Consider the following 69456-nt stretch of genomic DNA (forward strand, 5'->3'; position numbering starts at 1 on the left):
CCGGTGTTCGTATCACCATCAGCATTCCCTGGAAATGGGCTCTAGAGTCTGGCCATCAGTCAACTCGCTGGGACAGTGTTCCAGGCAGACGTAGGCATTGGAAGGGGCTTCTTTGCTGAGATGGTGGCTGTTAATCGGGTATTTATAGGATAAACACCATGCAATGCCAAGACACGGATATGCCGAGGCCGCTGTCTTGCAAGGGGAAGTACATGTCACGTATTAGAAACATAGGCTGCACAGGGTGATTTCTGTCTCATTGATGCCGATGACACAGGGATGCAGCGACTTGAGTCTGACTGAGAAAATGAAGATGTAACTGAGAGCTCCCATGCACATTCAAGAAGCTTTCTCCCAACTCATTGGCAGTGGTGTGCTCAGAGCCCCCAACTGCTGCATGTGAGGTCAGGAGTCACTTGTCTGTCACCATCACTGATTTGGATTTCTCTTGATTTCAGGTCACTCCAGAAGGGTGAAGGATGCTGCACAGGGCCATCTTCCTCCTGTTCCTCCATTTAGTCATGTGCTCCATCTCTTCTCCTCTCTATCCAGCTCTCAGGTAGGCTGTAAGCCCCTTTAACTTCCTGCCTGCCCAAAGATTTCCCTCCATCGCTCTGACTTCACTCCTATTTTCTGGCTTGGGCATTTGGTGGATTTTCATACCAGGCTCACGACACTGCAGGCAGCATTTTGCAAGCTCCCCCTCCAGCTCTGACAGCACATTCCATGCTGACTGGCAAAGCCCTCTGCGTTTTCAGCCTCCCCACCACCACAAGCTGTGGCAGTACTTAATCCTGACTAGCAACATCCTCTGCTATTTCAGTCCAGGGCTCCAGGGCCCCCACGCAACTCTGACAGTTCACCTCCCTCCTGACCCGCGGCAACCCCATGCTATTTCTGTCCTGATCTCTGCCCCTTGCCTGTAGCCCTGTCAGCTCACCTCAGCCCTGACCCACACCTCCTCCTGCTATTTCCATCTGGAGTGCCTCCCACACTCGGCTCTGGCAGTACAAGTCAGTCGTGACCTGCAGCACCCCCTGCTATGCCGGGGCTGAAAGTCTCCTGTGACGAGCCCGCAGGTTGTGCCACATTGTCTTGTTTAAACATTACTTTACGCTTCAGTGAGAACAAGCTTTTCCTCCTCCTCATTCCTCTGGCTGGGATGAGAAAGCGGAGCCTGCAACATCTCCATGAGCAGCTGTTCACATTGCTATTATGGGACCCACAGCGTTCTGATTCATCTGGGTCCTTGGCTCACTGAAGACGCATGGCACAATGTTGAATCCAGTATTCACTCCATGCCCGCTCTTTGTTGATGGGTGTGCAGTCAGGAGGTGGTATAATGGACCATAATGGTTTGCTGTCATTGTATCTGACAATGTGAAGTGTAAATATAAGGCCCCTGAGGAGAAAACTGGATGCAGTCGAAACAAGGGACAGCCAGGGTCAAACGGCCTAAACAGTTTTAAAGTAAAATATGTAAGTTCAGGGCTGATGATGGCAGCAGCCCTGGAGCCCAAGCCCTCTGTTTACTCACAGAACAGGTATATGAACGACAGCACAAGGTTACCCACTCTGCCACAGCAACAGGCCTCAGGTCGACCTAGAGACCCCTCCTCTACTGGCAATAGCAGAGTTCAGGCTCCACTGAGGAACCAATGGTAGCACTAGACACTTGCTTGCCCGGTGCTCAGATACCACAGGGCTGGGTGCAGGATAAAAATCCAGATAGAGCCCAAGGACAATGCCTAGAATCACAAGCTCCTACATATGAGCCAAACTGCCACCAGATAGTAATTGTTTTTTGTTGCAACCACGCCACGCGGCATTTGAACTGGTGACCCAGAGTGGACTGTCCCTGTAGTTCATTAGTAGTCTTCCAAGTCATCAGGCAACATCTCTCTCTCTCACTCCCGACATTATTAAGGTTGCAAAGTCAAGCACTCAAAAGTTAGGAAGTGCCACAATTCGGGTGGCCGGTGTAGCTTTAACTTGGCCCCACTGTGCGTATTCATTAAGTGCTCACATACTAGTTTTTCCATGTTAGCTTCCTCCTATGGGCTTGCTCTCTAAGTCCTGATTCCTGTTCCCCTTCCACTCCTCCCACCCAGTTCCTTTGCCCAGCCAGTCCAAGTTCTCCCCCACACCCAACTCCTTGTCAGGGCCGTATTGTGCCCACACACTGGTTCCTAGTCCCAGTCAGAAGCCAGTGCCAGTCTTCCCCAATCCAGTCTCAATCCCCACCCCCATGTCCTCCACTGGTTTCCAGTCTCAGTCTCCTTGCCCAGCTAGTCCATTTGTCCCCCCTATTCCCTGTCCCAATCTACTCCTCCCCCCACCCCCCGTCTGACTTTTGTCCCTTCTGCATTTGAATTGGACAGCTTCTTCTGTGCTGGCTGGATGGGGATCACTGAAAGCACATGAGAGATGGACTTCCTGCTCTCAGTCCCAGTGCCTTGCCGCACCCCAGGCCACAGCACTTGGGAGCAGTCATTACTGGAAAGAGAAAGTCCTTCTGAGCTCCCCCCAGGCCCTGGGCTGAAACAGGCTCAGTGCTCGCCTACATTTAAAATGCTACAGGGCACAGTTGCACCATTGCAGCTGCTCTGCTGCAGTGCTTCAGTGTAGACACTTCCTACACCGTGGGAGGGATTCTCCCATTGCTGTAGGCAACCCATCTCCCCGAGAGGTGGTAGCTAGGCTGACGAAGAGCTCTTCCATTGACCTAGCGCTGCCTACACGGGGACTTAGGTCAGCTTAACTATCCACTCAGGCTTGTGGATTTTTCACACCTCTAACTGATGTAGTTAAACCAACAATTTTATAGTGTAGACCTCAGTCACTCCGCGGGGATGGCACATGGGCAGTCTGGTCATACACAGGAGCAGCGAGGGGCTGGAGCATGCTTAGTGAGGACAATCTTTGGAGATTTTAGCTGCTCAAATCAAAGATGCCTTTGATCATTTACAAACCGCTGTTTTTCAAATGCTTATAACTTGGCCAACTTTGAAGTGGATTTTTGGGGGAGGGCAAAAGACACATCCCTGACACAAAGACTGCCCCCTTGCCAAATTTTGAGTCCCTGCTCCAAAGTACAGGGATGCTAGGACATTTTAAAGAAAAGGTCTCACAAATTTTTTAACAGGGGGAAAACAACATATTTTGCCCTAGCCTCCTCCTTGGAAATAGCTGAGCTATTTTGGTTAAATTTTCAGAACAATTCAGCCCAGCATGGAAAATTTCAGCCTAAATGGTTGAAGTTTGGCAAAATTATAAACAATTGAAAACAGGGTCTTATAATGGGAAGTGTTCAGCAACTGTAATAATATAGATGGCACAGCCAGCCCTGCCTTTAATTAAAAAGTTGTAAGTACAGGTTAACTGTCTTTGCTTCTTCTGTATTACTGTCCACTTGCACTGAAGTGAGAGGTATAGGAACTTTGGTATTATATGGACTGAAGGGTTGTGTACTAAGTCCTCCCTGTAATTCATTTAAGTATCTCTCTGCCATGTGTTGAAATTATCTTATTTTTGTAAGTTCACAAATCAGTAGATCTACAAAACTTTAGGCTTTGCTTTCAAGAACTGGCACAGTGAGAACGCAATTGGTTATGTTTTGCCTGGGTATGTTGGCTTTTTGGAGAGGGGGACCGGTCTGCTGCTTTGTGCCTGGGACTTCTGTGTTTCTAATCTCAAAAGGTGCCTAGCATATTGGTATAAGTAGCATCTAGGCAGCTTCCAGATCTGGAGGACAGCAGTACAAAGACAACCTGTGCTGTCTCCATGAGACCGGGAAGGGAAGAATAAGAGAGAAGACAAGCCATACCAAGGTGAACCAAGCAAGTGCTACTTAAGGACTGCTGGTGGTTGGCCCAGTGGAGAAGGCTATGATGTGGACTGCAGCTTAGTTGTGCTCAGAGCTGCTGGCTCATTCTTACAGGTACAATCCACTGCCCATCTCTAGCAAGACGGTGAGCTTTCAGCTACAGGATGGCAGTCCAGTGCAGAGCAACAATCTCTCTGTGGAGGAGCAGCAGCAGGAAGAGGAGGGTTTACTAGCCAACCCTGCTGAAAAAAGGTAGGTGTCTCACTCTCCAACCTCAACACACAAAGGGAGCCTCAGTTAAGTTCTTCCTACACTGCAGCCCATGAGGGAAACAGCAAGAGGATTTGAGAGCACTTGTGGATATTTTGCAGAAATTACAAGTGAGGATTGAGTTCTAGGGCTAGTTGAAGTTTTTCCAGCCAAACTGTTTTTCAATGGAAAATTGGGTTTTTTATTAAAGTAAGTTTTTTTTGCAAAAATTGTCTGCTTTCTATAGAAGATATTAAAAACCCAAACATTTGAAAATTGGAAAGCTTTCACCTGAAAATGAAAAAGTTTCAATTTGGAAAGGCAGCGAAGATGCCTCCTGGGAGTTGTTGTAGGGCTGCCTCTTGGCTCATTCTCTACTGGACTACATACATCTCCCATGATGCACTGTGGTAATTCAGCAAGAAATGAGATTGTGGTGCATTATGGGAGATTTAGCTCAGCCACCAAGACCTGCCCACAGAAAAGAAAGGGGGAATAATACACCTAAACGACAACTCCCACGAGGCACTGCAGCACCATTTCCATAGAAATGTGCAGGGATATTTTTTTTTTCCAGGGAGGGGGCGGTTTTGGCCAAGGTTTTATGGGTTTTGATATTTTGCCAAAAAGTTTAACCATTTTCCAGCCACTTTCACTGATTTCTCTAGTGGTTTAACACACAGGAATTAAATTGAAAACAGCCACGCTCTGTGGCTACCTAGGTCAGGAACAGAAGAATTTTAAGTCCAATTGAAGCCAGAAAGGGAAGGGCAAGTAGGAAGCGTGTAATTACTCAGACAGGAATTTGATCAAGATGCTTGGAATTATCACCCCAACTCTTGCCAGAAGTCCTACAGCATCTTTACTGAACCGATGTGGGCAACAGCACAGTAGCGCTTTCCCGCGGACGGACATCGCCAGCGACACAGAGCCCCCTCCCAGCACACTGCCCCAGGGGTCCAGTGCTAATGCAAGGAGTGGAGTGTCACAATGCCATTGACGTATCTGAAAGTGCCAGTATCTTCCTTAAAAGGTGTCCCTGGCCTGGTGCTGACTGGACAAAACTCTGCTCTAGCAGATGAAGTCTGCGCTCATAGCCAGACAACATGTAGTCAGCAGGCTGCGTATTCTCTCCACTGTTATAAGGCTGTCTCCCTACACCTGAGTCAGTCACCTGGGGAAGGGGTTAGCTCTTCCAACCTTTCCAAAGAGAGAGTTATTGACAGATAGCAAAATGAGGCACAAGATCAATACTCCTTTCCCGCCCTATTTCATGCAAGCAGCAATTCGGCAGAGCTCTAGGCATCTCTGGGAACTGTGGCAGCATCTGTTCACCTCAAAAACATTCACGAATTCATCCTCACAGCACCCCCATCAGGCAGGGAAGGACAGTCAGTCCTGTTTAAGCAGGTGAGGGAACTGAGGCAGACAAGAGCAATGGAGCTGGGTTGGTGGATTCATCCCTGTCCTTGTGCAGAGCCAGGATGTGGGGACTGAGTGGGGGGCTTGCACTTCCCCTCTCCTGGGACCAGATCCCAGTGAACATTAGAGCACCTCTGAAGGCTTCTCTGAAACTCATGTCCCAGCTGCATTTACTCCTAATGGTCCCCTGGTGCTGCTGGGGAATAGCCAGGGCATAGCCTAGCCACAACCTCTCCCCTTCCCAGCCATTTGCCTACCCCCCCACTCACGAACTTTTGGGCCCTTTACAACATTTTTTAAATGTGAAGCCATTTTTCCCCAGCAGTTCCTGATTGGTTGGTAGATTTTTCCTGCTGTTTCCATGTCAGGACTTTTTAAAAAAACAATTGCTTTTCTGATGGAGAATAAAAAGTGTCAGACACTGAGATTCTGGGATGGTTGTTTGCCCCTTAATCAGCTCCTCTCTCAGCACTATCAGATGTGAATGGGTTTTTGGCATTTTTAAAGTTGATTTCTTACCGAGTGTATTATCCAGGGTGTTTTATGCATCTAGCGTCTGTCTCTTATCTTTAGGATGCAGCGTCATGCTGATGCCATATTCACTGATCACTACCGGAAAGTCCTGGGGCAGATCTCTGCCCGGAAGATCTTACAAACCATTATAGGCAAACGGCTGGGGTAAGATGACTTTTCCTGTTCTTCTGTTGTTACTGGGTTGGGGCTTTGCGTGTCACACCAGGCAATTTCTTCCATGCACATAGTTAAAGTAGAGAACTTTCCATCCAGTCTGATGGAATCATCATCTCTCCTAGTCACATGCATTTCTCACTGTTTCATCAGCACAAGAAAAAGCCTCTTCCTCTGTGGTCTAAGAGAACCCTGCATCCCCATATTTTTTAATGATCCCGACAATCAGTTTTCTTTGGTCATTTTATTTAATCCTTTCCTTCCCAACCTATTAGATTCAGGGTTATTCTTAATTGCCACCACTTTAGGAGCAGCTAGAACCTTTGCGGGAGGCATTAAACTGCTATCACTCACAGAAAGAAACTTGGCTTCACCCTGCCCCAAAGCAGGGGGGGGGGAGGAATCAAAATCCACATTGCAGCTCCCTCAGCTTTGACCACATATACTAGTGTTGCTAAACAAGACAGGAGATACTTGACAACTGCAGCCCATCATTGGTCTCCCACTTGACCAACCTCATTCCTACTCAAGAGAATGTGAGCAATGAGTTCAGTTATTTCATCTTAGCAATGGATGGGCAAATGATTTGCAAATCAGAAGTAAGATCCTGCAACAACCTGATTCATGAGGGAATAGCTAAGCCACCCCTGCAAGTGCAGCAGGTTCCCCATCCTTCCACCAAGTGATGGAGAAACTGTTTGTAAAGCCTGTTTGCAGAGAGCCATTCTAGCAGCCCATTCTTGTTCTTTGATTAACCGACACAGCGAACGCAGTCCAGGGGAAGGGGAGCATGAATTTTTGACCAGGCGCCAGTCTGAGAGCATCTTGATGGACAGCCGCTACCACCAGCAGATGGTATTAAAGAATTTCTTGGGAGCCATATTGCAGAATCAAAGGTAGGTAGAAAGCTTTACCTTGAAATGTAGGGCCTTAAAATCTTAACCCCATTTCAGTCAGTAGGAGTTTTGCTGTACACTTCAATGGGAGCGGGAATAGGTCCTTATTCCTATCTGACTTATGTGGGTGAAAAGATGGGGGTAGGTAATATTCCTCCAGTACATTCCTGGTCAGAATAAAGCTTCTACTGTGCATCAAAGCCTGCATCTCTCTTTCCAATGGTAAGCATGGCACAGCTGCATTGGGGGAAACTTGGATGGAGCCTCCCCTCCACAGCATGGCTGATACTAGTCCTGTACCTCATCAACTTGTCTCTTCCCCCAACTCTATTTTCTGAGAGCAATCACAATAGTGAGTTGTTTTCCACACAGAACTATGTCACAGCCTACCCAGCTCTCTCCTCTTATTCAGGCCTCAGGATGTCAACAGTGACCATGTCGAGGACTTTACCAACACCCTGGCCAAGCTCATGAAACTGTAAATCTCTCTCCCTTCTCCCCACCATGCTCTGGTGAGTATCAATCCCAGCTGCTGAGCTTTGTGCAACATCCTGCTTTTGCAGTGCCCTGTAGTGGGAAAAGAAAGGCTTAAGCCAAGCGTTACTGTGCAGATAGATGATTAAGCTTCCATCTCCGCACAGACAGTGCCCACTGAAGTCAATGAGTGGTGAGTTCTTATGTACTTAAACATGGATTTAGAGCCTAATTTTAGTTTGAAAATGGTGGCCACGAAGACTGGTAGTTTAAAAGAACTGTTTAAAAAATAAATGCTTCCATGAACGGAGAGCTACAGCAAAGTTGGGCACCTCCTTACCCACCTGGCTTCCCCTCAATTCCTTCGCCTGACTTACTTACGTCTGACTCTTGCAGCCAAGTGATGACAGCTCAGGCGAGCCTGTGGTTGACGTAACACACATCTGTTATGTCTTTACTCACAAACAGCTGCCTCAATTTTCTTTTTTCCTCTTCCCCAAAGGAGATCATGGACCCAGCTGCAGAGTAAACAACCCACAGCAGCAAAGACAAGATCCTGGACATGAACAGCTGTAATTCATGCATATCCTTCTCGGAACCTAGAGACATTTCATAAAGGAATAAGATTGTTTTAAAAATTACTATGCCCAGGTTAATTTGAATCAGTCCTTTAATTCCTTCCTACTTCCCTTCAGGTGTACTTGACTAAACAGATCTCTCACTGTTATCAGCTACTGGTCAGTAGCCTGTATAGGGCTACTCAATCCTGTGCACACCTAGCCCAGGGCAGAGATTTGATTATCTACAATCTCAACAGAAATTTTTTGAATCAAGTGCTACTGAAAGAAATCTGCTGGGTTACTGCTCTGTCTGAAAGTTTGTTTACTCAATAAACATGCAGGCTACTAAAAACTACCTTTTGGTATCCATGTAGATATAGTCTATACATTGATTTGACTCCTCCCCCTTATGGATATACATCCAATAGAGATCAGATCAAGCATTACATGATTGCACACTAATGAACGATTTATTTCTTCTTTAGAAAACATACACAATGTATTGGAAACATCACTGGCCTCAGACATGGCTATTTTGTCCTGTCCAGAACTCTTGCAGCAGGGTTGAACTCACCAGCAAGTCCAGCCTGGGGTTGGGTTTGGTGTAAATGAGACTCCTGTGCATCATCAGAGGGGAATTTCAGATTATACTGGTCAATATATTTTAACTTTCATGATGGAGCATTATTAATTCATCTCCTAACTCCACTGCAACATTATTTCCCACATTTAGGGTGATGTCTGTATAACTCCTCACTGCCCTTTAGAAGGGAAAATATTTTAGTATGTTCCCCCAGTGCCACAAAACCCCTCTCTCCAGTGTCCGAAAGGCAGAGGAAGAACATTATTCTGCTCCTACTCTGGCATCATGACGCTCCAGTACTGCACATGTAACAGTTATGCCTTCAGATGACATGTAAATAATTCCGGGTGGGATTTGCTTTTCCATCATCGCAGCAGAAATAAAAGTTGTTCTGAATAAACCTGTCCAACAGCAGGTCAAGATTCCTCCTTGTCTCTTGAGATGTGTCCGTTTCTTGGTCATGAGCTACATTTTCTGTTCAATGCACATTAAGGACCCAATGTTTGCCAACTGGTTTTGCAGAGGCTAATTCTAACAGCTGTGCTAGACTACTAAAAGAGCAAATGGCCATATCTGCACTTGCCAACTCCAGGCACAGGTATAATTTTGTACATACATGAGCGGAGATGAGGTCTTTGTGGATGTCTCTCGTTATATTAGACCTTTGTCCAGGTCAAACTTGGGTTGGAAAATCTTCTCTGCTTTTCTTCATGGCCTTCTGCTCAGCACAGTTCATGAGGTGGCAGACATGAAAATGGGATCCAGCCTACATGCCTGAAAGCGAATGTTTATATCACACATTGTGGACACTAAGGGCTAAGTATCTGAAACGAGCTTCAACTTGGCCTCTAGTTTTGTGGGAACAATTTTTCCTTTCCAACTAATAGCCACATTCCACTGTGGGCATTAACGGCAGACAGCTAAATTCTCACCCACATGTGCAATCAAGGAGGTAGGAAGCTAAAGCCTATCAATCATCTGCTCCCAGTTACGGATGTAACTGATGGTGGATGCAAATTTAGATGTGCCATCTAAAAATGTAGCCTGAGGACCTCCCTGATCCTTGGTGTAGCTCCATGTAAGTCAGCTGAGGTGTTTCTACAGAGTGTTTCTCCAAGCTTTCTTGAGCCATCCTGCCCTGTGCTAGCTGCGGGACTCCTGGACCCCTGGCCCTATAGCTGCAGTGATAGGCGACAGCTGCAAGAAGGGAAACTGAAGAATCCAGGCAGAGTACTAACACAAACAAACATATGTACTTTCAAAACAGAGAAAAGGGGGGGGGTCTCAAAAAAAATGGGTCCAATTTATTCCTATGCTAGGACTTGTTGATTGAAGAGGAAGGACGGGGGTAAAACTCCACCCAAAACAGTTTTCCAATTCCATGTTTTCACAAAAAAGAGGTTGAGATAATGGAGCTAAAAGAGCACAGTGATAAGTCACTAATGGATAAGTCACTGTGGATTGCTAGGGCATCACTCAAGTATTTAAAAGTTTCTAACCTTTGGCCTTCCAGTACAGCCAGGCTGGGCTCCAATGGCCCAGGAATATAGAGCCAGCGTGGCTTCGTGTTTAACCGGTCCTTTAGGCTTCAAAACAAAGCCAGCAGACATCCCTATGTCGCAGCCAGCAAGCCCACTGCAGGCTCTTGACATTCATTTAATTTATCAGAAAAATGCTCGCGCTCTCACACACACACACAGAAATTAACCTACTATAAGAAGACACAAAACAAAGAAATCACCCTTGAAGTGGCAAGGTCTGTACCCAGTACTGGAACGGAAACAAAGCAAGGCTAACAAAACTGCTCTGATGGCAGAGCTTTAGGCTGAACATCCCTCACTGGAGTTTCATTGATGCTGCATGGGACCTATTAAAAATAATTAACAATTGAGAGTAAAAGGGAGGATGCACATTAGTCTTCATATTTCAGCACCATGGACAGTTTCTCCCTCAGTTTAGGCACAGAATTGGCTCTTGACTCTTTTGGTTCTAGGATCAGGGAATCTAACATTAACCGTCTACACAGCCTTCCAGTGCAATCAGCAGGAGAAATGCAGATGTGGGCTTCCCAGTTGTATCCTCTGCAACCATCATTCAGGACAGCACAAGAGTAGAAAGTCCTGCTGCACAAACTTCTTTATTCGGGAATAGACTGGGGCGAGGCCAAGGAAGGACCTGAAAGCAAGTGCCAGGCACACTGCAGGAGCAGCATCATGAAAAGAGAAGCTCCACACAACAGTATGCCTTGCCTAGAATAAAGAAATTATGGGCTAAGCAAAGCCAGTGAAAACGTGTTTCACTCTCACATGGAACCCAACGTTACATCACAGCCTCTGAAGCAGCTTGGAATAAAACATTGAACCCTTCTTTCCTCTCATCATCCTCTTTATTCCACAAGGGGGGGAAATGTCAGAATTACAAAATTTGCACTGTCAGAATTTAAACACTTGGGGGGGGGTGAAGAGGGAGGGAAGAAAAGACATGGCCTTTGCTGGCTTAATTCCAAAATTGCTCAAACAGCACTAAAAAAAAGTGAGGGAAAACATTCAAAAAATAAAGTATAACCACAATTCTCGACTTCATACAAAAAATTCTTTTCTGCCTTCCAACTTCTGGCCTCTGGACTGTTTCTTGGCCACTTTTCTGTGTAGATTTGAGTTTTTTCCCTCCTATTTCATCCATTTTTCTGGTACTAATGTGTCCTGAAAGGAAAGAGAAATCCGAACAAAATTAACATTTTCAATGCAAGGTTGAAATTCCTTGCTCATTAAGTGTCCCATGCTCTTTTGAAGGAAGACACGGGATTTCTTTTTACATGGCAAAGATGTAATAAACCGTATCATAGCACAACAAGGGGGGGCAAACAGAAGCAGTGAAATGTCCAGAAAACGCAAAGGTGGATTTCGGCAAATGGCAGAGATGACCAGCCTTGCAAAACAAAAACTGAATTAAAAATGGTGGCTGAGTGCAAAGCTTTCAACAGGCTTAGTCTAATTCTTAAACTTACCAAGAAACTGCTGGTTTATGCAATTAGAATGAGTGGGTTTGGATCTTAAAAGGAAGACTCAAAATGTCTTCTCCAAATTAAAACCTGAGCCAAGAGAAATCTAACACATACATGACAAACCCATGTCCTGGGAAGGGACAAGACACCTGCAGGATCCATTGACTTCAGCTAGAGCTCTGGGTGCTCAACACTCTTGAATCTGCAGAGTTCAGAGCGTGCATGTACACCGAACTCTGTTACAGGAAAGTGCAAACTGATGCATTTTTGGAGTATCAGAGCAACCCTGGCTGTGGTTTTGAGGGGCTGGCAAAGACAACTGCCCGCAGCTGACGGCATTTAGCTCTGGCTAAGGGAGAAGTGTTCAAGGGACACACAATGCCATTCCTTACCTACTCCATACTGGGGCACCGAGAATTTAATGTTACAAACATTCATCAGCCAGAGCAAAGTGACACTAAGCTCACATATGGATATCAAGCCAATTCCTCTCTAGTTATGTCAGCTTTTTCGTGTGTGCAGTTCAAGTTTCAAAAGCACCCGCGAGGGAGTTGAGAGGTGGTGATAGGGGTGTCTTGAAAGGGTCTGAAAAGGGACATGAGGCCAAATCTTCAATGTTGTGGACAGTAAATGTACTCGTGCACATGTAACACAAAGCATACTTGATACAGATTGGGCAATTACAAATGTAAACAGGAATTTGTACTCACAAGTAACAGTGCTATGTTTTAAGGATACAGTTACCTGTGCCTGTACTTTTGTACATAAAATTTAGTCCCCTCTTTGAAAATTTGAATCCTGGGTCTTAGTTATGTGTGCCTAGAGCACTGGGTAGGTACAATTGTAGATATATTACAAAACAATCAAATAGAAGCTTGAGAGAGCTTTCATCAGTGTATTCTGCAATGGTTTCAATTCTATCAGATGCATGGTATTACAGTCTGATTCTCTCTCAACCCTGAAAGAATGCACAATGTAGGTGAAATGAAGGATATCACACATGCACAGAAACAAGAGAGGCATGCAGAAAGACAGGCAGCATGCTGGGCAGTCTGACCCCCACAGGACTATTGCATGATAAATGGGAACCTTCCCCACTCCAAATTAACAGCAGAAATGAAGGGCTTTATACTGGGAAAGTGATTGGGGAAATCTGAAAATGATTTCATATTCGGAAGGAACTGACTGCTGATGCAGGAAGCCAGGAAGGGATTTTCTTCCCATAGTGTTCTGGGAGTTTAATTTGTTTTTGTTTTTAAATGCATCTCCTTCCTCTGAAGCATCAAGGATGGCCATGGCTGAAGAGGGGACATCAGACATGGGGGCCAGGGCTCTGAGGTGGCATGGAGCATTCTCTCTTGAGGTGCCTGGCTGGTTTTGGCTCACATGCTCCAGGTCTTGCCGTGTGGGGTCAGGAAGGAATTTGGGTTTTTTTCACCTCTCTCTGTAGCGTGGAGGGCAAGTCACTTGCAAGATTATCTGACTAGATCTTATTTAATTATTTCCCTGCCATTACATAGGCCATGAGCACTGGTGCACCTTGGTTCTGCCTGTGGCACATAACAGTCTAGTCTCCCGTGGGCTGTAACGCTTTGGCCTAATTTGGGTTGTTGGGTTTAGTGTGTGGGTGCTGGGAGGTGTTGGCCTGTGATATACAGGCAGTCAGACTAGATGATGTAGCAGTCCCTTCTGGCCTTAAACTCTATGATGCCACAGTGGGAGCCATCAAATCTAGTCTGATTTGATACTTGGATAAATCACAGCTTGGGTCACAAGTCAAAAGAGGTGGGTGGTTTGGCCTTGCTTCTACTGGATATCTGATTACCCACTCCAGAAAGTCACACCCAGTTCACTCTGACTCACAGGCCTGGTCTACACTGGGGGTGGGAATCGATTTAAGACACCCAACTTCAGCTATGAGAATAGCGTCGCTGAAGTCGACGTATCTTAGATCGACTTCGAATTACTTACTTTGCATCCTCGTGGCGTGGGATTGACGGCCGCCGCTCCCCCATCGACTTTGTTTCCTCCTCTCGCCGAGCTGGAGTTCAGCAGTCGATGGGAGAGCGACCAGGGATCGATTTATTGAGTCTACACTACACGCAATAAATTGATCCCTGGTAGATCAATCAGGCAGGTAGTGTAGACGTACCCACAGTCTCTGGTAAAGATTCCCAGGAATGAAATAGCAGAAACAGTGCAGGTCAGGGCAAGTTTGTACCACTTTCACTATGCTCACCTCTAGACCACAATCTCCATTCACTGACCGGTATGAAAATCCCCTCCCCCACGCCAGGTTTCCGTGGTTAATTTAGCTTGTGTTTCATTGTTGTCTAGAATCCTTAGGCCCGCAACAAAAAGGATGCACGTGTGTTTTGTATGTGTCACATAAACTTAGGAGAGGGAAGGCTTCCTGCAGAAGACGTTTTCTCTTAATACACGTAGGTAATAGAACAACATCTAAAGACAGCTACAATTAAAAATAATACACCCCCAGCCCAGACTCAAAGCCGTACGTGACAGGTGGGAAAGTGGCTTCAGCTAAGATTTCTTTTGGCCGAGCAGCGAGCGATGAGAATGAAATGAAGTAGCCAGAATGCCTGGGAAAGGCAAATTCCAGAAGAGCCCTTACTTCTAGGAAGAGCAACCCCCTTTTACCGCAGCGTTCTATACTTTGCCAACCTACTGCTCTGTTCTGCAGCAATCCTGCCAAAAGGAGAGAGGGAAAAGATTCAGAGGGCAGCGAGGAGGAGAGCAGCCCGGCTCCAGGAACTGGAGCCGATGAAAGAAAAAGCAAAAAGCAAAACCAGGGCTTCCAGTACCTTCAATAAAGGCACGGGTGGGCCAGGCATTACTGCTGCTACCTCTCCTGTGCTGTCCACACCAGGAGAGAGGCTTTGACTCACAGTCTGTGTCAGGCAGCCACTGCTGACAGAGGCTAGCAACAAGGGTTACACTGGGCTGGCAGGAAGCCAACAAAATATGCCTTTTAGCAGCTTATTCTCATCTGAGAACCTGAAGGATGGGCCACCTCCACAGTTAGGTGGAAGTTCTATTTTAAAGTTGGCATTTTGGTAAAAACCCTTACGTGCCACAACCAATGAAACTGTATGGTTCAATCTGGAGAGGCTGTTCAGAGAGGTAGGGAGTAAGCCATCCCCCATTTATCTGCTAACAGAAGCCCTGGGAGAGCTGAACCAGTCAGAGATAAGCTTCAACGAAACTCCTTTGCCTGATTCTCCAGATTTCTTAATACGGACACTAACAATTTCTGGTTTTACTTTTACCATTTCTATTTATCGTCTTAGCAAGAAGCAAACTTCAGACGTACTAACAATTGAAATACAGGAATGAATGACAAAACACAGCTCCATCAGAAAAACACTCCTGCTAGAGAACTCTATGCAAAGGAGAGGGGAAATACCACACTGAGCATCCCAAGTATGGCTGGAAAATGCTGCTTTGAGAAGGGATTGAGTTCTGTTGATCTAGCTGATTATCTTTGCCCAGCTGCAGTATCTGAATACTGCTTAATTTTAAAGGTAATAAATCAGTATAAAGTTACTGAAAATACTATTTTTCTCTCGGGTTTTATGGTTCAGATTGCTTTGTAAAAAAACGTGTGAACATGCATGTGCAAACTCCTTCCAGGGGACCAACAAGAGCAAGGTAAGAGAAGAGAACAAGTTTGACTAGAAACGTGTCAAGGGGTAAGCCCAGTGGCCAGGCATTGCACTTGCAAGACAGGGATCAAAGCCTGAATCTTTAAATTAGACTCAAAATGACAGCAGCTGAGTGTGGCAACGGAGGGGACTTGAGGCTCTGAGGAAGAAAATGGCTGAGACTCACTCTGGAGTGATGCTGGGGTCAGGGAGCATCAACCTGACGGCAGCCTAAGTGCGTGTGTGTTTGAAAGATGACTTTGCAGTAGCGAGGTATGTACGAGAAGGATCTATGGATACTCTGATTAGAGGGCCAAGGATACATCTATGGGGTGATGGTAGCTAGCTAAGCTTTAGATTTATGTTCTTATAAAGGTTTGCTTCCACTAGGAAGGTTTGTGCTGATGGGTAAAGCCACAGGGAATGCTGACAGCAATTGTGCAGGCTAGGGAAGCTCTTGCATGGGGCATCAGGGAAGTAGCTGGTTACATGCTCACATCCCCAACTTCCTTGAGGAGTCTCATCTTTATAATAGTGGGGAAGGGAGGGAAATTCCACATGCACAGCAAGTTAGAACTTTAGTCTCATGGCTGATGTCTTTTAAAGGCCAATCCAACAGGAGTCTTTCCAGTGGCTTTAAGGGAACTGAATCAACCCTATACCAGTATAGGAAGTCAAAGCAACATCCCCTTTACCACAAAAGCATTTACCCAGTAAGTGGAGCTGTGGAAGGTTGGAACTTCAGAGTACCCTTATAATGAAAGTTACTGTACATGTTTGATACACCACGGAGTGAACACTCTTCAGAGCATGTGCTTTGTTGTAAGTACAGTTTTCCAAGGAAAGCCTTATGGCCTAGACTTTCAAACCTGGATACCTCAAATTAGGCTCCCAAGTCTGCATTTAGGCATCTAAATGAGCGGGCTGGCTCTCAAAAATGCTAAGCCACCAGCAGCTTCAGTGAAATCCATAGAATCATAGAAGTGTGGCGCCTAAAAGTGGACACAATTCTCCAGCTGAGGCCTCACCAATGCTGAATAGAGCTGTACAAATACCTCCCGTGTCTTACATATGACACTCCTGTTAATACAACTCAGAATGATATTAGCCCTTTTTTTGCAACTGCATTACATCGTTGGGTCATCTTCAATTTGTGATCCACTATAACTCCCTGATCCTTTTCAGCAGTACTACCGCTTAGCCAGTTATTCCTCATTTTGTAGTTGTACATTTGATTTTTCCTTCCTAAATGAAGTGTTCTGCACTTGTCTTTACTGAATTTCATCTTGTTGATTTCAGACCAATTCTCTAATTTGTCAAGGTCATTTTGAATTCTAATCCTGTCCTCCTAAGTGCTTGCGGCTTGGTGTCATTCACAAATTTTCTACACATACTGTCTACTCCATTATCCAAGCCATTAATGAAAATATTGACTAGTACCAGACAGGAGGGAGATCCACCCTGTGGGGCCCCACTAGATGCAGCTTCCCAGTTTGACAGAGAACCTTTGATAACTACTCTTTGAGTAGTCTCTCAATCAGTTTTGCACCCACCTTATATTTCATCTACACCACACTTCCCTAGTTTGCTTATGAGAATGTCATGTGGGACTGTGTCAAAAGCAATACTAAAAATCAAGATGTATCGAGTCTACTGCTCCCCCTTTTCACCAGGCTGGTAGCCCTGTCCAAGAAGGAAATTAGGTTGGTTTGGAATGATTTGTTCCTGACAAATCCATGCTGGCTATTCCTTATAACTATTATCCGCCATGCTTGCTGCTGGCTGTTCTGCACTTCTGAGAAACACTCCATTCATTTAGGTGCCTTAATATAGGCCCCAACTTGAAAAGTCTTGGCCTGTGACTTCAGGAAAACCCATGTTCTGTCAATGCCCAAGGAAAAGTCCACATTCCCTCTCTCAAAATTCAAAGTATTTGATCAATTCACTGCGCTGCTTTATAATCCACTCTTCTCAAAACCCCACAGCTGGTAATTATCCAGTGACAGCCACCCCCACTGCAAGCAGCTAGACTACTTGCTATTTAGCACTCCATTAGGTGTTTGTTTTGAAAATGGCCAATGGAACATGGCAGAGCTGCCTGTCTCTAAATAGAACAAGAACTGGAAACTAGTAACTTGGTATTCAGCACTGGATCGTTTACTGATGTCAAATCCTGTCAACATGGCCGCCTTCCTTCCCCCGGCTTTTTGGAAACCAGACCCTACAGTTACATCCACCTCCCTTCCTCTTACCTCTTTACTGCTTTCTGAGCCAACATTCTGTTGCCTGCCAGGAATGTGACACTACCCAAGATGGCCAGGTACTTCAGAGTCTGGAACATGTTAAGTTGAGTCCAATAGACATACATGAGCCCCAACATGGCTACAAAGAGACAAGACAGAAAGTCTCATTTCAAAGCAAGACCTTGGTTAAAACTGTTAATGGCATTAGATGGTTTAGAAGTAACTCATTGTGCTGCCACCCCTCAGCCTTGGATTCCAGTCTCTCTCTAGCTCCTTGGCCCAGGAGAACCAGAGAGACTCTGCAGTCAGTTCCATGGGAACAAGGGCCTTGTGCCATTGTCGTTGATGAAAGAGCAGCACTGGTGAGTTATGTCCAATTCTCTTCAAATGGAAGATTGGTGGATGCAATATGAAGGTTTGCGAGTGTTAGAGGAGAAGGATCTTCCAGGGTTCTGTGAGGGACCAAAAAACCAGTGAGACCTCAGAGCTCTCAGAGAAAACTAGGTCCCATCCACTCCTGACAAGGACAAGTTGGTTTACAGTGTGTGTGCGTGTGTATAAATAGACTCAAGGAGTATAGGGAGACCCCATAGGCCTTCATCCCCACTCCATGGCCACAACCCCCCCCCCCCATCTACCAAAGGGTGAATACAGAATAAAAATAGTGACCTTTGATATGAAGAGTGCTATTAAGTGTAGGTAAGTGGTGTGAAAGAGGAGCCTAGTATAATGACAGCTGTTATAAGCTGATGGACAAAACAGGTTTGTTTATCACCATATTAACAATTCTGAAAGGCTGAAAGGAAGAGGAAAACGAGAGAGAAACGTTATGCTATTAAGTCATTACAGTTAATAGGTTGTGAGTCCATTTATCATCAGAGTACATCTGTAAAGTCCATGTGGGAAGGAGGTCATACAAAGCAAAGAGCCTCTGGCACTTACCAGCATGACCCAGGTGAAAGATAATGGTGCTGGGAGCAAAGCTAAAATTGGAGATGTTGGCACCAATCTTTATCCACTGAAAGAAAAAATAAAACCCCAATCACAATGGATTTATTAGACATTAGCTTTTATTTGTCATCAGTTAACCACAAAGTTCTTCAACATGCCTTTCAAATTGGAGTCGCGTCAAATTCCTCATCAATTAAAATGATGGCAAAGACTGCAAAACCAACTTGTTTGTTACTGCTTGTCCACATGAGGAAACAGCCTGCAGTAGTTACTGTGGGAGAGCTACTGCAGAACAGCTATTCCACAATAGCTCCCCACACTGCACTAACAGTGTCTTTGTGTGGTTTAGCTTCAATTCACACCTGAGTTTATTTCACAATAGCTTCCCTGTGTAGAGAAGCCCTTAAACAGTGGCCAACCCAAGATCCCATCTACTTCTGCCAAGCTTTTAAGGCAGAAGACACTGCTCCTAGTTGCAACAACGAGTCTGTTTCTGATTTCATGAAAGCAGTCAGCTAGTATCTCTTTAAGAGTTAAATTCCAGCTACCTTGGAGTCTGCAGGATCTCACAAGTATTTTGCTAAACAAAGCCTCCAAACCCATCCTTCCCTCAGAAAAATCTGATTTGCCTTGAATTCATATGAATAAAACTGGTAACAGTGAACATAATGCTCTGTTACTGAACCCAGGATGAAACTAGCTACAGTTCTAGAAGAAATAAAAGGTTATGAATGACCATGTAATAATGTCAGTTTGAAGGGAGTAGAAGAGAAGATGAAAAGGAGACGCATCAATGAGGGAGTGCTGGCTAAGTCATCAACAAGTGCACCATGGATTCCCCAGCTCACTGGACACAGCTCTGTCTGATTGCCCCCAAGCCTTCAGAAGAGGAGAGGTTGCATGTATAATTTAACTTGATGAGCAGAGAGATTTTCAAGTATAGCAAGCAAATTCTAAAGTGGTGTTTAGTTGATGACAGGTGCTTGGCTGATGCTGTACATTTCAGCTCTGTCAATATGAACTCAAATGCTGATTAGGGCCACATGTGGGGATCAATCTGGTGGTCTCTCAGCCAAGTCCTTTAGCACGTGAATCAACATCACAAAAAATTGCCATGCAGTTTGGTATGACTGCCTTTGTTCTGGAAGAATCTAAAGCTGGAACAGCAGGGGCAACTGAGGTCAGAACTGAGAATGTCAGCAGAGCCATGTAGGAGAAGCTTATACTGTACAATGCCTCATCCTAATCAGTGCTCTTAGTTTTCTAACTGGAGCATAAATTCAACAAAACAATTTAGGGACATGGAGTTAGAACTGAAGCTAGTCCAACTCTTTGCACATAGATTGGGCCCTGAGTAGCTCCATTAATTTGCTTGTAATGTTCCATTTCCATAATGCCCTGCCTTGTTAACATCAGGCTCTAAGGTCTGGAGAGAAGCTGTATCAGCCAATAAGTAATGCTGATGAGTGAGGCAAGGATTCCTCTAGTCACCTGATAGCCTCTCATTTGATGTCTGGGAATCAAAACTGCACTTCTACCAAGACTAAGGGGCTTTATTACATTTTCTTTAACCTGTTCAGTGCCTTAAGATGATTTGCTGGAAGTCCAGCACAGAATGAAACAGAACCAGAGAGTTATCTGAGTTAGAAGGGACCTCTAGGAAGACGCTGTTCTTCCCTCTGTATCACAGCAAGACTGGCTTAATTACTCCTAACCAGAGTGTAGGTAAGAGGTGTGGCTGTCGTTGTTTACTGTGCTAGTTTTGGGTTGTAGGGCAGCAGAGAAATTCTATATGGAATCTATTCAACTTACCAGAATGAAGAGCAAAAACAGCGGGGAGAGGATCAAGGCTGTGAATGTGTTGGACACCACTGTAGGAGGCCTCTTCTCAGGTTCCCTGAACAGGTGCTGTAGAGAGAAGTCCCTTTAGAAGCACTTCACAAGATTAGTTTCACCTCAACAGGTGGACCAGTTTCTGTCCCAGCCATAGGTCCCACACACTAATTTTGATTGGGGCGGCTCCTTTAAGTATCAAAGGCCCAGTCCACGCCTTTCTTGTGAAAGTGTCTCCCCCTCCCAAATGTAATCCCTTGCTTTCTTGCAATGTCAAATTTTCCTTGTAGACTGTAAACCAGGGAATCTCTGGCTACTCAGCATGCATTATGGATGCTTCTCCATGAGCTGACATGGAGGGAGAGGTAGCGGGAGAGATCTTTAGGAGCTGGAAGCTTTCTTTGGTCTCCATTTGTTGAAGCATAGAAAGTATGATCTCTAATGAGACAGAGTGTGTTCCCACTGCTCAGATATGGATCTCCTCAATGATGGCACAATATTTTGCACTGGGACGCAAAGTTTATTTCTGCCCACTGATAGGTAATGCAACCCCAAACTCCCTATCCACCAAGAAGTTATTTTTGTTTTCCTCTGATGGGCATCACTAACATGGTGAAGATGCTCTCGTATGGAAGGCTACTTTTTAAGACTGTCACTGATAAGGGTAAAAGTGAAATATTCTATCAAAAACAGAAATCATTCCCATCTTTTGAGCTGTACCTGGATTTCTGGCTTGGGAATGAAAAGCTTCTTTGACTGGACTGTGGATGGAGCCTCTTCCTCTGGGAATTTGATAACGACATCAGCCTGAAATGGAATTGAACAAAATTACAAAGCCATGACCCTGGTGTATGACTTATAAAGGCTATTACACCCTCCTTCCCCCACAGAGACAGATTCCCCAACATAATGAAGGCATTAAAGACGACTAAGCAATTCAGCCACACTACAATGAACAACTCACCACACAGACCTACTGAATTGCATTTTAAACTGATATTTCCTATTCTGAACAGGGAAGGGAATGCCCTTCATTTAGCACTATGCAGCTGGATAGGTTCAAATCCCAGCTGGTACACACAAGATACTTCCAGGGCCAGCTTGTTTCTGAGCCTATGCCCAGTCAGTACAGGACAGATCTCAGAGAGCCTGTTCCATGGCTGCTCATCCATGACACACAGAGCTGAAAAGTCATTCTAGTCATGCTTTTGCACTGATTCCAATTTTTTTTTTTTTAAACAAAGAGTCTACATATGCCATAAAAGGAAGCAAGATCAGCCACACAGAACTACAGCTTTTGTCTCTTTATTCTTCTAGGGTTCTATTATTGCTTCTCACTACACTGTCAGTGATCCCACAACCATGTCACTGCACAGTTGGCAACATACCACATTCCACAGGATTGGATTTTCCAGAGTGGCATCTCCAATTATCAAGTAAAGGGTGTAGGTACCAGAGGCAGAATCAAACTCTGTCTTTCTCTCAGCAGTGTCCAGTTCAAACTTGTACACATTCTTGCTGTCTGGTTCTGCGACAAACACCACCTCCTGCCCAGTCTTTGGGTTGTGAAGACGGACAAATGTCTGAGAAGGAAAGTGATAATGGCTTTATACTTATGGAGAGATTTTCATCACAGGAAGAAATCTTGGTTTTGACACAATGAGGCAGGCAAGTATTCATATTTTAGAGATGGGGAAACTGAGGCACATGGTGGCAAGTGATTTACCTACAGTTAGTGACTCAGCAGCAGAGCTAGAAATAGAATTCAGGAGTACTGACTACTGGATACCTTACTGAATCACTTGAGCACAATCCTTCCCACAGTAGCCACACTAATACAGGAACCAGCGCAGTCCACAAAGTCTCTTGGGTGCTGGGCATTTCCTGCTGTGGCTGCAATGAGCTCTACTTGCAATGTATTACTATCATCACATGCCTGGTCTATGGACCACGAGGTTGCTACATCAAATGCAACCTTAGGCGTAAGAGTTTCAGGGAACATTCTGTATCCAAGGTAGAAATGCACTTTTACAGCACTTTTACAGCACTTCCTCCACTCTGTATTTGTTTCTCTAAATAAGCCATGAAGTAAAGCTTAGTAGAGGCTTATTTAAAATGTAACAAAAAAAAGTAAGTGAACTGGATTCACTCCGTTCAGATCCAATCTTCTTTCCCTCCCTTTTGGGCGCACAAAGTATTTATCTACAATTTTCTCATCACAATTCGTTTCAAAACACAGACAATAAGATGGTTTTCAAAGCCTAAGAAAGCTTTTCAAAGAGCAACTGCTGCCTAAGATGCCTCAAGAGGCAGCATCCAGATGACAGGATAACTACATAAATTCATCCTGACCTGGTGAGGGATGAGCTCAGCTCCACTGTTCACATCCACCAGCTGGAAGGACAAGGCAAAATTCTGATGGCTGTCAGCTGTGAATGATCCTTTGGCTTTGGCTGGATAAGCTACCCTAAGGAGGAGGTGGGGGAATAAAACAAGATTAGAGGTGGTTTTCCAACAGAGGGTTTGGAGTGACTGACATGTAAGTCTGGCTAACACTGTCACGATTTACTCATGGGAGACTTACTGTAGATTACTTGATAAAACAGACCATCAGCTCAGAGAATTAAAATGCCTCTCTGTTCCAGCACTGCCCTCCCACAAAACGGAGGTGGAAAAAAGTAATGATTTAGCATGATTTATTTCTGCAAGCTATTTGCGTATATTAAGGAGAAAATATTGGATTTAAAGAAACCCCACAAAAACTGATTTCTAGTTAGAGCTGGGCAAATAATGGATTTCTTAATTGGTGGCAGTTCAAAAAAACCCCTGAAAACTAAATTTCCAGTAAAGTGAAAAGTCAAAAAAATTTGCTTTGGGTTGAGTGAAATTATTTGTTTGACCAGAAACAAAATGTTTCATTTGCATTTTAAAAAAATTAAATTGAAGAAAAATTCAAAATGAAAATTTACCACCCTCAACTCAAACATTTTGTTTTGAAAATGTCAAAACAAGATGTTTTAACTTTCAGAATTTTTTGGCTGAAAACTGAGTTTTCACAAAACACAATTTCGCCCAATCTGCATTTTTCCCTGAAAATAAAGTTTCAGCTGACAAGTTTCACCCAGCTCTATTTGCAGTAGTGTGACCTTACACCACACATTCATCTTAGAGGTTACTCTAAATGAAATCTGCCAATACCATGAGGACGTAAGCAATTATTTTAACTACTTATATCTGCTAACTTGAGCACTGCCAATATGAAGTAGCTGCATGGAAGTAACTGAGGGCGGCTACAGGGCTTGTCTAGCTTCTGTCAAAAAAAAAGCCACTTTTCCCCAATGAGCTCTCAAGGATTTGTGAGTTGAAAGGAGAAGGCACAGATACACTTCCGATGACATTTAGATACAAAAGACTACTTGAGCTTCCATAGCAGCAGATCAGGAGGTACTGAACAGCGGCCTTGGCTCAATACTGCCATTTGCCAGTGCCTCTCACACACTATTGCCTTACCTTGTGGTTTTTGGTGCAATGCTTTGATCCTTATCCACAGTAGAAAGATCCACGTTTGTAATGCCAACTTCTGTGGAGACCTTTACTTTCAACTGCAGCCAAGCATAAGAGGGAAATTAACAGTACACCCACACACGCAAAGTTCATGCCAACATTTTCCTTTAGAAGTCTAGAAATCCCCCTTACTCCCAGATGCCTAAGAGATAATCAAGAACAAGTCTGAAGTACCCCTTTTGCCAGAATTTGGGGGTGGGGTGGAGACTGATCATTCATTTAGAATATACTCCCATACCAACCCCCGCACCCATACGCCAACAATCCAGACCTCACACTGAGATCAGTAAAGTACAGCTTGTCTATTATGGTCAGGTACCTGACCCTTTTTAGATAATTTTTTCACATCTTAGCTCATAGAGAGCAGCGTAGGAAGATGGTTCAAGCAACTAGATCCTGCTATTACGTTTTTTAAAAATTAATGGAAACTATGTATGTCACTCTGCTCGCAGTTTTTAAAAATACATTTCTACTTTTCTCAGTTCCTATTAATATCTAGCTAACAAGTCTGACTGTAACCTGCTATATTTTTCTTGACTTAGACTTTCTGCACAATCTCTTACCGCCAGGCAAAACCAAAGGACTCACAAATGCTACTGGCCTCTACTTCAATTTAGCAAATTCTCCTTTATGATTAGAGTCAAGTTATTATTTGTATTGCAGTGGTCCCAAGGAGTCCCAGTCATGGGCCAGGACACTGCTGTGCTAGGTGCTGTACAAACAGGACAGCCCCTGCCCCAAGAGTTGACAATCCAAGTAATCAATCAAATCACGTGGGATTTACTTCCAGCTTCCTCCCAATCATAAATAGTTGCTGCAGAGTATAGCTTTTAATTGGCACATTTGTTCTCCTCACATAAGAATGGCCACACTGGGTCTGAGCACTGGGTCCACCTAGCCCAGTATCCTGTCTTCCAGCAATGGCCAATACAAAGTGCTTCAGAGGGAATGAACAGAACAGGCAATTACTGAGTGATCCATCCCGTCGTCCAGTCCTAGCTTCTGGCAGTCACAGGCTAGGGACACTCAGAGTATGGAGTTGTAACCCTGACCATGTTGGCTAATAGCTGTTGATGGACCTATCCTCCATGAACTTATATAATGCTTTTTTTAACCCTGTTATAATTTTGGCCTTCACACCATCTTAAAACAGCATTCCTTAGAGAGTTAAAATCTATTCATTGCCAAGATGTTTTCCGATCATGTACTATGGTTTGTTACTGTAGGGTTGCTCCGAGTTCCAGACCCGAGGATTTCTCTTACACAAAGAACTTTATTTGCAATGTTCAAAGCGAAAAAGAGGTAGGTTAGATTTTGGCCCTGCCAATCTTGACTCTGTCCCTTTACAACTGAGAATTAGAGATTTCAAAACAGATGTTACCCATAAGATTTCGTCTCGTTAATGGATCCTGCCCCAAACTAACCAGAGAACAGAACTTCATTAGTTCTAGGACAGGAACAAGGGAAGTGAGAATCTGATCCATTTCCAGTTTTAAGGGCAACTGAGAACACCTCAGTGCCATTCCATGAAGCTCCCTTTACTGACTATTACACACAAGCCCATCTCACAAATATTTTAATGCCAGGAAATGCAGTCTTTCCACATGGAGTAATAACCCTGCAGTTTAGCTCATTACAGTCAAAAACTACTATGCATTAGGGACAATTAATGGTAATGACAGCCTCCGAACACACAGCTCCCCCACAGCCCTCCCCACTATCAATGAGTCTTATTATTAGGAGACGATCACACAAAGCCATGGGCATTAATGCATTCCCCCTGGCGCCACATGCCTCGAGAGAGTTTAAGCAAGACCATCAATCCCTTCCTGACACTCTAAGTGCAATTATTACTACAATTACAATGCCAATTTGATAAGCATGGCAGAGGCCAGCACTTGTAAATAAGTGTCTTCCTCCCCCCATTCTGTGCTGACTGAACTGTAAAATTTTAAATGCTAATTTTTTCATTAGCGGCAACTGAGGGCAAAAAGTTACCCCCCAGAATACACATCACTTGAGGAGAGTGACAATTGTTCCCAACTGTCACCAATGCAGTGACTTTGTGAATGAAATGTTCTCCCTGGAGCAAATCTGGGGAAAAAGTAGAATCCCAAACATTTATTCGACTAATAGGCAGTGGGCGACTGTTCTACTAGCAGAGGTGCGTTTGAACAAGCGCTTTTTAATTTGCACCCACAACTTGACTCTCTGTCTTGCTCTGACACGAACATCAATGTCTACCTATTTTCAAGATGGAAGGAAAATAAGTTTGACTGTAGAGTATGTACAAAGACATTAAAAATCAACTGTTTAATTTTCATGTTGTATAAGAAACTGTGTAACATGGCTCTTTAACCACATCCTGAAGTTTATGGACTCAAATTCTGAATAGCTTGGAGAACCAATATTTCTAGTGAGTTCTTCCATCACTTCACACTAATGGATGTTATGCAAACAGTTGCTTTACATCACCAATGTTACTAATCTTTGTTCTGTATTTGATGTATATATATTACCTACTAAGTGATTAATAATCAGTAAAATTAATTGATCCCCTCCAGATCTAGCTTCTGATCCTGAGGTAGCCATAACAATAATAATACAGCCTAAGCGTTCGGTACTTTTCATCAGCAGATTTCCAGCCACTTTACGGCCATTTTACACATAGGGAAACAAACAGGCGAAGCGACTTGCCCCAAGGTCAGAGCTAGGAATTCACACTCCTCCGTCCCCCCAGTCTCCTGACTCCCAATCCCATGCTCAACCCCTTAGGCTAAATCAAAGTCTGCTGCTTTGCAGAAGATTGTGATAGCAAACATTCAGTACAATGGGCCAGATCTTCATATGGGATACATTAAAAGTAATTCCATTGAAAAACCCTTACAATTAGACAGGAATCAAAACACACCCACCTCAACTTTGTTTGCAATTAATCGACTGTCACCATCGACGCTGATGGAGAAATCATAATATCCACTGGCAGGTTTGGCATTCATGAAGTTCAGCTCAAAGATGTCTCTGTGACAACAAGAGCAGAGATATAAAGAAAGAAAGAAAAAACACACTCTACAATATCCATATAGGAAACTAATAAATAGGAAACTTGTGCAACTATACAGAAATGAAAGACTCCAAAGAGCAGGGTATACTAGATTTTCCTCTACTACAGCTTACAAGTATCTGAGAGAAGCAGCATATACAAATTGAAAAATATTAGCATGAATTCAGCATTTCTGGTTAAGAAGAGACTTTAACCCTTCCAAAAATATCTTCTACATTTAAGTCTGATATTTTCTAGGTACACTACATCATAGTTTTATTACAGCATTTTTTCTGGTAGACAAAGACTTATGAGATGCTCTCTATCTACAGCAACTGCAATGGTTAACAGTCATGAGCAAAAGAACAGTAAGTTTATAGCAGAGTGGATTTACACAATAAAATGCAGGGCAGGAATGATAATTTCTTTTGAAGGTGGGGCAACTTCATCTCACCCTTGCAAACTCTTGCTGGATCAGTCTGAACTGACAGATTATGGCAGTAACCCCAAACATGTGGTTGTTTAGGGCACCATATGTGGCTCGTTAAGTCCACATCTAAGGTGCAAGTCTGATGTCAGAACAAATATAGTTATGATAAGCATATACCACACTATCCAAAATAAGTAAGGCAGCCCTAAGCATACAGATCAGCCCTGTCAAAATCATTCTTCATCCATCCAAGGAGTTAGGGAAAGAGGAGAAACACCATATGTTCCCTCCCAGCAGTCAGAAATATTTTTGGGTGGGGAGAATTGTATCAGTAGGGAAATGACATGTTGCAACGATTCAGTATCATTACTAAAGAGCACTCAAAGTCACTACACTCACCAATAAATCACTATGGTGCCTTGAAAGCAGCAAAGAGTCTTGTAGCACCTTATAGACTAACAGTCAGATGCAGGCCGACGAAGTGGGTATTCACCCACGAAAGCTCATGCTCCAAAATGTCTGTTAGTCTATAAGGTGCCACAAGACTCTTTTCTGCTTTTACAGATCCAGACTAACACGGCTACCCCACTGATACTATGGTGCCTCGAGTATTCCATCATTCAACAAGCATTTCTTTCTTATGAGAGGCAGAGAAGAGGGGGAATAATCCACTGCTTTTATAACAGAGGTTGTTGCGTTATGTCAAACAGTAGAAACAGGTTTGTTCCTTACTCTGAAATGGCAAACGGCATCTGGTGAAGGACAGTGGCTTTGGTAGACGCAGACTTGGCATGGTCTAACTTCACAGCAGCTTGAGTCAGTGGCTGTGACATGACATTGGTCACTTGCAGCTAGAAAAAGAAAAAAAGTGATTAGTAAGAGTGAGATCCACGTTTCTAGGAAGGCTACCCAACAAGGGAGCTAATTATTGGAAGACGGAGAAGCATCCAAAGACAACTCACTTGTAGGAATCCCCTGCCCTCTACTACTATTCCCCAGGATTTGACTGCCAAACATGTCAAGTTTGAAACACAGCATCCTCAGTCTACCTAGTTCCTTATGATGCCTTCATATCGTGATGAGAAACATTATTAATTCTCCTAATAAAAGCAATTATGCTGAGCACTGTGGTGCTTTTTGTGGTAGTGTCTCTGCTTAGTCCCCAGTACACAGGGGTCCATAAGACTCAATTCCTAAATCCACATTCAATGCCTAGGTGAAATAAGTATGCACTTGAGCCCTGGTGCCAGAAGTGAAAGGCGCTATCCAACACACTAAGCCATCTCATCCCCGCAACACTGCAGATTGAGCCAAGATTATGGACAAATTCAGATCTAGGAGCTCACCCTGAGTATGGGTTGATGATGAGACACGGCTGCTGGCCCATCAGGGACAACGATGACGGGCAAGTGGTAGCGGTTTTGGGATAAAGAACCTGCAGCACAAGCCACGCTGAAGGCCTCAGAGAGTGTCTCAAAGTTCTTCTTGCTAAAAATTGCATTCATCAACTGGATTATCTGATCCTGAAACAAAGAGGAACCAATGATGTGTTAGCCAAACATGGGGGGTGGCAGAGAAGGAAGGAGAGGGAGGACTGCTTCCCCCAACATTTGAGAAGGGACTAGCCTAACAAAGTGCTAAAAACCTTCTTGTGCAGGAGCAGAAGCCTTGACTAATACTCCTGTGATTTTACCTTAGATCTCTCTGCAGATATGACTGGCAAAATAGTTTCATTCAAATACAAATACAGTACCCAAACAGCCGCAAGATTTATGTTTCTTGTATTGTAAATTCATTTTGTTTAAACTATTATTAGGTCAGCCCTGTAACAATGGAAGGTTAGTTACCTGTACTTCGACTGGGTTGAACCTTAGGATTCTTGTTCTTGGGTCTAGCGTTCCCAGCACAAGACAGGAGGATGAAGCCCAAATTAATACAGAATCTTTAGAATTCCTGTTTGTTTCAAACTATAAGCCTACCCCCGTGATGTAAGCACAGGCATTGGGGCCAACTTCAGGTATGAAATGGCATGGTACTCAAAGCCAATAAGAGGCCTGTATAAACAGCTCATATCCCAGAGAGTCCATCCAATATCCGAGGAACAGATACAGTTCATTTATCATTACAAAACCAGACCAAAACCACCCACCACTGTCACCTCCTAAACAATCTCCTTTTAGTTTTCTCAAACACATTTAAGTTCTTCTAGGTTGCTCAGTTTCCACTGATGTTTCATTTTTCCCTGTGTTTGCATCTACTGATGGTCAATGGACTAGACACCCCAACTGAAGGCACCCCGATGGAAGCATCAGATCCTCTATTATGTGTCAGCCTCACGAAGTGCTCTTCAACAGAACAGAGCATCTTGCAGGATCGGGACTTAATCATCAACAGATACACTGGTTTAACACCATGAAAACTGTAAGGGGAGTTGTTTTAAATATTATAAACCCACTAAACTTTAAAATAACTTGGGCAGCTTTCTGAAAAGGAGGTATTTTCCCCATTCAGTTAAAAAGTCATCCAACAAAAGAGCTCCTGACAGTCTGATTTAGAATCAACGCTAAACAATTTTCTCTAATTGGACCAATTTATTTTTTTCTGTCTTGGGACTCTGACAGTCTGAAATGTGCAACTGTGTTCACCAGAACCTGTGTCAAAAGCGACATCCAAATTACTCCAGCATCAAGTCTACGTGGCAGCAGCATGGAAAAGGGCCAAGAATGAACTCAGATTCCGTACACAGGCTTCATTCTTAACCCCCTCCATTGCTGCTATTACCTGAATGATGCACCAAGTGGCTCAGCATAGCTTCTTTTTTCAGGTCCTTACATAAAACAGGTTATAATGGTACACTGAGGTTCAGTGAACTTTACCCTAAAAGACACTAAGTAAATGATCCTGTAGAGGGCTCGCAATAATGATTTCTATTAGGGCTGTCCATTAGTTGCAGTTAACTCACGCGATTAACTCAAAAAAATTAATTGCGGTTAACCCACTGTTAAGCAACAGAATCCCTATTGAAATGTATTAAATACTTTTGTATGTTATTCTACATTTTTCAAATATATTGACTTCAATTACAATACAGAATACAAAATGTACAGTGCTCACTTTATATTATTTTTTATTACAAATATTTGCACTGTAAAAATGATAGTTTTTTTCAATTCATCTCATACAATTTCTATTGCGAAAGTGCAACTTACAAATGTAGATTTTTTTTGGTTACATAACTGCACTCAAAAACAAAACAGTGTAAAACTTTAAAACCTACAAATCCTTGCTATGGGTCAATTCCTGCTCTCAGATATACATGCTGCTTACACCTTTTAATGATCTCCAGATACAATAATTAATGTTCTTTCACAAGTGTTTTTTACCAGCTATTACACCCTCTGGATCATAGGATCTGGTACATACCTCCTTCATCGCTGGCTCTGTACCCACATGGTCTGACAGGCTGTATGTAGCAGCAACAAATAATGCAGTAGTCTCAAGTCCTTCTTCAAACTGCAGATATACCCCACCTAGGTCATCCAAGCGGGCAACAAGGTCCTGGCAGCAACGAGTGAGAAAAATTGTATGAAAGGTAAACACAAGTACCACTGACAGCAGAACTACTTGGATTAATTCCATCTATTGGGCATACGTTCATGGAGTATTTGTACTGGGATCACTATGAGAATTTTCTCTATTGTAATCTGAACAACCTTTATAGCTATGAAAATATCCAAAAAACAAGGCCTGGTAGTAATGAGGGACTTTAACTACCCAGACATCTATTGGAAAACTAGTAGGGCAAAATAAAAAATGTCCAGTAAGTTCTTGGAATGTACTGGGGAGAACTTTTCATTTCTGAAGGCAGAGGAAGTAACTAGATGGACAGTCGTTTTAGACATGATTGTAACTAACTGGGAGGAACTGGTTGCAAATCTGAAGGTCGAAGGTATTTTGGGTGAAAGCGATCATGTAATGAGATTTCAAAAAGATTCTAAGAAAAGGAAGGAGTGAGAGCAGCAGAGCAAGGCCAAAGCAGACTTTAGACTCAGAACTGGTAGGTAAGGTGCCCTGGGAAGAAAATCTAATGGAAAGGAGAGCTACTGTTTCTCAAAGAGACAATATTAAAAGGCACAACAGCAAACTCTCTCAATGAGAAGAAAAGATAGGAATTGTAAGAGGTCAATATGGCTCCATTAGGAGCTCTTTAATAACCTGAATATTAAAAGGATTCCTACAAAAAAATTGAAACATGGACCAATTGCTAAGGGTGAAGATGAAAACATCTAGGGACAAAATTAGAAAGGCTAAGATATAAAAGGGACATAAAAGGCAAGAAGAAGAGGTTCTTTAAATACATTAGGAACAAAAGAAAGACAAAGGGAAGTGAGGGTCCTCTACTTAGCAGGGAAGGAGAGCTAATAATGGACAACATCAAGTAGTCATTTAATGCCTATTCTGCATCACTCTTCACTAAAAGGTAAACTGTGGCTCAACGTAATTACTATTAACAATAAAGGGGAAGGAACATAAGCCAAAATAGGAAAAACAGGGTTAAAGAATATTTAGATAAGTTAGATGTATTCAAGTTGGCAGGGCCTGATGAAATTCATCCTTGGGTACTTAAGAAAGTAGCTGAAACAATCTTGGAATGATTGCAATTATCTTTGAGAACTCATGGTGGACAGGTGAGCTCCCCAGGGACTGGAGAAAGACAAACATAGTTCCTCTCTTTAGAAGGGGGAACAAAGAGGACCCAAAGAATTACAGATCAGTCAGACTAACTTTGATACCTGAAAAGATACTGGAACAAATTATTAAGCAATCAATTTGTATGCACCAAGAGGATAATAGGGTTATAAGTAATAGCCAACATGGATTTGTCAAGAATAAATCATGCCAAAGCAACCTAATTTCTTTCTTTGACAGGGTTACTGGCCTGGTGGATGGGGGAGAGAGAGAAGCAGTAGACAGGACATATCTTGATTTTAGTAAGGTTTTTGACACAGTCCCACATGACATTCTCATAAGCATACTAGGGAACTATTGTCTAGATTAAATAGCTATAAGGTGAGTCACAACTGGTTGAAAGACCATACTCAAAATGGGGTTTTACAGGGGGGTCAGTTTTTCATTAATGACTTGGATGATGAGAGTGGAGAGTACACTTATAAAATCTGCACATGACACTAAGCTGTGAGAAGTTGCAAGCACTTTGGAGGACAGGACTAGAATTCAAAACAACGTTGACAAACTGGAGAATTGGTCTGAAATCAACAAGATGAAATTAAATAAAGACAAGTGCAAAGTATTACACTTAGGAAAGAAAAATCAACTGCACAACTACAAAATAAGGAATAACTGGCTAGGTGGTAGTACTGCTGAAAAGGATCTGGGGGTTATAGTGAATCAAAAATTGAATATGAACCAACAAAGTAACGCAGTTGCAAAAAGGGCTAATATTCTGGGTTGTATTAACAAGAATGTGGTATGTAAGACATGGGAGGTGTTTCTACAGCTTTATTTGGCATTGGTGAGGCCTCAGCTGGAGCACTGTGTCCAATTCTGGGCACCATACTATAAGAAAGAGGTGGACAAATTGGAGAGTGTGTAGAGGAGAGCAACAAATGTGATAAAAAGTTTAGAAAACCTAATCTATGAGGAAAGGTTAAAAAAGGGGTCATGTTTAGTCTTGAGGAAAGAAGACTGAGTGGGGGCTTGAAAACAGTCTTCAAATATGTTAAGGGCTGTTAGAAACAGCAGAATGATCAATTGTTCTCCATGTCCACTGAAGGTAGTACAAGTAGTAATGGGCTAAATCTGCAGCAAGGGAGATTTAGGTTAGATACCAGAAAAAACTTTCTTATTATAGGGATAGGTAAGCAGTGGAATAGGTGTCCAAAGCAGGCTGGGGAATCCCCGACATTGGAGGTTTTTAAAGAAAAAGTTAGACAAATACCTATCAGGGATGGTCTAATATACTTGGTCCTGCCTCAATCAACATAGTGAGCTGGACCAGATGATGTCTTAAGATCCATTCCAGTCCTACATTAAGACTCTGTGAAAATACTCTAGTATCATTGTTTTGGAAAAAAAACAGAAGTAGTAAATAAAGGTATTAATTGGCTTGAACCACCACTAGTAATTTTCTGGGTTTAATGTGAATTTAAGATCACCTTTGTTAGATCTAGAACCCACATACTTGTTCAATCTTATTCACAGGGAAGAATTCTGCTTTGAAAGGAGTTTTCGAACAAACTCCAACACTGCAGGAAAGGGAGGGAGTTAGCCAATGCTGCATTCTAAAACAATCTTTCAGAGCTTTTCTAAAGACCGTCTCGCTTTACTCTCAAATTGCCAAGTTACTACCTCTATCTCCTCCACAATGCCACTCAGGTCTGCCTGCTGGGACAAGTAGGATGCCGTCTGTAACGCCTGAATGGTTCTGGAACAATAAAAAAATCAAAGCAGGGATGAGCAAGTAGTGTGTGATTTTATCAGTTTAAAAGCGTAACATCGTTAAAACCAAAGCAATTACACAGTTTGAATTATAACTGAAATGGAAAACAGAGGCAGTTAGTACATTCTGTCAGTCGATTTGTGGAGGTGGGGGGTTCTCAGGGGGCAACAGAAACCTGAAGAGGTACACGGAAAACTGAATATTTAATTTCAGCTATGTCAAGTAAAGGGACACTATTGGGCTAAGGAAAATGCATGTATATATAAAAAAATACTGCACTTGCATTACTGATAAAACCATAAGTCAAATTTTTTGCATTTTAGTGCTTAAGGATTTTCAGAGACGATGAGAATCCAGAAGTCCCATTGACTTTGATAGCAGTTGTGCCTGCCCAACACTTGTGAAAAGGAGAACACCCCTATAAGTCCCTAAATATGGATTTAGGGGCTGATATTAGGAACTTATGTTTGAAAGTCTGGGCCCTAGATTATTCAAAGTAAATTACAGTGTGACAAATGGATCACTCTCAAGGTGTAATAGTTTTCACAACTCCCTCTTCCCTTTTTTAAGATGTTCAGGTCGCTAGTTTCTTGCTACCGCTTATCTGTACTACACAAAATTACTTAGCGTATTTTTCAAAATGAGCAGAAAATTGCTTAGAGTTGGGTGTGGGAAAAGGAATGGATGTAATTACAAGCAAAGTATACAACAATTAGGTCAAGACTCTCAATCAAATGTACTATTCTGGCAGGATGTTTAACAGTAAATGTCCATTCTGTTCATGATCTACAAGTCTGTTCACTGGCAAAGTAAGTGCTTATTACATATAGGATATGGTTTTCTTGAGTACATCTCCTACCTAATAAGCAAACTAAAAAACTGATTGACATATGAGTGTCACAAACAAACAAACAAACTGAAGTTACAATACTGGCAGGACAGAGCTTCTTATTTAGAGCCTCAGCTGGATGCTCAAAACAGAGAAATTGCTCTTGCAGAGCACACCTTATGAGATAAAACTGTCAAATGACTGCCAATCAGTACAGGTAACTTCAGAGGTCTGAGCTATCAACGGGCCCAATACTACAATCTCCTGACAGGCTCAGCTCCCATCGTCTTTCAGTGGGAGTTGAGGGTCTTAGCACTTATAAAGCTTCCTCTCTTCTTCCGAACAGCTCCATTCTCTTTCCAAGCTTATCAACTCGAATAAAGCTATTAACAAATTCTTCGGATGCTAAATATCACAATGCTTGTGCCACCAGACAAAGGATTCCCTCCCTCCCCCACAAATTAGATCGCTCTTGACCTGTGAGCAATGGATTGAGGCAGAACACAAGCCAGATTCTCCAGAAATCAAAACAAATGAACTTTTACTTTCTAAAAAAGCCAGTCAGTTTCTTCTAAGGTCATTGTTCTTAAAAACTGGTTTGCAAAACCTGAAGGTGAACAATTAAGGGAGGAGAGCATATTTTCACCTGCTCATTTACAAGCATTTTATTCTCCCAAGCAGTAGACATTGGAGTGGATAGAAGTCACCACTGGAAATGCAGTGTCTAATTCACTAAATCTGCATTATAAGAAAACCATACATATGCAAGTGCCCTTCACTTCAAAGAAAACCATCTTTACAAAGGATGAATATGTAGCTGATTGAATTGTTTTATTTTTTGCAAAACTTACGCCAGGACATTCTCTTCCTTGCTAAGACGAGAAGTGAGGGCACTAAGTGCTTCCTGGGATGCTAGAGGAAGCCCAAAGCCACTCAGGGCTCCGACAGCGTGGAAGATCTGGTTGACTGAGGAATCCTCACTGACAGCTGCAAGAAGCAGCTCTCCGGTCTCATTTGAAATGGCAACCTGAGACAGGACACACAGAAAACGTAAGACCATGTTTAAATGAATCTGTCCTTAAGAATGAAAGGGTGCTCAGCATTTGACCTAAGAATGGGCAGAATCTGGTAGGGGAAAAAGGTCCTCTGTCATTTGTTATCTTTTAGGTTAAATAATAAAAAAACAAAAACAAAAAAACTTATTTGTATTGCAGTGGCACCCAGGTGCCCCAGTCAAAGACCAGACCCCATTGTGGTAGGTGCTGTACACAGAACAAAAACATGGTCCTTGTCCCTAAAAGCTAATAAAGTATAATACGGCCAGTTTTAGTGAGTCCTACCAAAAAGATCGTGGCTCCTTCTTTTTTGGCTATACAATAACTCACCAAGAGGGGCCCGAACAACATGAGGACCACCTCCCACCCCAAAAGAGGCTGGCTCTGCCTCAGATACCATATCAGCTATCTGTTCATGCAGGCAGTTTGCTTGGTCAAGGCATTAGGGGTGGAGGGTGAGGTGGCAACCTTCACAACCCTGAGATCCTCTGACACCAGGAATGATACGGAGGGGAATTTATGTTGATAAAAGGGGGTGACTGTCCAGGGGCAGAAGGGATATCTGCAGGATAACCACCAGTGTTGCCACGTGGCATAAGGATACAGAGTAACTGGATAGTGAGGGAGGGCTGTATAGCAATAGGAGTAGCTGTATACTCAGGTTTGGGTTGTACCTGAATTTTGAACATATTGAGGAACATTTTGTAACAAGATACATACATAACTTAGCAATCAAGTGGTCTTATGCAAGCATGTGTGTTGTGACAGTCTTTAATTATACGACCACATACTGCTTTTCTACAGGGTCCACTGCTGCATTCAGTACACAGGATGGACACACAAGGGGGCAGAATTAAGGTTGCATGCATCACTCTAAATCTGGCATTTTCTAACTTTAGGTTTCAAAATCAAGCAGCCAATGTTATTTTAATGTAGTTTTTGTATGTACAAATTACAAAGGCCTCAAAGCTGTGCCCCTGCCTGAAAATGCTGATAGTGCTGAGGTACAAAGAAACCCCCATATTGCTCTCTGCCTTATTAAAAATCAAGGTGAGGTGAAGGAGGTAAATTTTTGTCCAAATGTTCAAAATTGTTCAGGATCAAAATACTTGTTTATATATCAACTTCTACTTCCCCCTACTGTTAGTATGCTGCAAGGTGGCTATGTTTTTGTCGTATTTTATATGTATGGTTTATTAAATGCCTTGGGATCCTCTAGGAAAAGGTGATTTTATATTAGTCTTTATCCTAAAGCAGTGGTTCTCAAACTAGGGCTGCTGTTTGTTCAGGGAAAGCCCCTGGAGGGACTGCCCTTCCTGCAGCCCCCGTTAGCCTGGAGCGGCAAATCGCGGCCAGTGGGAGCCACGATCAGCCGAACCTGCAGACATGGTAGGTAAACAAACTGGCCCATCCCGCCAGGGGCTTTCCCTGAACAAGCGGCAGCCCTAGTTTGAGAACCATTGTCCTAGAGGATCCCAAAGTACTTTGTAAACCATAAGATAAAAACACAACAACTTTACAGCATGCTAACATAAGATGAAGTAGTAGTTTTGGCCAAGAACAAAAGCAAATGTTGAAATGACTATAATTTAGGGGCTTGAACTCACCTCACATCCAGACAGAGCCTGACTGGCTTGTGCGGCATAGAAAAGGGAATCGACACTGTTGGGATCCACGTTAGATTTGATGAAGTTACATGCAGCCTGTGCAGAAAGAGAAGTCGATTTATGATTTGAGTCACGCCTATTGCCACTAAACATGGAGTTCAGTGACACTCTAAGACCTTAAATACGCTTTGCAAAGGAGACAACTACATGTAATTCACATCATTCCTGTATTGACCAAAACCCCAAAGTAAGATAACACACTCTAGAAAGCACAGTGATCAAATCATTTTCATGTTGTCTACAATGCAAATGAACACTGAATTAAAATTGTGTCCAATTTTACTAACCATATTGGACGTAAAATGTATTTAGCAGAGCCGCCTCTTCAAGGACGGAAGAAATCCATGTGAATAGTGATTTTATTGATTAAAAACATGAAATGGTTAACAGATGATAATCCAGACTTCCAAAAATAAACAGGAAGAAAATCAGCTCAACAAATACAAACTTGAAGTTAAGCAATATGAATTTTTCTCTGCACCCTATTACAAGTTTTTCATTGACAGACTAAAGGGATAAGCAGAGTCAGATCATTACAATAAGGCACATAACTTGTATTAAAATAGGAGAGAGTTTTCAACCATTTGTAGATGTTATACGAATAGCTGCTCCTTGAATAACTGGAGAGCAAATCTGTACCACAGGGTTTGGATACATTTATTCTACTGGATGAAGTTAAACAAGATGCAGTATTCTTGGGTATTAAAATATTATGAATTTGGCTAGCATTTTGTTAATACTTGTATAACTGGTTAAAAAAATTTTAGGTAAGTTCATGGAGGACATGTCCATTAATGGCTATTAGCCAAGATGGTCAGGGATGCAACCCCATGCTCTGGGTGTCCCTAAATCTGTCAGAAGCTGGGACTGGACAATTTGGGTTGGCTCATTCAACAACTGTGCTGTTCCCATTGCCTCTGAAGTGTCTGCAATCAGCCACTGTTGCAAGACCGTATACTGGCCTAGACCAGTAGTTCTCAACCTGGGGTCTGGTGCTCCCTGGGGGGCAACAAGCAGGGCTGGCATTAGACTTGCTGGGGCCCAGGGCCCCACCACCTGGGCTAAAGTCCAGGGCTCCAAGCTCTGCCACCCAGGGCTGAAGCCAAAGCCTGAGCAACTTCATAGGGCCCCGAGCAACTGCCCGGCTTGCTACCCCCAACCCTGATTTTTATATGCAGAAAAAACAGTTGTTGTGGCACAGGTGGGCTGTGGAGTTTTTATAGCATGCTGGGAGGGTGGGCTCAAAAAGAAAAAGGTTGAGAACCCCTGGGCTAGATGGACCATTGGTGTGACCCAGTATGGCCATTCTTATCTTATTACTCTTAACCGTGGAAAAGTATAAGATCTAGAAAAAAGAAGAAAAACACACATACTGAACACGTATTGACAGCGTAGAAGCAAAAGCTATGCTACTGCTGACAAAACGGAGAGAGTTCAAAGAACAGTAACACTATCATTAATGAGCTAGAGCAGAGGTTCTCAAACTGGGGGTTGGGACCTCTCAGGGGGTTGTGAGATTATTACATGGGGATCACGAGCTGTCAGCCTCCACCCCAAACACTGCTTTGCATCCAGCATTTATAATGGTGTTAAATTTCAAAAGTGTTTTTAATTTAATGCGGGCGGGGGGGAGAGGGGGGGATTGCACTCAGAGGCTTGCTATGTGAAAGGGGTCACCACTACAAAAGTTTGAGAACCACTGGGCTAGAGGAACTATTTATGAGGAAGGATTGAAACAGCTAACTATGTATAGCTTAACTAGGTGACATCTGAGTAGGGTGATGTGATATGTTTAAAAGATGTAAACACTAAAGATGAATTACTCATAGTAGGAAAAGAGTGTAAAGATGCTAGGAGCTTAGGATATGCTGGGGATGCACGCCCTAGAAATATATTTATATTATAGCCAAGAATAACAGGAGAAAATTATGTGGGAGTTTTTCCACTATACCAGCTAAAACGAACTACTAGAAATGGGACAGGCGCACACTGCAAATTCCAACTTAACAACTGCAAAGTGGTCATCGGATTTCAATGAAAGCGAAACATTTTGAGTAAACCAGCATGACAAAAACCATTCCCCACAGTCGATACTCAATGACAAAAGCGAGTTGAAAGGTATGCTAATACAATTGCAAGCTAATGTAGTAAAATGAGTGGTCTTGTCAGTATTGACATTTTATGAGTAGTAACTACACTAGATTCTGCTTATTAGCAATGCCTCAGTTGTCAGCAAAATGTTGCTATTAACCAGCAGTTGCCAATAAGCAGAAGGCAGGTTTGCGACGCTGCAGCCAGGGAAGAAAGCGCTGGGATGTGCCTCTCCTGGCTACAGCCCTGCAAAATTGCCTGAGGGCAGGACAGCAGGTGGGCTGCAGCCTGGATGCCAAGGCTTTCTATGGGGAGTAGGAGTGCTGGGGGCCCCTGAAGTCATATGGCACCTCTCCCTATGCTCTCCAGGGGCTGGAACTCAGCACGTCCCAGCATTTTGTGCCCTGCCAGGGAGCTGCAGCCAGGGAAGTGTGGAGAGCACAGTGAAAAGTACCACGCAGCATCGGCATTCAAGCTGCAGCTCTTCTCTCAATTACTGCCCTGCCACATGCTCCCCTCGCAGCCTGCAGCCCCTTACCTCCTGTGAGATCCTTGTGTGCCTGCATGCCTGTTGCCAATACTCAAACCCCATTAACAATAAAGTAAATGGCATGGGACTGATTCACTGCAAGTGTTACTATTAACCAGAATCTGTTAATATCCGGGTTGTTATTAAGCATGATCTACTGGAGAGGAAAATGTAGTACTGAGTTTTCCCGAATAAAAAATGCAGTATAGTACTACAATACAGGAGGGGTAAAATTCACAATCAGTGTTACTGATCACAGATCAACAAAATGCTGCACTTCCTGTATTATATATTTTTTCTACATTACAACACAATAGCTCAAGAAATGCCAAGAAAACTCAGATCCTTAGCTTGAAAGAAGACCAATAATTACTATTAGTAAGTTATTTCAGGCATCATTCTAACATTACTGCTTTTGGAAATACTTAGTGCAGCAGGAAGTACCTAACCAAGTTACTGATATGCAGAAATGCTTCCAACTGGTCTCAAAACCTAGGATTTAGCAACATATGAAAAAGATCTCAAGATAAAAAAGAGTGAGAGGGAGAGAGGTGAATTTTTTATGGCTATACAATTTATTACAGCATCTCCTCACTTGTTCATCAGACACTTGCACTCCTAGCTTGCTGAGTCCTACGATGGAGTAAAAAGCAGCTTCTAAATCACTGAATGGGCGGTCCAAGGAAGCTTTCAGTCTCTCCACATCACGCCTTGTGAGATAATGGGTAGGTGTCAGGGCTTGGATGCTGGCCACAAACGTTAAAGCTAAGATGAAGAGCGTGTGTGAACCTGAAAAAAGAAAGATGCCATTGAACAGAGTGCATTTTGTTTCATTAACAGAAGGCATGTTTGGCTTTAGTGAATAGTTAGCATTGCTGGACTAGCAGTTACTGTGGTCCACCCAATTTGAAAACACTTCACATGGAAATACCTCTTCTGGCCCATCAACTCCACAGAACTGAGCAGGAGAACTTAGTCTGAAGGCCACTTTTGGTCTCTCATTCTTCTGGATAGCACAGGCTGAGAGCACTGCAGAGGTGATGCTCTCAGATCCCAAGAGGCAACTGACGGCAGCCTCTGAATAATTCTGACAGTTCTGAATAGTGACCAGTAAAACTGTTCAAGTCAGAAGTGGTGACATAAGGCTTTGCAAGAATATTATAGACAAGTGAAAGATATTATTTAAGCTGCAGGACTGCTCTGGAGTCCCTTGTGAGCAGTTTACGGAGCTAAAGATTTGACTTGGTTCCTACATAACCGAAAGGGCTCCCAAGGGGTGGGGGTGGGGGGAAGCTGGTCAGAGGGCAGCTGGGGAAACTAAGTGCAGGAAAGATTCAGTGTGGGATTGCACCCCAATTGCACAATTGTGCTCTGCTGACCTTTATTTTCTACTACCACATGGGAAAATCACCAACAGCACTACTAGAAATAGACAGTGCTAACGTAACTGTCCAATTCTGGCAGCCCTGTGGGAAAAGGCGAGGGAAAAAAAGAATGACAAGGGGTGGGACAATTGCATTAAAATAGAGAACACAAGCACAGAGAAAGAGAGCCAGGTCAGGCTACTGGCTTTTGACCTAATTTTCAAAACCATCAATGGATCAAGCCCCAAGTACCTTAAAGCCCCATTTCAATCTATGAGCCAGTGTGACTGCCGTGCTCCTCCGGGACAGCGCGGGTCACAAAGCCCAGGGGAAGTGTGGGAATTAAAGCAGGGAGGGATTAAAGAAGGGATCCGGCCATGAAATGCACCTCCAGAGGAGAACTAGCCAGGCCCGAGCCTGACCATCTGTAGGGAACCTGCGAAGCCTCCGTCTTCCAACACAATGACACAACCTACACCCGGAACCCCTCGTGTCTGGGTCAGGCAGCCCCCGGCAACGTGAAGGGAGGCCACAAAAACTCCCCGGGCTGGGAGATAACGGATCCCACAAGCCCCCCCCCCGACCAGCCCCCCAGGGCTGGGGATCCCACACGCCCTCTAGGGGCGGGGCACAGGGGAGCCCACACGCCCCCTGCACCGGGGCAGACCAGCCCCCCTAGGCCTGGGGATCCCACACGCCCCGTGCACCGGGGCAGACCAGCCCCCCTAGGCCTGGGGATCCCACACGCCCCCTGCACCGGGGCAGACCAGCCCCCCCTAAGCCTGGGGGGGGGAAGCGGCCGCACAGCCCTTGGCGCCCCCCGGGCGGGGCTGCCGCGTACCGGCCCGGGAACGCTCCTCCCCAGACCGTGCGGCCCGGGCCCCACCTGGGTGGGGGGCGGGAGGGGAGTGCCCCCGGCAGGCGGAACCATCTCGCCCTACAGGGGGAGGCGGGCAGTGCGCCCCCGCCGCTGCCGCCGCCGCCCCGGGAAGGGGGGGGGGGCTGCTCCTTACCCGGGGCCGCCATTCTCCCCCTGGCCGCCTCACCAAGGGAAGCAGAAACGTGTCTGCTTCCGCCCAGGGCGCCGGCCCGCACCACCCGGCTCCGCGGGGGGGGGCGTGGAAGGGACGCGGAGCGAGTCAAACAGCAACGGGCGCTGGTGAATTGACCCGTCTCGTCCCTTCCGAACGGGGAACAAGCACCACGCGCCCTGGGAGGTGGGTGGGAGCGGGAGCAGCGCGGAGACGTATCCCCCCTCCCTGGTGAGGCCGCGTGGTTCACTCCAACCGGGTCTCTTCGGGAGAGGGGCGGGACCCTGGCGGGGATGTGTGTGTCGCTGATTGGTTGGATGCCCAGCCACTCCAATGAAGGGAGGCCGGTTTAAAGGGGCAGTAATAGGAAAAAGTTAAACTCGTGGGGAGCAATGGCCAGAGCTTTCCCTGCTGCCTCCAGGACCAGGCCTGCTGGGGATTCCTGTCCAAGGAGGATCTAGCCACGTCCCCACGCCGGGGCTGCCCATGGCAGCGCGGGGCTCTTTGCCCCAGGCAGGGGTGCCCCACTGAGCTATGGTGGAGCCAGGTGGCTGCTGAGTCCTGGGTGAAACTGAGCCTGCAGGGGCTGCTCTCGCTGCCGCAGCCAGACCCGGGCTAAAAGTTCAAACTACCCCGTGTTAACAAATGGAGCTAAAGCAAAACCTCACCCTCAACAGGCTGATGCGGCTCTCACTGGTGCTCCCCCCAGCCAGGGGCGGCTCTAGAAAATAGGCTGCCCCAAGCAGCGCGGTGTGCTGCGCCGCCCTTCCTCGGTCCCGCGGCGGGTCCCCTCTTCCCGCGGCTCCGGTTGAGCTCCCGCGGCAGGTCCACCGGAGCCCCGGGACGAGCGGACCTCCCGCGGGCACGGCTGCGGACGGTTCGCGGGTCCGGCGGCTCCGCTTGAGCTGCCGCAGTCATGCCTGCGGGAGGTCCAGCCGAGCCGCGGGACGAGCGCCCCCTCCGCAGTCATGCCTGCGGCAGGTCCGCTCGTCCGCGGTTCCGGTGGACCTCCCGCAGGCATGACTGCGGCAGGTCCACCGGCCCAGCCTGCCGCCCCCTAGATTTGGCCGCCCTAGGCAACAGCTTGGTTTGCTGGTGCCTAGAGCCGCCCCTGCCCCCAGCATAACCCCGGGGGTTCGGAATCACAAGCTTTAAGTGCTCAAAAATCATGAGCCCATCCCCATGTTCTTGATTTTGCTGAGAAATCACAAGCTTTATAAAAATAATAAATGAGAGGTTCTTTCTATTTGCCTTCTGGTTTCTGAGCACTCCGGGTGCACTTGCTTCACATCTTCTGGCCTTTTTCTGCAGCATTGCTGGTTAGAAACTTGCTTTAAAAAAAACCAAAACAAAAAAACCCCAAAGCTGTTATTTTCATGCATTCTCTTGATTCCAGCAACAAGGGCTTTAAAAAAATCCTCAAATATCATGAGACTCATCATAAAGTTGCAGAACGGGGTGAAGACTGCCCCAGCATACAGGGGACATGGAGGGGTAGATTCAGAGATGGTTGTAGCAGAGAGATGGAGTGAGGAATAAAGGGGGTTCAGGGACCATAGCATTGGAAAGAGCTGAGAATTGCTGAAGGGAGATGAAGTTTCTTGGCAGAGCCTACAGCATCATAGGTCTGCCCACAATGAAATGGGGACAGGTGGTGGCTGTGGAAAGAGAAAGGGCAAGAACCACCAAAAGGTAGTGATGGAATGCAGAGATTGTTGGGATGAGGACTACTGCAGGGACCACTGCATGGATCAGCATCCTCAGAGCTGTCCCTTGGGTTAGGCAAATTGGGGTGACCACTCTGGGCCTCGTGCTTTGGGGGGCCCAAGAGCCAGTGCAATTGGTCAGTCCTAGAAGATGAATCCGTCACTTTTGCCCCAGGCCCCACACCCCTCTACGGGCAGCCCTGAGCATCATACATCGGTGAAATAATGAATGGTATAGAGAAAGGAGATATCTCTTCAACTTCTTTCATAGTACAAGAACAAGGGGACATTGAATGAAATTGAAAGGAGACAGACAAATCTAAAGCTGATGAAAGAAAATACTTTTGCATGCAGGGGTGCTGCACCCCCTGATTGAAGTGGTTTCCCTCATAAATAGGGATTAGAGTTTTGTTCAATGGCTCTCAGCACCCCCACTATAAAAACTGTTCTAGTGCCCCTGTTTACATGACTAGTTTGTGGAACTCACTGCCACAAGATATGATTGAGGACAAGAGCTTTGTATGAATCAAAGAGGGACCAGCCATTTATATGGATAAAAGGAATATCCAGAGTTAGAATAACAATGATTAAAACCAAGGTAGTTTGGGAAGGGATATAACCCCCATGCTTTAGGCATAAGCCCGCCTCTAACTGTGGAGAGCTAGAAGGAAACTTTATCTGGAGGTAGGTTAGCCCATAGATGCTTACTGCAGAATTTCTCACCCCTTCCTCTGACACAGCTGGCCCTGGCCATTGCTGGTGACATGATACTGGACAATATGGACCACTGGTCTGATCCCATACAGTATGTCCCTGTGTGTTCCCTTCACCTATAGGAGTTGTTGCTCCTGGTTACGATAGAGGCTCATTGCTGAGACAGTGGGGGGCAGTTGCACTGCTGCTGTGGTGCTGCTCTAGCACATTTTTCTGCCAATAAAAACAGGAGGCTTTTGGGGCTGTCAAGCCAACTAATTGCAGCACTTAAAAGTCTTTGTTTGGCTGGCAAAGAAAGAAAAGTTTGCTTCTTCATCTGCCCTGCAGAGGGTGCTGGAATCTTATCTTTTGTTGTTTCCCAAGCTATTCCGAGACCTACTGTTCAAAATCCAGTTTCACATGTTCCTTCAGCTTAAAAGGCATCTACATTTAAACAATCAGGTTCCAGAGGCTATTACTCTTTCCACTGTGGATGATGATTTTGCTCATTCAGAAAACAACAGCCCTGAAAGTTATTCGAGCGTGAAAAACAGCCACTGGGAAGGCAGTGCCCTTCTTTTCATAACTTTATTCTGATCTACTTTTCTTCTGCCTCACATATTGTTCACACTATTGGACTGAGTAGAGAGACTAGCTTCCTGATGGGTTCTCACCAGCCACTGGGATGTAATGCCCTTTGCTTGACTTTTGTGTATTAAGAATATGCAGTATAATTAAGATGTCAATGGAAGAACTGACATGTTTCCTCTCTCACCAAATCAGGCCCAAAGTTCCTGGGGAGCTGACACAATCCGGGGGTGTCAGCTGTTCTTGGTGCAGCTCTCTACTAACTGGTCCCCTTCAATTCATCTACCATTAGACCAGGCTATAACTTCTTAACTTAAATTGAGTCCATCAGTCCTTAAGCTCCTGGGCTTTCAATCTCCTTTTGTCTCCATGTTAATGTCTCAGGGTCTTCTGCCTGTTGCCCCTCTATCACACCAAGCCTTTCTGCCTCCCTTTTCCCTCTCTGTTCTCCCCCTCTTTATAGCTGGGCTTGTTTTCCTTATTGATCCCAGCTGTGGATGCATGTCTCCACGCTTGGCAGTTCTGGCAGCTGCGATGGGGTGGTAGTGCAGGGTGGTCAGCCTGATTGCCTGTAAGCAGGGAAGACTCTCTGCTCCCTTCTGCCCTTGCCCCGTATGGGGCTTGCAAACCCCATTGCAGGGGGTTATACTTAGAAAAAGGGACATTGTCAAGTTCCATATTTATTCCCTCGTGGCTGCCTGCACACAAACTTTCCCAATACAAGTTGAGCGTTTCCAGCATCCGACATTCCCAGGATCTGAGAAGTAAGCTGTGTTCTTTCCACTTTTACTGAATCAGTTTTAGGCCTTTTCAAAGTGCCTGTCATGGTGCTATCTAAGCACTGACGGTAATAAAGACGACTCTGGAGTTAGGCACCAGCTGAGAAGGTGCAAAATCTCAACTTTGAGATGGAGTCATTTTTAATAAAGCCCATTATGGCAACTTGATAGCTTGATTAGGAATGGGATATAAAACATTTTATCTCCACATCGCTGGTTCAACCACACACGAAGTCAGCAGATATCCAGATTTAGCATCCGCTGGTTGCTCACCAGACTGTGTGAAACGAGGTGGCTGTCTCAGCTCCATTTTTAGTGATAGATATCCACAATCACAAAATCTACTCACTGAACAACAGCCTTGCTGGTCAGACTGGATGGCCATCCAGACAGATCTACCTTCTCGCACTGGGAGTTAGTTGCTCCAGATGAGGGTTGAGACCCATTAGCAGGGGGCAGAAGAAGTACATTTGCAGTGTGTCTGCCTCCTTTGTGGCTGCACAGAGAACTTCAGTCTACAGGGCTGTTACTCCAGCATGTTTCACCAACTACACTTACTCACACACATTTATTAAAAATATGAATAACCCCCACATAGTTTGCCAGAGCTCAGACCCTGTGCTGGTCCCAGGTGGTTGGAAAAACTTAGATGGAACCATTTTCCGTCAGAAAATGCAGCTCCATTGAAATCAAAACGCTGAGAGAAATTGGGTCAATTTTGCCAAAATTTTGTTTCAGAGGAAAAATAAAACAGGAAAAAAAAAGTTCCTACAATGTGGAAATGTCCAACTTTGTCAGAACAAAACACTGTGATTTCTCACTTACAAATCACTATTGAAGTTTTTGAATTTTGTATTTATATTATAATTTTAAAAACTCCAGTGAACTATTGTGATTTTGTCAAAACTAATGTTCTGATCTATCGAAAACAAATTTCATTTAAAAACATTTTTTTAATGGAGAATTTAGAAATGTTCAGGTTTCATTCCGAATTGCATCAAAACCAAATTTTGAAATCTTGAAAGCCTTTGTGAAATGGAATTTCCATTCTCCCCACAGCTCTAAGCAGACGTGCAAAGAGCTTGGAGTCTAATTATAGCTCTTTGTCCAAATCACAAAACTGCCATAAAAATTCATAATGAATGGCAGCCTCTCCTTTCTTTGAGCCCACATCTGAACCAGCAGAAATGCCACAAGTTGCAGGAGACATGGGGGTGCATTGGTAGGATTTTGCAATGAGCCCAGAATATCACAGGTTAAGGCTGAGGTGCATTGGCAGATAGCGCCTGTGTGAAACTTCAGAGTGCCTCTTTGCACCATGGCCAATGCTATCCCGTGCTATCGTGTGCATGGAAATTCATTCAACATTTCCTCAAAGCTTCTGAGGTCATTTGAAAGGTCCAGGCTGCAACACTCACAACCTATCCTCAGCCAGGCCTCTGGTTTTGATGAGACTTGAGCTTTGAAACCAGCAGTAGTGCCAGGAGGAAGACATCAATGTCTCCTCGAAACTCACTTCCTATTCTTGCAGTCCAGCATTGTCTCTTCTCTGGGTAAAAATGCCAAATGTGCTTATGGCCCATGCATGTGAGGGGATAAAAAAATTCCACAGTTGAGTTCTTCCACCCGTCACCAATCGAAAGGAGCCTTTTATGAGATGAGAGAGAAAAAACCAAAGGCCACTTGTGCAATTAAGTGCCTTAAATGCAGCTTTTATTTCTATTTAATAGGATGGCTATTGCATATAAAATAAGTGCCAGATGATTGTTAAAACTTATTTACTAAGTTTTAATAACTTTGCACTTGATCTGTATCCTATTACAGAGCTGCTAAACCTCATTATAGAATAGCTGCAGAGCCCTGCATAAAAATGGAGCTTTCTGACTGGTCCTTGATGAAGTCATACCCATGTCACTAATGCCCAGTAAGCACACTGGGTCTCAGTGTGTATAAATTCCACTTTATAATAGCAATGAAACTCCCTGCATGGTGCACGTGGAAGGCATTATTGTTCTATTTGGGTAGTGAAAGTCATTCTGCCTCATGCTTTATGCCATAACCCAAGGTCGTCTTCTTTCAGATGGCTTGGGTAGGTAGCAACAACTACAAATTTATATCTAAGTTTGATAGCCAGCACATTGCTCCAGGTGTAGTCTTGGGTCTGACTGGGAGCCTGGAACTCCTGGGCTCTGCATCGCCTTTCATGCTGACTCTCTGGGTCGTGGGCAAGTCACATGTGGGCATACCTGAGCTAGCTTTGATCTAGGTGGCTCACTAAAAATATCTGTGAAGCCCGAACAGCACAGAAGCAGCATGGCTAGCCACCAGAGTATGAATCCAGGGTCCTGAGCAGGGTTGTACTCAGTCCCACCTCTTCGCCCAGCATGCCACGTTCCCCCTCCTCCCCCATGAAACAGCTGTTTCACGGCACAAGCACTGGGAGGGAGGCAGGGGTGGCTCCAGGCCCCAGCACGCCAAGCGCGTGCTTGGGGCGGCAAGCCGCGGGGGGCGCTCTGCCGGCGCCGCGAGGGCGGCAAAATCCCTAGAGCCGCCCCTGGAGGGAGGGAGGGGGGAGAAGCAGGACGTGGCAGCGCGCTCGTGGAGGAAGTGGAGGTGGAGGTGAGCTAGAGCAGGGGGTGGGGCCGGGCCACGGGGAGCTGCTCAGCACCCACTAATTTTTCTCTGTGGATGCTCCAGCCCCAGAGCACCCACGGAGTCGGCGCCTATGGATCCAGGCTGCAGAGAGGACAGATCCCAGCACAGAAGGCACCATTTTCGATCCACACACTGCATGCTGGGCAGGGCTTGCAGTCTCAGTGGGTCACAGCTTGGGGAGAAAGTGGACGATGGCTACAGCCTGCATTGTAGAACTATCTGGGCCATTCCTCTTGTTTTATGAATGATGCCACTTTTTGGCAACATTCTGCCCACTGCACTCTTCATAGTCAGCATCTCAGATGCCGCTAGCTTGGGATCGGAGATGAGCAAAGACCAAGGGTTTAACTGGTTTTACAAAACTTGGTTGGTCGGACTTTGTTTTGCAACACTCAACCCAGACCCAGGGTTGGTTTGGCTCTGGCTCCGGCTCCCTTTTACCAGATCCCAACGTCAGTGGGAAGAGCCAAGGAATGTTTGCAAGCGGCTCTGAGTTTGGCCCTCATCGAGCTGGGATCTAGGGAAATAAAGGCGGTTTGTTGTTCACGGGGATGAATTACGATAAGCCTGAACCAACCCTCCCAACTGAAACCCTCTGAGTTTTGGGCATTTTCCAATCCCAGGCTCCAGCCCATTTCTGATGGAAGTAGGTTTCCCAAGTTAAACTTGTCCCCAAATGCTCCTTGCCTTGTGGCCTCTGTACACTATCCTCAGCAGGACAGACAAAGCCCACAGCTCAGAGCGAAGGATTTGCCATTTCTGTTTGAATTTAGTCCTGACTTGCCCACCCTGGTTTACTGGCCACGGATACACACATTTTGCCTGAATTCTAGTGCTCTTTCTTGAATGTTGAGATTTTTGGGTGTCCAGCACTAGGTGAGAATGACTGAGGAACGAAGAGAAGTGAAATGAGTCTGGGTAACGACAGCAAACTATACAGACCTTATCCTGCAGTCCCTTCCCAGGCCTTCCTTAGGCAAGTCTCCTGGGGCCCCATTCTTTCCCGAGATACAGGTAACCTCACTGAAGTCAGTAGAACGTACCTGTTTTGGGGGTGGGTGGGAGAATGGTTGCCCTTCACACACGGAAGGCCCCTGGAAGGCAAAGGGAGTTCTGCATGCAGAAGTGTCACAAGACAGGGCTCCCTTTTAAGGGAATCCAGCCTCATGCCATGGCCCCATTGTGCTAACTAAACCCACATGTCAGACCCCTGGGGAATACCTCTGATGCAGGAGATCCTCTGTGGGCGCCTCGGACACAAAGGGTCTTTAGCCTATCTTCCTCAGAGGGCCCCATCTAAGCGGATGTTCTAGTGCAAGCGTGGGCATGGCTGGGGTAGTCCCATCCCCTGGCAATTCTGCACGGCTATATTGAACCTTAGAAGCCATTGGCCCCCAGGGCTCAAGTTAGAGCAGCACTCTGGACTCTTCAAATGCGTGACAGAGGCTGACCTTGCCCCCAGCAGCCTCTGAACAGGGGAGGTGCAAGCCTTTGGTCCCTGCACTGGCCCTAGCACCAGTTCAGGGATGAATCTGCCCCACTGACTTCACTGGGAGCTTCATCTAAGTAATGATTGCAGGACTGGGCCCCAAATCTTTTGGAATGTGTCATTTTATAGCCCCTCTCCCCTTCCTCTGGCAGTGGGTCAGGCAGCAAGCAGTCCTTGTTTGGTAAAAGCCACTAACAATTCCCCTTTTAGGCTCAATAATTCAAGTCCCATGAAGGAATGTCAGCCTGCTTCCCCCACCCCCCCTCACCCAACGCCCCTTCCGGCATTAAAGGAGCTATGCCAGCACAAAGCGCATGCAGCTGACATTGCCGCGGAGACAAATAAGCTTCCACAGGACAGGCTCCTTTAAATGCTAAAGTACCTCTTCAGTCTGCCAAATGGATTTTCAAGACACCCCCATTTTCCAGGGCACTATTGCCTGTGGAGTTCACTGGACTGATTCTGGACTGGCCTTCCTCAGTGGGTTTTCAGTACCAGAAGCAGTTGCCCTAAAGGGGTGGGGCGAAAAGAGAGAAAATAAATGTTTTTTTCCTCCTTTGTAAGGTAAAGGGTTATGAAAGACACCTTTTGTTCCAACGCAGCCCTAATACTCAGCCGATATAGTTCATGTTACTAAACCTATTTTCCTGGGGAGTGTCCTTTTTCTAGTCCAACAAGGGTTTTATTGCACTAGCCTGAATCTGCTTTCCTTATTATGACACTGGGAAAGCTCGCCATGACGAATCCCAGCTGGGGATTTTTTTTTTAATTTAATTGTTTTGGTTTTTTTAAATTCTGTTTGGCCCCCTGGAGTGTATAGGGAGAATTGGATCCCTGCACCCGCTGCCTCCATCACTGATTCCCTTACTCATGTTGGAAACCAAGTGCCTTGTGTGAGCGTCACACATGCAAGGATGCTCAGAGGGGGAGGAGCCAATGCCGTGTGCTACAGTGACCCCTACTGGGAGAGAAGTAGCAGCGAGGCCTTTCAGAACAAGCGCTCCTACAGCATTTTTGCACAATGACCCATGCTGAGCAGCTGTGAGTTACTCTAGTCAATCCAGCACCCCGCTCCTAGAACCCTCCTTAAAGTGACTCCTGCCGGGAGAAGCTGGAACTGGACAAGATCTGAAACCCTTTGCTGCTTAGTGCTTCCAGCATACATCCTCCCCTCCCCCACAGCCAGCTAGTGCTTCTATGCTGTCCTCTATGGGGATCCCAGTGAGACACATTGGGACCAGATTAGCTGTGAGCTCCCTGCAGCCAGTGCTCTCAACCCATTAGCTTGAGTGATTTAATGAGTTCTTGGTCTGATCCCACCCAGCCAGAGCTCTTTGCATTTCCTGGAAAGATCACTACAGCAGGCTATGGGAAAGGAGCTGTGATCTTATCCAACCCTTCCCTGTGTTCAGGACGATAAATGAGGAGTTGGAAGCGGGGACAGGAAGTCATTCAGAGACGCGAACAGATGGGATGTGTTTGCTCTGTTCCCATCGCACGTGTTGAAACTCGCCTCTCAGGCTGATGTCAGATGTGGGACGCTGGCTCAAAGTGCTTCACTAATTTGATTCTTTTTTCTGATGGAGGGTGCAGAGGGAAATGGGGGGAGGAGGGCAAGGATGGAAAGAGAATCAGATTCACACTGGATACAACTTTGAGGGCTCCTTCCCAGATCCCTCCCTCTCTCTTCTACTAATGAATTAACCTGGTCTCATTCTTTTTCTGGCACCCGATTGCTGGTCTTGTGAGCTGTGTCAGCTTGGCCTGGTATTGCTATTATTTCCCGGTGCAGGATCGTGCCAGCTGGCACCTCCAGTCACTGCAAGGGCTGGCAAAGTGGTGGTAGCGCCAAGGAGGTGGGTTTAATAACCATCGAGGGCTTTCCAGCCTGCCATGTAGAACATGTGCATGAGTGGCTCCTGATGACTCACCGCCTACTGATTAAGTGTTAAGCTATTTTCCTGGCCACGACACTTCCACAGTTAGAATTAGCTCTGTCCGTAAGCGGCAAAATTGCTGCCCAAGATGGCTGCTGTTCTACTCACTCCAGAACTATAGCAAGGTTGCTGTCACTTCCTATTAGCCCTGGTGGGAACATTTCAACCTTACGAGGGGTTAAGGAAATCAGATCTGTGTGCGCACAAGTGCATTTTGTACTTGCATTTGCCCAGAGCAGGTTGTTGAAGTTGGTGCATTAAGCCCAGTGCCAGAGAGAAGCCTGTGTCAACACAACCAACCAGTGTGCAGTCCATGCCAGACAAAGACTTGGGCCAACTCAGCCATTAAGCAGCCAATTCCCGGGAGTAGCCAGTGCCAGAGCCCCTTTACATTCAGAGCCAAATGGAAACTAATGCCTCTGCGGCCATGGTCCAGCCGGAGCCAAGATGATGTGCCATCACGTCTGGCAGAAGCAGCTGCCAACACAGCTCGCATGCAGTAAGAGCCAGGCAGAAGCCAGTGCAGCCACTCTGCTTTCGTTACCAAGTGGATGATACTCCAAAGCACCCACTCTGCACCCAGTGTCAAGCAGAAGCTGCTTCCCCTGCTCATGCTCAACGCAAAAATTTACTTTAGCCACCAAGAGAGCCGTTCCTCCCTCCCAGATGCAGGCCTGCCGGCCACCATCATAAAAGGGAGCTGCGTCTCCGACTCGGATGCCCGTTGCTTGTCTTTCCAAGTGGGGTCCTGGAGGGTGGAATGAGATCAGAAAGCACCAGGGCCCTTGTGATTCCTCTGTGACAGGATCCACTTCTCTTTGAGGGCAATGCTGCTGAGGGGTCACCGGGGTGAGAGGGGCTGGAATCCCAGCAATGCAGGCGGTCGGAATGGCTTTCTGATCGGATAATGGGAAGAAAGGATTCATTGTTTCCGTGGCCTGTAACCTGTTTGGAGGCACGAGCCTCTCTCACAGAGAGGCCTAGAACAGGGAGTGCTGGGATAAAACTCACAGCAGCAGACTACATCCTCAGCTGGTGTAAATCAGCATAGCCCTGTGGCTTCAAGGGAGCTGAGCTGATGTATAGTAGCTGAGAAGGATCTGGCTCAGTCGTATGTTGAGGAAAGCTGAAGGCAATACCAATGGCCTCTGTACATCACTAATGAAATGTGGCACACCAGAGAGGGAGGAGGGGATTTTGTTTGTTTCCCCCACCCCTTTACCCCTAGGAGGCACCTCAAAGAAGGTTCCCATTCAGAGGGTCACATCCTGACCTCAGTTAACCTTGTGTACCCTTGTTAGACCTCAGTTGCATTTGGGCAGCCCCATGAAAGGTAACAATTTGCACCAAAGTAACTCAACAACGCAAGCAAGTCTTGTGCAATCAGGGCCCTGGCTGACTGGCTGCACGTTTCTGGGTGAATTCCCTGCTTTGAGTACACCACACACAGGCCAACGTTCAAGCCTCCGTTCTTCAGCCCCCCCTTCTGAAGCTTTCCCCTTTGTTCAAAGACATCAGCCTCCCCGCTAGTAACCATTGCCCAGAGCATTGCACATCCGTGCTGTCTTCCAGATAACCTGCTAACATCTGCTGCACATCTGCACCACTGACTAATGAAATGTGGCACACCAGAGAGGGAGGAGGGGATTTTGTTTGTTTCCCCCACCCCTTTACCCGCTGCATGAAAACATCACACGCGTGCTGACGTTCAGACCTTGCTACAGGCCCATTCCCTTTGCCAGGCGCTTTGTGTGGCAGCCTGTTCTTGGCACTCCCAGCTCACCTCCTGAGAGGAGTGGGGCCATGCAGACAGGTAGGCTGCCTTTGGCTGGAGCTGCTAGGCAAGAGGCTCCTGTTTTTAGCCAGAACGCCAAGTCGGATGTGCTTTGGCAGCCTCCCCTCCTGGAGCTTGCGAAAGAATCTGACAGAGGGGCGGATGATTGAAAAATAAATATAGGTTTGGAGTGATCAAAGGGAAAACAACTCCATTCCCATCTGGAGGAATTCTGGAGAGGGTGGGTACTGGAGAAAGGAACTTGGTGGTGGAATCAGATGCTTTCCTGCATGCACACGACAAGCTGTTCTTTTGCTGAAATCCTGCCTCCAGCCATCGTGGCCTGGCTCCATGGGGCCACATTTTGGGTTGGTCCCAGATTTTGAACATCCCCTTTTCGCCCACCTAAACGGGACACCTTCCCAAGTGGATGTGCACATCTTTAGTGTGTGCAGGCCCTGTATCTGCACACACTAAAGGCATCAGTACTCATGGCAGCAGGGCATGGGGGGGTGGAGAGAGAGACAGACATTACACTGGTATATTGACTGCGTCTCTGCTCATTACATAACAGTCTAGAGCAGGTGGAGAACCAGGTTGCTCTAAGTGAGGTGATTAAGCAATGTGAAGACTCATGTCCACTGGAGCTGAGAACATCACACTCACTGCAGCTCAGGCCTCAGGCAGATTGTTCCAATGCTAGCACAGCCGGCAGGGCTGTGTTTATTTATTCAGCAGGCCACCCAGCCTCCTCTCAGATTCCAGTTGTGATTTACAAGGTCTCGTGCCAGTGCCCAGTAACATGAGTTAGGAGAAGACTGTGGCTTTTGACCTTCCCATGCATGTGTTGAGGCTGGAGACTGATATATGAGCCAATTACACTGACAACCCTTTGTTTAACGGATGGGGCTGTTGAACAAATTGAACTCCCGTATCCAGGATGGATTTTCCATCATCATATCAGGATTCAGTCATCTGCTGACATTCTGCTTGGCTGAACCGCCTCTTCTCTCAGAGTATGCCACATCCTGAAGGGTGTCTCACACCTTGCACTTATCTGGCTTCTATTTGCATCAATAATCTCCTATCAGAATCACTGATTCAGGAAATTGAAGTAATAGAAAATGTTGCCTCTCTTGAAAAATCTCCCCCCAGCTCTTTTTCAGCTTCCTGCCTCCTTAATTTTCTTCATATCCCTCTCTCTAGCTCTCCATCCTTCCAGATCTGAGGCATGGCAGGCTGAGAGCACCAGAGTCTGTATGGTTCTGAATATCCTCCCACCCTAGCTCAGTGTGTAACAACCTAGAAGTTGTATGTGGCCCTCAAGGGCTCAAAGAAGTCATCTCCTCCCATTGTCCAGCCATGCTGGCAATTTGAGACCCAGGCTTGGGCCTGCACCAGCTTTTGCTCAGCCTGCAGGCTCATGGAGGAGCTGAAGAGCACAGGCAGAAATGCTAAAGACTCCCGTGGCATCTTGAAAAGAGCCATTGCGCAAATACAAGGAAAAACATGTGAAGACTAAAACGCAAACCAGCAGGGAGTTGCCCTTCTGACATTAGACCCCACAAGCCATCCTTTCAGTCCTGGCCTTCAGGTTTGCACACCCACCAATTTCATTTGCACAAGGGTGAGCACTCAACCTGTATCTACCCTATGTGCAGACGGGCCTCCTTTCCACACTTGTGACAGCTACCCAAATCAGGGTAACTAAGTGTGCAAATCAGGCACATAAGTATGCATGAACAGTTGAGGAGATCAGGCCCTCAGGGGCGGCTCCAGGTACCAGCACGCCAAGCGCGTGCTTGGGGCGGCAGGCCACGGGGGGCGCTCTGCCGGTCGCCGCGGACCTCCCACGCATGCCGCCGAATCCGCGGGACTGGGGACCTCCCGTAGGCAAGCCGCCGAAGGCAGCCTGCCTGCTGTGCTTGGGGCGGCAAAATACCTAGAGCCGCCCCTGCAGGCCCTGAACCACACAGGCCCTCAGTTTCCCATTTCTTGGGGGTAATAACACACATCAGGTTGCTGTGAGCCTCAGTTCACAGACATTTGCAAATGCTTTGAGAGCCTCGGCCTGAAGGGGCTTTGGGTTTGCAAAGTGGCATTGTGTTTCTGTTATTACTACAGGCAGGCAAGGGGAATTTGACTGGGAGGGTGTGATCCTGGCTTTGCACATCCCTGTGTGCCTCATCTGTGGCATGCATGCTGACCACGGAACACCGGGGCGGGCGGGACATTGCCCTGCTTCCTGCTGATTCTCAAACCCAGCCTGTGACTGGGATGACTTCTTTTCCCGTCAGAAAGGAATTCTTGCTCTGCCCCATTCATCAGAGATCAGTTGGCGGCTCGGCAGGAGCAGTGAAATTGAAACCAGCTTTTGCAGCCTTTGCCCAGCATCCCTTCTCTTTAGTGTGCACAGTGCAGGCCAGTGGGAGATGGGTTTGCTATCTGGAGGCAGAAGCTCCACAGAGCCCGGCTGGCTATAAGAGCAGCAGCATGAAACAGGGGAGAGCTCACGTGTGCCATGGGTATGTGGGTCCATGTACAGTGTCTGTGGGTGCACAGGGGTTTTGCTCATGTACTGTAGAGTAGAGGGGCCTTGTTTGTTCTCATTTCCACTATGCCAGTGTGCAGCGTCCGAGGAGCATCTCTGTTCACCGCCCACACAGAGGGCCAAGTCTCACTAGTGCAAATGAGAATCGGCCCTGTATATTGGAGTGTGCTGGGCCCCATCTGTGGTGTCTGGGGCAAAGGTATTGCCCCAGGGAGGTATGGATATGTAGAATGAGCATTAGGACTCGTAGGACCCAACCTTAAGCTCTCTTCTGGCCTCATACAAGATGGGACTTGTTTCTGTTATGTCTGCCTGAGCGCAACTTGCCCAGGACAGAGGCAGCTGTTGAAAGCTTAACTTTAAAAAAAAAAAAAAAAATCTAACCAGAGCCCAGCAAAGGAAGGGGCAGATTGTGGTTCTGGGGACCCACTTCCTCCTGTTCTAGCCAAAGATGATCATCTACAGTGTCCCAATAGTCTGCTCAGTCTGTTACAAGAAGAGCAGTGCCATGGCCCTGCCTTCTGTGGGGAGCAGACAAGGGCTAACCAGAAAAGAGAGGGCCTCAGAACACACTCCCGCCTGTTTGGTTCTGTGCGACAGGAAGTGAGCACTACAGATCTCCATCGTTCTCGAGTGCAGTGGTTCTCAGCTGAGGAATCACCACTCTGATGCACAACATGAAGCCAGATTCCAGAGGCTGAGAAGTTCTCTGCAGAGGTTAAACTTTCATTAAAGAATAGAAAGGATTCTCTGAGGGTGCCATAGGGCTGCATTCTGACTCTTGGTCTCAGCTGCTTAGCAGAAGACAGGCTGGAATGCCTCTAGATCTCAGAGATTTGTGGCCTTTCTGGGTACAAGGAATTCAGACCCATTCAGAGGCCCAAGAGTAAGAATCCAGTCAAACGATATCTTCAGCAAAGCAAATTACTGGGGAGTGAGTATCTCCTGTAGACTTTCCCTTGAGGCTGCAAAGAAAATGTTATGTAAACAACTGCAGTAATTAGATTAATTGAATACATAGCAATGGGGAAATGTGGAATTCCCGTAGGAACATATACATTCTTAAATGCATCAAGATCCTGTTTTTCAAACAGTGGTGGATGTACATTTGAAAATGTTCAGGTACCATCCGACTTTGCACATACACCAGTGCATATGCTGGCACAAATCCCTAATCTGCACATGCATCTGGCGCACAAATCCCCAGTTGGTACATTCCCACACAGTTGATCACGCACAAAGCAGATGTGCATTTATGCATTCACAAACACCAATCAGCTGACTTTGGATCAGGCCCTGAAGGTATCTTTCGGTAAAATTAATTTTTTAAAAAAAATCTGAATTACACAAAGCACCTGCAAATTCTACTCTGCTAAGGGCAGGGGCGGCTCCAGGCCCCAGCACGCCAAGCATGAGCTTGGGGCGGCAAGCCATTGGGGGCGCTCTGCTGGTCGCCGCGAGGGCGGCAGGCAGGCTGCCTTCGGCAGCTTGCCTGCGGAGGGTCCGCTGGCCCCGCGGCTTCGGCAGACCTCCGCAGGCAAGCCGCCGAAGGCAGCCCGCCTGCCGTGCTTGGGGCAGCAAAATGCCTAGAGCTGCCCCTGGCTAAGGGGCACAAAGATTGCCATCAGAGCCTCTCAAATGGGCATTCCTTGCCAGGAAAAGGGCCTGGTCCAGGTGCCCATGTAATGCACTGGGTTTAGTGCATCTGATAGACCATCCACCTCTGCCAGCAGGACTGCAGGTGCAGCTTGAAGCTGCTTCCCTCTGCTGGAGTTCCCTAGGGGAGGGGAGTGATGCAAGTGCTGCCTGGCTTTCTATGGAGGGTGCGGAGCAGAAGCCACCACTGGTGCAGAGGGAAGAGAGTGTAGTTGCAACCCCCTAAGCCAGTGAGGGTGAATCAAACCAAAGGGCCAAATTCAGGTACAGCTCCACCAACTCCAGGAGTAAGAGCTTCTATTTAAAAGGTGCCAATGGGTCTAGCTAGATCATTCCTACATGGGGAAAAACAGCCAAGAGACCAGGACACTCCATGACTTTCATCTAGTGGAGTTTCTGCCTAATCACTCCATTGCCAACCCCTCATCCCCATGGAGCAGGCAAGGGTTCACGCCAGCCCTCCACCCATGCAAGTGGCCCAAGGTCTGCACAGCTCTCAGGAGACCAGCACATCTGCACAGTTCCCCACAGTACCATGGCTCTGTCCTGTGATGCACTCACCAAGCCCCAAGCATCCATTCCGGGAGGGAGTCATTGAGCAGAGGTGCCAGCAGCACAGGGAAATGCTGGCAGAGTCACATTATCTTACATGTCCCAGTCTCTCATGGCTCAGGAGGATGGTGTGAAGGAGAATGGCCCATCTCCAGGCTGCTGCCCCAAAGCACAGAACCCTGACCCCACAGTGCACTTGTAGAGCAGGATTTTGTGGGGTGGGAAACAAAGGGAAACAATGTAGCTGAGCCACTGAACTCCCCTCCCCCCTCCAGGGCTGCCTGTGCATGGTAGCAGGTCAGACCCATGACATTTGCATGAGAGAGATTCTGTAGAGCCATGCCATGCTAGCAAAGGATCAGGTACTGCTCCCACTGACATCTACAGCAAAACTCCCATTGATTTCAGTGATAGATGGCACTCCTCTATCTGAATCAATACCGAACTGCGGGATGAGAAGGAAAACTTGGGGGTCATTAAGGATCCCAGGCACTCATTGCAGGAGTGGGGTATTAAGTAGCGATAAAATACTGCATTTTCCCTTTGTTCCATTATAATGGAATAAAATGGCATGAGATCAACTTTTTGCTATGAATAAATTCATTTTCCTTCCAGCTGTTGAAGAATCTGCTACCCTGGGAGTGTCCGTAAAGGCATCTTTCCGGTCTCAGAGACCTTGGGGTATATCCACAGCAGAAGCAACTGGCTCTAAGTGTCAGTCTCGCAAGCATAGTTAGAGCTGTTCCAGCCTCGTTCCCTGGCTCCAACAGAATGCTGAACAGGCACTGTGGAAATCTCAGGGACTGGGAGCCAAGCACTGACCAAGAAGGAAAATTATGGAGGATTCATGCAAATTCACCTAAGACTCAGTAACCAACAGCTACAGAGCTCCCCAAACCGCCAATGATTTGAAGACTCCAACATAACACTGTCACACCTGCTTTGTTCCAGAACTTTCTGGTTGTAAATTAGAGGTGAGAGCCTAATATTACACTTGGATTTTCCAAAGACGCTGGAGAAGGCAGAAGCGTGTGATCTTCCAGGAGACACCAAAGAAGAAAGTGCAATTGATTGGATTCATAGGGCCAGATCCTCAACTGGTGTAAAGCAGCATTGCTCCAGTGTAATCAGTGAAACGACACCAATTTACACCAGTTAAAGAATCAGCCCACATGAAGTGGGTTGCAAAAGATCTACTGATTCTTTGGTCACCCTTGTCTCCTTACTACCCCATCGGTGCAAGACCATGTCTACCCAACAGCTGGTCAAATAGGGAAAAAAAGTGATTGGTGAATATTAGTGAATAAAAGCTCAAGTTCAGTTCCCTTTGATTCTAGGAGTTTGATTTGCAGTTTTTATTCATGAATATTCCAAAAGCAGCTGTTCACAAAAGTGTCTGTGAATCACAGAAGTTTTATACATTTTACATGAACGATGCTTGTGAAAACTGGAAACTGTGTTATTCACTATTCATTATTCCCTTGTCATCCAAACAGAGAGCAAAAATAACACCATGTGACTTATGGGACCAATCACACAACATGAACAACAAATGCCAGGGAGAAAATAGGCAGAGTGAACAGCTTATAAACAACCCCTATCCTGAAAATTGTTCACCCAGCAAATACATGCAAATAAACACATTCAAGGAAAATCAGGATCAGTTCATGAAAAATTCACTCATCACAAAAGGGGTTAAATTGTTAGGGCCAGACAGTGATCATGTTACTCCAACTGATGAACAGTTACTCACATGAGGAGTCCCACTGAAGTCAATAGAGTCACTTATGTAAGTAACTGCTCACCGGTGTGAATAAAGGATTCATAATTTGGCCTTAAATTATTCTTAACTAATAGTCCAGCTAGCTCCATTCTTGAATGTTTGCCCAGTGCCATTTTCAGTGTCTCAAAAGTAGCGCATCTTGAGAGAGTATCCAACAGCCTCATAGATATTACCGCCAGTAAAAAAAAATGTCTGTAAATAAGCCTGTTCCCCCTCCCCACCCCCCTTTTACCAGTCTATCAGGTACAGATGCACAAACAAGCCCGGCACTTGCAAAGTGAATGTAATAAATCACACACATGCACACACATTACCTGACAGTCTAAGAGGTTATTGTGTAAACCCATGAGGCTACATTTCCAGAGCTCACCGGGGTTTCAGCATACTGCTACATAGGTATGTGAGTGCCATCTTACACTGGTACAGTATCCCAGGCCACAGCTACTGCCTGCCTACCTGCTGCATCAAAAGGCCCAGGTCAAGTCTGCCTGAGGATTCATAGGCCGCATACCTGTGCATATGGACTCAGGTCCAAACTTGCAGCAGCGCAAGTTTTTTTTTTTAAAACAGCCTTGTTTATCGAGAGATGGGGGCACTTTAGATGGTCAAAAAATGTTACAGATTGTTCCCATTTTAGGCAGTGGTGTCAGCATCTGGGGATAGGGCCAGACTGTGCGGGTGAGAGAGCATCATTGCAGCTGTGTATTGCCTGGTTTAACAGCACTGAGAAACCCCCACATGGCCGGGGGTGTGGTGGGGGGAATGATATGGCGTCATTAAAATTAGCATCAGGGTGACGGCTTCATGACTGTCAAGTCTTCACCCAAATATGCCAGTTGGGTTTGTCATGAGCGTGAGGTGTTTGTTTCTGCAGCACAACAGGAGAATAAATCAAACGTGGAGCCCCTCTGCTTGTCCTTAGTTTCTCCTAGGGCTTCTGCTCCATTCATAAATAAAAAATAATAATGACCAGCTCTGATACAGCACTTTCCATCATAGAATCATAGAATATCAGGGTTGGAAGGGACCTCAGGAGGTCATCTAGTCCAACCCCCTGCTCAAAGCAGGACCAGTCCACAACTAAATCATCCCAGCCAGGGCTTTGTCAAGCCTGACCTTAAAAACCTCTAAGGAAGGAGATTCCACCCCCTCCCTAGGTAACCCATTCCAGTTCTTCACCACCCTACTAGTGAAAAAGTTTTTCCTATTATCCAACATAAACCTCCCTCACTGCAACTTGAGACCATTTCTCCTTGTTCTGTCATCTGCTGCCACTGAGAACAGTCTAGATCCATCCTCTTTAGAACCCCCTTTCAGGTAGTTGAAAGCAGCTATCAAATCCCCCCTCATTCTTCTCTTCTGCAGACTAAACAATCCCAGTTCCCTCAGCCTCTCCTGATAAGTCATGTGCTCCAGCCCCCTAATCATTTTTGTTGCCCTCCGCTGGACTCTTTCCAATGTTTCCACATCCTTCTTGTGGGGCCCAAAACTGGACACAGTACTCCAGATGAGGCCTCACCAAAGTCAAATAGAGGGGAATGATCACGTCCCTTGATCTGCTGGCAATGCCCCTACTTATACAGCCCAAAATGCCATTAGCCTTCTTGGCAACAAGGGTACACTGTCAATTCATATCCAGCTTCTCATCCACTGTAACCCCTAGGTCCTTTTCTGCAGAACTGCTGTCTAGCCATTCAGTCCCTAGTCTGTAGCAGTGCATGGGATTCGTCTGTCCTAAGTGCAGAACTCTGCACTTGTCCTTGTTGAAACTCATCAAATTTATTTTGGCTCAATCCTCTAATTTGTTTAGGTCCCTCTGTATCCCTACCCTCCAGCGTATCTACCACTCCTCCCAGTTTAGTGTCATGTGCAAACTTACTGAGGGTGCAGTCCACGCCATCCTCCAGATCCTTAAGATATTGTACAAAACCAGCCCCAGGACCGACCGTTGGGGCACTCCGCTTGATACCATGGAGCCATTGATCACTACCTGTTGAGCCCGATGATCTAGCCAGTTTTCTATCCACCTTACAGTACATTCATCCAGCCCATACTTCTTTAACTTGCCGGCAAGAATATTGTGGGAGACCGTATCAAAAGCTTTGCTACAGTTAAGGAATAACACATCCACTGCTTTCCTCTCATCCACAGACCCAGTTATCTTGTCATAGAAGGCAGTTAGGTTAGTCAGGCATGACTTGCCCTTGGTGAATCCATGCTGACTGTTCCTGATCACTTTCCTCTCTTCTAAGTGCTTCAGAATTGATTCCTTGAGGACCTGCTCCATGATTTTTCCAGGGACTGAGGTGAGGTTGACTGGCCTGTAGTTCCCTGGATCCTCCTTTTTCCTTTCCTTTTTTTTTTTTTTTTTTTTTTTTTTGAGATCTCTAGATCTCAAAGGAGGTCAGTGTCATTATTTTACAGATTTGGAAACTGAGGCACAGAGGGACAGTGACTTGCCCAAGGTCATCCAGCAGGGGCCAATCTGGGAATAGAACCCAACCCTTCTGCGTTCCAGTCCATTGCTCTATGCCCGGGTAACTTGGCCTCTCCCAATCAGCTTCCATGAACTCCCACAAACCCTTTAAGGCAGTTCATTTAGGAGATCACATCTCCTGTAAAACGTTTATATTCTAAGATACAAAGGAAAACAGCCAGTGATTCATATTACTGGGCATGGGGGTGAGGAGAGAAGTGTGGTTGACAAGGTATCAGAACTGTGCCATCAGGTTTCTCTTCTGTGCAGCACAGAAGAGATCTGCTCTGCCCAGTGGCACTCTCAGGGCTAGCAGAAACCTCCAGGCCACTTCAAACATGCTGTAGGAGAATGGGGCTTGTTCTCACCTCTTCTTGCTCATGGCTTTGAGAATCCAACTCAGGCATTGCTACCATTTCACTTAGCAGGCATTAGGAGAGGAACTGGTCCTCTATAAGGTTCTGGAAGACACACACGCACAATGATCTCTTTCAATTTACCCCTCCTCTAGTGCCTATTGTTACCCCTAAATCTATTCCCATTCAGCACAGAAATCCACTCCACATTCTTCCCCTTCTTATTCCAAGTGAATGAACAGACTGCGGGAGTCCTTTACCTCTCTGACCCTAAGACACATTTCATTTTCTCCTGGGATGGATAATGACAAGCAAATGCCGGCCTGGATTTCTGCATCCACCAGGTACTTCTCAGAGTCTGCTTCTTCATTCGCTGCCCTCCTACCCCCCACGCCATTCCCCTTTTAAAAGAGACACGTCTTCTGCAAAATATTCATCCCCTCGTGTGTGTTTATATAAGAGGGGACTGTATCTGACATCTCAGCACCTAGATGCTAGGTTGACTAGAGCTGTATAAATATAGATGTGATAGGTAATTTGGGGGTAGTTTTTAAAGTTTTCTGTCTGGGCTGAATTTCTATCATATCTTAGGGTTTTTCACCATCACTCATCACTGTAGTGTCTGGGCTTATTTCCACGGTTGCAACTCAACAGGAGTCACTCGGTGTGACTGAGCGGAGAATTTGGCCTTGTGACTGTATACTTCTTATTGCGGTTTTCAAGCACAACAGGGAAGGGTCACGCAAAGAGTGACCTTTCTATTACGTCTGCACATGATTTCTTCCCTTCCCCTGTCTGGCTTGGAAATACGCCCCTGAAAGCCTACAAAGCTGAGTGCGCAGGGCCAGCTTCCGAGCTCAGTCACGCCCAGAGAAACTCTACTGAAGTGTAGCTGAGATCAGAATCTGGCCCACTCTCCCTAACAGGAACCCGCAGGGAGGTGTCACAAGACATAAATGTAAGCACTGGCAAATTGCAAACCTTGGCAGCTTCTGAGTTGCAATTTGGCAGATCTCTGGATAATCCCACCTGCTTGTCTTCTGCATAGGTCATGGCCCAGGATAGTAAAGGTTGGGAAGGTAGGGACTTTCCCACACACTGTTGTGTTAATGTATTGTACCACCGCCATCTCAGAGATGGGGGAGAGAGGGAGAGACAACTCTGAGAATGTTTTTGCTATGCACATTATATCCAGGCCTGGCTTCAATCATATTTCTCCATCTAAGTATTTTAATCTTTCTAAGCAGTGGGGGGGAAAGAAAGAAAGAGAGGCAGAGGGGGACAGAGAGACTGACTCCTAGAATTAGGAGAGAGGTCTGTGCATGAACTTTCAGACAGGTTGGGGTTTCCCCTTCCCTCCTAATGCAACTCAACCTTGATCTGGAAGGACCTTCTGCACAGGGGAGAGATGACATTAATCTCCCTGCTCAGTCAAACTTGAGCTCTCTTGTAAGTGCCCGGTGTGACACAGGCTGCTTCCCAGGGCTGGAGTCCTGTTCACTGTGGGTTGTGCTTCGAGCATTCCCCCTTTTTCACTCTCCCATTTTGTTTTGCTTGTAACCTGCCCAGCAGAAGAATGTGGAATACCACCGGGTTCCTGTCCCCTCCATCACCACCCCCAAGCAGAAATGCACAGGCAAAGGAATCGCAAGCAAAACCACTGCACTGAGGCTGCCTGGGAGAAAAGGTGTTTGGGGTTTCAACTGGGTCATGTAATGAGAAATCAGAGTGGGAAAAGCACTGTCAGGTCATCTAGACTATTCCCTCCCCTGCCACATCACAGCCAGTGAGGGACTGCTCCTTCCACTAAATTCTCTAGTCCCATTTCCAATGGCCCAAGCAATGCAGTGCCCATCACTTCCCTTGGGAGGTACTGCACAGCTGGACAGATCTCACTGTTAGGAAATTTTTTCTGATATTCACCCTAAATTGCTATGTTCTTAATTTCATCCCATTACTCCTTGTATCATACCTGTTTCCAGCATCCTGTTGGTATCTCCCTAGAATTGTGTAATATGCTAGTGGCGGTGTGTGTGAGGGGGGGATACTGAGGCATTAGGAGAGCTGCAGAGTTGTGCAAATATTTGCTTTGGTTTTGGTTCATGTGGAATCACAACCCTGAGTTCAGGTTTGAATTTGAATCCTAAAACTCCAAGCATAACTCAAGCAAAACCACATTCACCTGCTTTTGAATTGAAACTTTTGCAAAACTGCAATCCACCCTCAATAATAAACAGGGACCAGGTTCAACTGAAAAGTTGGTGGGACTCAGGGAAGCTTTGGCTGAACCTGGGCTGGTTTTGGACTTTTGAGGAAATGGCTTGCATAGCAAGAGTCTTCGCACTGGTAGGAACATGTGAGCCCTTTCCCACCACAATAGCAGGAGACAGCGGGGAAAATAGATCTGGGTTCAAACAAATCTCTGGATTTAACCCTTCCAATATGGATCTGAACACTCAGGGGCGGCTCTAGCAATTGCGCTGCCCCAAGCAGGGCGGCATGCCGTGGGGGGCGCTCTGGCAGTCGCCAGTCCCGCGGCTCCGGTGGACCTCCTGCAGACGTGCCTGCGGAGGGTCCACTGGTCCCGCGGCTCCGATGGAGCATCCACAGGCATGCCTGCGGCAGGTCCACCGGAGCCGCCGGAGGACCGGACCCTCCGCAGGCACGCCTGTGGGAGGTCCACCGGAGCCGCGAGCCGCCCTCCCGGCGGCATGCCACCCCAAGCGCGCGCTTGGCGCGCTGGCCCTGTGAACACTCCCAGAACAGACCTCCCCACCCACCCCAAATGTGAATCTGAACTCTCCTAGATCGGAACCCCTCCTTCTTCTGGATCTGAACACTCCTGGATCAGATTCAGAACCCCTCTCACTGTGGATCCAAAAATTCACTGTTGTCCCCCTTCTGAACCAAAACCACCCTCTGATCTGAATCCCCTTCATTCTGCAGCTTGGACTCCTTTAGGGAGGAAAGCAGAAAGCAGCAAGCTTGAACTCCCTTTCCCTGATTCCTTCAGCATATAAACTTGGTTTCACAACTTGCATTCTCAGAACAGAGAGCTGTTGTGAAGATAAATAATTGGTTCCCCTTGGGGGCTGACACTGATAATAAACCATGTGTGAAACACATGGGCCAGCAGAGGCACATGTGCTTAGAGCTACACAACCAAAACTCTCTTTTTGCAGACGATGTAATTCGTTCTCTTTCTGGGATATTTGGCACTGGAAAGGAAAATGATCTACGGATACCACTGCAAGACCTGCCCCCCCACCCCCAGCTCTTTTGAACCATCCACCTGTAGCACAGGAAGCTGGATGCTGTGCCTGGATTCTCTCTGCAGGCTCCAAGAATGTACCTACCCTGGGACCCCTGCATGCACTCTTGCTGGTATGCAAGAGGAATTCAGGCTCAATGCTCATTTCAGCGAAGGCATTGAACCCAGGTCTTCGGAGGCAGAAGGCTGCAGTGTTAACCCGCTGAGATCTCCTGTTTTGTTCTGCTTCTTAAATGGTGGGTTACAGGGAATGACACCAAGGGGCCTGAGCTCTGCCATCATGGGCTGAAATGGAACTGCCTGGGGGTTGCTAGTAGGAGTCACTCACCACCTGTCAGGGCTTTCAAGGGTAGGCACAAGGTGGGGGTCGCGCTGGAATGAAGGTAACATTTGTCAGGCGGGTTTTTCTTTAGCAACTTAAAACCACTGTAGCCTTTAAAACTCTTTCTGTGCTGCTGTTCCCATTGGGTGTCCATGGGTCTGGCTGCCTCTGCTCCATGGCCCTCTCCCTACTCTCCTGCTCAATTGCCATGCGTCCGACTGCTCCTGCCTTGTGCGGCACCAATTCTGCTCCCTTTCCTTGGATCGTGCCCTTCGTAACTCCACTGACGTGTCATGACAATTCCACTCCATTTCCATGTGCCGGGCCTCTCCTACTCTGGGTCCCTTTGCTCTTGCCCTGCTTCCAAGTATCCTGCCCTGTTCAACCGGGTTTCAGGGCTGCAAGGCCCAGTATCCAGTGTGCAACCTGCTTCACCCCCTTCCCTGCCTGCCGCAGACTCCTTGGCTGTGGGACTGGGGGCTCAGTGGCCCAGAAGGGAGTAAGGGCTGGGTCTATGGTGCCTCTGGAAGGAGTTAGAGGGATCATGGTCAGATGTTTTGTGTTAGACAGGATGTTGTTTCCCTGCTGGGACCGGGACAAAGGGGGAGACACTCTGAACCTACTAGGAGATCATGCTCGCCCCAGAGCACTCAGTAAGTACAGAGCAGCCCACCTCCCCCTCACATTTCAGCTCAGCCCTGGTGGGGTGAGGCCCCCTTGGCTGAAGCTGCCCTCACTCCCCACCGCCTGGAAGTTGTTGGGTTTGGTTCAACCAAAAGCTGAAAGAGGAGCCAGCGACTAGACAGCCTGGGCAGTGCTGCCCCACAGGGAGCCCAGACTTGTGAAAGCTTGTTCAAGAGTTCACCCAAGTCAAAAGGGAGCGTTAGGCAAAGTCTCCCCCTCGGAGAGGCAGCCGCGCCAGCAAACCCTGCGCCTACTTTTTAATCTTAAATCACATCAAATCATCTTTTACCGTTTATTGTTTCTGGGTGGGCTCCAGCTCCAAACAAGATAGAAGCCAGAGCCCCCTGCTCGCAGCTCCCACACTTTCCAGCACTGAAAGCCTCCCTCCCAGCAGCTCTCAGGGTCTAAGTGGGAGCATGACCGTGCCAGCCCCACAGCACGGTGAGGGCAGAGAGACAGGCACAGCCAGCATGCTGCAGCGTGAGGAATGGCTCTGTGGTCATGTCCACATCTGGAGCCCACTTCCAGATGGCGGTGACACCACTGCGGTGGGTGTGGAAGGCCTTGGGTGTACTCAGCTCCTGTTGACAGGAGTGGGGCAGTGGAAAGACACGGGGAGTTGCTTGAACTGATATGTTCCTCCTTGAGCTTAGAATGTTTGAGGACAATGTGATTTTTAACCACAGAATGATTCCCCCCAGCTGGTAGGGCTGTTCAGGGTGCCAGCTTCTCGGGGAGGGGGCCTTGTCCTTCTCCCCAGCTGGTGCCAGACCAATCACACAGACCCCAGCAATACCAATACTACTAGTGTGGCTAGCCCTCAACATCAGGCACTTCCATCAGTGGGCAAGGGAGGGACACAGGAAGAAACAGAGAATCTCAGACCCCCGGGGGGAGAGGCACCAACTTTGTCAATGGAGCAAAAACTGTCAGACAAAACCGCTGCTGAGATACAGTTGAGACAAAGGTAACAGTTATCAAGAGCTCAAAACCCAGTTCTCCAGTGGGCAGGGGGCTTGGCAGACTAGGTGATTTTACATGATCCACTGCAAATGGAAGCAGTATTGTCTAGTGGTTAGGAAAAAGGACTAGCAGTCAGAAGACCTGTGCTCTCACCGTGACTCACTGTGTGGCCTTAGGCAAATCGCTTAGTGTCTCTCTGTGCCTCAGTTTCACCTTTTAAAAATGAGAAGAATGGTTAGAGCAGGGCAAATACTGTGCCATGAATTGTGTAGGACCAGCTCCTCCTATGGTATTTAGGCACCTAACTCTCCTTGATATTAATGGGAGTTAGGTACTTACAGATCTTTGAGGAGCTGGGCCTCAGCCTATAGACTTCACCTCTTTTTCTATGTGTGAACTGTCCCCAAGCAGCTTATGATTGATTGCAAAGAGCAAAACGAGTCACCAAGTCATTCCCACTAATAACGATGAATCATAGATCACTGGGGAGCAGCTTGTCGACAGTATTCAAGGTTCAAGCTGTGCTGATTAGTTTTGATTGGATAAAGAGGTCACATAGTACGTTCCTATTCTCTGACTGGAAGAATGCAACTCTTAGGCCTGGTCTACACCTAAAAGTTAGATTGATCTAGCTACATCACTCAGGGCTGTGAAAAATTCCATGCCTCCTGTGATGTAGTTAGGCTAACCTAACCCCCATTGTAAATGCAACTAGGTCAACCAAAGATTTTGTCAGTCAACCTAGCTACCATCTCTGAAAGGCGGATT

At 46.1% G+C, this 69456-nt stretch overlaps 2 protein-coding genes across 3 annotated transcripts; one reads left to right on the forward strand and one right to left on the reverse strand.

Moving 5' to 3' along the window:
• Positions 1-349: 349 nt before the first annotated feature.
• GHRH (growth hormone releasing hormone) lies at positions 350-7562 on the forward strand. Its single transcript, XM_044984534.1, has 5 exons — positions 350-559; positions 3941-4078; positions 6071-6175; positions 6949-7080; positions 7493-7562. Exons 1-5 carry the CDS (start codon positions 480-482, stop codon positions 7560-7562), a joined length of 525 nt encoding a protein of 174 aa, XP_044840469.1. The 5' UTR covers positions 350-479.
• A 3507-nt stretch (positions 7563-11069) lies between these two features.
• RPN2 (ribophorin II) lies at positions 11070-42642 on the reverse strand. 2 transcript variants are annotated; one of them, XM_044985758.1, is made up of 17 exons: positions 42436-42590; positions 40654-40847; positions 37379-37474; positions 35568-35743; positions 33797-33872; positions 30851-30985; positions 28774-28950; positions 28160-28278; positions 26870-26975; positions 23901-23992; positions 22743-22857; positions 21779-21973; positions 21111-21197; positions 20370-20465; positions 18549-18624; positions 17616-17745; positions 11070-11399 (listed from the first exon to the last, which is right to left on the reverse strand). In XM_044985758.1, the coding sequence occupies exons 1-17, from the start codon at positions 42446-42448 to the stop codon at positions 11390-11392; spliced, it is 1893 nt and encodes a 630-aa protein (XP_044841693.1). In that variant the 5' UTR covers positions 42449-42590; the 3' UTR covers positions 11070-11389. The 2 variants fall into 2 exon arrangements, with proteins under 2 accessions (XP_044841693.1, XP_044841694.1); XM_044985759.1 differs by lacking the exon at positions 11070-11399 and adding an exon at positions 14326-14407 and having other exon boundaries at positions 42436-42642.
• Between the last annotated feature and the right edge of the window lie 26814 nt (positions 42643-69456).

This window comes from Mauremys mutica, chromosome 13 (assembly GCF_020497125.1).
Source record: "Mauremys mutica isolate MM-2020 ecotype Southern chromosome 13, ASM2049712v1, whole genome shotgun sequence".
Lineage (NCBI taxonomy): Eukaryota > Metazoa > Chordata > Testudines > Geoemydidae > Mauremys > Mauremys mutica.

What these genes read in the sequence shown, in the direction of transcription:
- GHRH (XM_044984534.1), top strand. Translation starts at nt 480, where the DNA reads ATGCTGCACAGGGCCATCTTCCTCCTGTTCCTCCATTTAGTCATGTGC. An exon ending in CCTCTCTATCCAGCTCTCAG is followed by an intron (nt 560 to 3,940) that starts GTAGGCTGTAAG and finishes TCATTCTTACAG; the next exon opens with GTACAATCCACTGCCCATCT. An exon ending in GCCAACCCTGCTGAAAAAAG is followed by an intron (nt 4,079 to 6,070) that starts GTAGGTGTCTCA and finishes TCTTATCTTTAG; the next exon opens with GATGCAGCGTCATGCTGATG.
- RPN2 (XM_044985759.1), bottom strand. An exon ending in TGCAAGTGTCTGATGAACAA is followed by an intron (nt 37,475 to 40,653) that starts GTGAGGAGATGC and finishes CTTTCTGCACAG; the next exon opens with GCTGCATGTAACTTCATCAA. An exon ending in TAATTGCAAACAAAGTTGAG is followed by an intron (nt 23,993 to 26,869) that starts GTGGGTGTGTTT and finishes GCTTGGCTGCAG; the next exon opens with TTGAAAGTAAAGGTCTCCAC.